Source organism: Dermacentor variabilis, chromosome 2 (genome assembly GCF_050947875.1).
Source record: "Dermacentor variabilis isolate Ectoservices chromosome 2, ASM5094787v1, whole genome shotgun sequence".
NCBI classification, from domain to species: Eukaryota; Metazoa; Arthropoda; class Arachnida; order Ixodida; family Ixodidae; genus Dermacentor; species Dermacentor variabilis.
In genome coordinates this window covers 79,874,542-79,935,489 of record NC_134569.1, presented here as the reverse complement: position 1 = coordinate 79,935,489, position 60,948 = coordinate 79,874,542, and the positions used below count along the sequence as shown (strand labels likewise).

Genomic DNA, 60,948 nt, shown 5'->3' with positions numbered 1-60,948 from the left:
CAAGAATGCTGTTCACCATAGGCGACAACATGTCCGATGTTAATCATGCTAAATCTCACAAAAATGATTGTATCCTTAAAAGTGATTGAATTCACAAGATATGCATCCCCAAATTAGGCAACGAAATGTATCAGTGTTCCAGTTAAATCTGTCCTACACAGCTTAAGAAGGCGCTCTGTTAAACGTAAATGCAACAACAGCAAATTTTGCCGCAATTTTGGTGACATTTATCCCGAAACTGGTGCTAACTTCAAAATTTGTTCCAAGTGGACATGTCCTATAAACTCTCCTGCTCTAATTCACAGATTGCCATGAGCCCAGATTTGACCAGTCAGAAATTACTAACATTTGTTAATTAGCTACGGATTTAGATTTCTCATGCCAGTAATGCCTGCCTTTTCAAATGAGTGGGATGTGCTAACGCTAAAATTTGTTTAGAAAATAATTAAATCGCCAACCATACACAAGCACAACATTCCTTCCTACTTACTCAGTGCATTTGCACCTTTCCACCTGCGCATACTGTACACTCTGATAGTTTGCAGCTGAATAATTTATCTTCCTTTCAATAACAACTGCAGTCCTTTTTATTCATCAGAATGAAGTATTGAAGTGATTTGAAGCGCATGCATAACTAGTGAGATTAAATTTACCTATGCAAACATGCACAGTGCAAGCAAAGCTTTAATCACAGGGAATAATTTATTGCTCCTTATTTTACAAAATGTGCATGAATGCTAGATGAATACAGCTGGATGCACACCGAGCGGTCATGAAACTTCTTCAGCCACCTTGAAATGGAGACCACAGAACGCATCTTGCAGTGCCCTCTGGCAAGCTAGCCCTGCCAGGAATCCTCCAGCCTCCTCAGCTTCCACTGTGGCTCGCACATGGTTTGTGTAGCCTAAAGGTGAAAGCGACTCCAAGCTTGGGGCTGCTGGCCCGCACAGGTCCAGCGTGGGAGCAGTGTACTTGTACAGTGGGCCTTCAACAACCTACAAAAATAGCGTGGTCCAACTTAGTCACAATCTTATAGCTATGGCAGTGTTTTCAAGCACAGTTTCGTAGGAACGTTTGGTCCCACAGTTTCCTGGAAAACTTTCTAGAGGGAACCCTGACACCAGTGTCAAAGGAAACTGCAAGCATGGTGATGGAGCAAGCATAGGAATGATAGCTAGTACATGCATGTGCCCAAACTTTGTCCTTCTGGCTTGAAGCGGCTTTGTGACTTCGCAAACTTATGATTTTGAACAACGTATTGTGTTACAATTGCCGCAATACTGATTATGTATGTGTGCAGTGATTAATTGCTTTGCTGTTTAAAATACTAAGAGTGCTTGGAAATTTATAAAGATAAAGAGCAGTAAATGATGTCACAATAACACTTGAAGCCATAAGCACAATGATTAGACAGATCCCTGTACTAACAACCACCATTCTCACGGTAGCAGAACGATCAGAGCACCTGACTTCCCTAATTTAATTTTGTAGGGAACTATGTTGAGTCCCACCAAGAATGTTTCCAAGCCTTGTAAGTAAGCAACCAAATAGTATTGATCTCCAGCTCTGACAGTGGCATTGCCATCGATGCAACATTCTAGGTAGGATCAAGTGACAAATGTGTTTCCAGGTTCGCACTGTAGTAACAAGTGGAGAACTAACCTTTGATGTGCTGTCACTATATTTTCCCTTCTTAACCCTCAAACGATTTTTGCCATACATATTTACAATTAAACAACCCTGACCTCTGTTGTGCAGGCACGCTAGCATACAGCCCACAAGTATTTCACATGACAGCAGTGTTTAACAAAAGTGAAAGGTGCCACGTGGCAGCAATCGTAATGAACATCACAGTATGACGACACAGTATTCATAATGTGCAGGTATGTTATGGTGCTTGTGGCAGCTAATTGAGGTTGCAAGCCACAAATACACAAACGTTAAGGTTACAGTAAAAAATATCAAAGGGGGAAAAGAAACAGTAAAGAAAAAACCTTTGGTATGGGAAGGAAAGCCTCCTTATGCCGGAACTTTATGCCAGTGGAGAACTCTGCCGTGACTGGTTTTGGAGGTAGTGGCTTTGGACCTGCCACCTGTCGCAGCTTGTCTCCGTGGCTGGCTAGGATCTTGTTGGCTGGCAAATCCGAGAACATGAGGTCATCGATGAGCGACTCCTTCTGCTTTAGCTTCTCGCGCTGTGCCGCTTTCTCCACTTCAGCCAGCTGGTCACGTCTGTGGACATCCAGGTCTACAGTTACACACCCATGCAAAATAATGCACAAATTTGCAAAGCAATACATATACTCAAAGAAGTCGCTAGACCACAGCATTAGACCACAGACACTATACCTATGGATAACTTTGTGTGGCTATGCGGCAAAGGCAGTGCTACAGGGGCGGAGCTTTAGCATGTGTATTTAAATACCAAGTAATCGAGACCAGTTTCAGATCACTCTCAGTGCCCCTATATACCATGCCGCTGTGGCCAGAAAGCAAAGCCTCTAGCAAACTTTTCATAAATGTTTTGCCTCTTTTTCATTGTAACAAGCAAACTATAAGCACGACAAGATGAAATATACTGCATAATACTCCCTTGATGTCACTTGTTCTTGACAAAAGCGTTAATACATGTGCACACATGTTCGAACATACCCGCCTCTGTTTTCTTCTTACATGATGTTTCCATGGCAATGAAACTTACTCAGCCTAGGGATATTGCATCATCTACATCACTTGAAATTGAAAACTGCGCCGTGTGCATCATGTGTCAATACCGCTTATGTTTGTGGCTTCTCGGTAGTAAATCTGTCGTTCCTAATAGCCTGCAGAAGTCTTGAAGACTTTCTAAACTATTGTTTCTATGGGACCAATCCAGCAGGCTTTCATGCCATCGTTGATGCTGGCTTAGCTGTTTATGTCCACAGAAACAACATTTGTTTCTTGTGTAGCTAGCAGAATCGTCCTCAGGTCTTCAATACCGGCCTCTCACTGAGCCGAGTAGCAGGTGTTAGCTACAGTTGTGGAAGTTCTGCTAAATCAAATTTGTAGTTAGTGCTAAATGAATTTTTAAATTTTATTTTATTTCTTCATCGAGTCTATGGGGGAAAAAACCAAATGTTCACATATTATTCCTTATATCCAAAAATTCGGCTTAGCCGGGTTTCCCTTAATGGGAGTCTACTGCATGTCCAGCAGAGGTCTCACAAGTGCGCTTCAGTCCTGTAACTTTGCTTGTGTAGCCACAGAAGGTTGCTCACGAGTACAGTATCTTCGAACAGAACAGCTCAAAAGATGGGACAAGGCGAGTGACAAAGAAACATACAAAGTGCTGCAGTATACTTATTCAAATGTGGTACCTAGATGCTGGCTGTTGAAGAAAGTTCTATACAAGAAAAGATAGCATTAGGTGTATTTGAGATAGAACTGCGTCAAAGAGAACTCAAAATTGGCCAGAATTTTAGCTTTCAGTTTATGGCCATGAGGTACACTGTGATGATACTGGCCCATGTCATTTCAGAGCAGCTTTCGGAGCAGCCAAACATGCATTTCGGAGCAGTAAAATGGACTTTTGGATCAGGTGTATGAAAGCGATTGTGAACTATATTATATGAGGTTTTTACAATGGACAAGCCATGTGAAAGCAGTGGTCACTGGTTCACCAACTAAATCCAAGCACCTTTCACTCAAGAGGCAATGATGAAGCATATTAAGGCCCAGGACCAGACCTCTCAAATCCTGGCAGTCCAGAGGGCCCGCGAGAGGGCCGTCAGGTTTCACCTGATGGTCCCCGAGTGGGCCTAGCCAGGTGACGTTGAGTTTACTTGCGTCTACTGTGGACTGAATAAAGTTGTTTCACTCACTCACCCGCACCAAAAATGAGCCCCCCCCCCCTCCCACTTTTTCCGCCCTTTTATCACAGTCATTGCTATGGACTAGGATGAAGTGGTGTTGTCTTAATATGTACTTCATAGCACTTCAGTGGCTTAGAAAAGCACGGAAGCATTTGGACGTGCTACCTGCGAAATTCAGAAGCATTTTGAGAACCTTCAGCACCATCTCACTAATATAAATGTATCCCTTAAGACGGAGCACTCTGTCAAAAAAAAGGCACACCAGTGGTATTAAAAATTTACTTATTTTGCCCTGTGCTGGTGCTTCACCAATATAATATCTACTTGAAATACTGCGATGGTCGACATTGTATGTGACCAATATGTACGTGACCTGTGACTCTGTAACGCTGTCAGATTAGGCTGTGATGCGTGAATTCAGTTTGGAGCTTTCTGCCTACGAGTGAGCTTTCGTCATTCTGCCCAATAAGCGCAAGAAAAGACTTCGCGAACGCGTTTGTGGTAGTTGCCGGCATGTTGCCTATAGACCCAAACTCGGATTCCGGCCAACAGTCTAGCCCATGATTTCACGCCCATTCAACAAAGTGGTTTACCGGTCTGAACTTATTGAAGGCTACCTTGCTGCGATGACCTGTCGCCCGCCACCACATCAGCTGGCATTAAAATTTTTTCATGGCCGTACAATACCGCAAGGCTTAGCTAGCAGCACTTCAATGGTATCCAGTGGCGAAAGTTGCTGTTTGGTGCCGAGCCGACCAAAATCTTAGCAGCTTCCATACGTCGTTAATTGCCACGCCAAGAGATGTGGAGGATGCTCGATAAATTGAATAGCAGAAAAATTGTTCACAGCCTCTATGCATCCGCCAATGTAAGCGTTATGTTCGAAAAATTGAGCGAAAAGCCTTTGAAACTTCGGTCACCGCTCAACTTCGGCCAGCGTGATTACTTGCTGCTGCCTGAAAAGCGAGGCTGTCCCATTGCCTGAGCAACTCGCATGCGTCATTGTGGGAAGTATTTAACATAAACAATATCCCACGGAAGAAACAGCAGTACAATACAGGCTTAATGGAGAGGCTCGGCCCATACCGCCGTAGAGCTAATGCAGTCGCTGGTCCATGCCATGTCACTTTTGACACTGCGGTAAAATGGCGCTTCAGGACTCGGTCCTGTTTGAAAGCGTGAGCAAGCTTTTCTGTGCAGATTTCTCATATACTACTGAAACACAGCAGCACGCGGCAGGGTTCGCCTCTCGCCACAGTTTGGCGCTATTGGTGCAGCAGCAGCATCACTGGGCACGTGTTAAGGTGCAGTATACGGCAAAAGTTCTTTAAGAGCTGCAGTGGCAACTGAGCTAGACCAGTGATGCAATAAAATGTTGACCATTACTCATGCTTGCAGCATCTGGTCTGTGAATACCTTCACCACAGCATGCACAGAGCTTTCAAAGACTTTTGGTGACATGCAAGCATGTACTAAAATTCTGTGGCACAGCAGTGCTTTTTTTTTTTTGCTATACAGTAAAACTTCATTAGTTTCATTTTAAAGGTAGTAAAGACAAATCCCCAATTCAGCAGCCATTAACATAATGTGTTTTGTATCTGCATTAACCGTACCAGTTTATTGCGTACGTATCGGTTAACACGTAGTGTTTCCACTTTTCGTTGCGCAAACACGGTGGTGCATTATCTCCATCGGGTGGCCCGGCAGAACAAGTGTAACAGCCTTCCCACCAACATCGCTACTACCACTTGTCCATCTTCATTCACAGAACTTGTAACTGACCATTTTGTTAAATGATTATTTCTCACGATGTTTTTGCTATTTTATAAAAACTCACTCCTTATGTAATGCCCCAGCAGGGGACCTTTAAGGTAATAAACTGAACTGAACTGAAGCCCCATAGATCAGAACAGCCTCCAAGAGCCCTGTGTGTTTGTGCCAACGACTAATCTGCTAAGCGAGTGTTTTTCGAGAAGAAGGGGCTGGCTGAAAAGCTACCTCGCAGCTTCAGTAAGTTTGAGGCCACTGTTGTCGCTGCTAGGCCGCCGCGGAATCAAATGAAAATAACACTTTTGTCGTGTGAAGTGAATAAATACCGCATGTCTTTTTCCCTTTCATCACACTCTCTCTGAGTTCCGTTTCCGACAGGTAAGTGGGCGAGCTCATTCTACTTCGGTTAAGCAGTACTACCGTTTAGTACATACTTTTTCCGAACTCCGGCCAGCTATGGTTTAACGAGGTTTCACTGTATTGCTGAGTCTACACTACCAGTCATGCTCATTTTGCATGCTGAATCTGTGCTGGCATTGTCATTGCCAGCTTGCCTTGAGCACATGTTTTTGCTGAGATACGCAAGCACTTTAATTTGATTCACTTTCAGATGTGACACACAAACAGCAACAAACTTGGCACAGCAAATACTGACAAGCAATAGCATTGTATTTAGATCACAGTAACTGTTTTAGAATGTTAGTGTTGCTGATATTGCATGCTTAAGAAGAAGCTTTAGCTTGGGTCCAACTCAGATGCGCCCTACTCAAATACTTGTAAAATGCAGAAACGCCACTGGGCTGATTTTAATGAACATTGTTGTATTTGAGAGAGAAAGTTAAATTCTAGTGAGTGTTAGTAGCGGAATTTTGATTTAGGGCTTTACTTTTTTTACAAGAATTTTCAAAGATTCGGAAGTTAGAAAAAAAAAATAGAAGCACCAAGTTTAGATATTAAAGACTGTATCAAGAGCAGACATTGCAGTTCTGTAAGCAGCATCTATTAGATTATTCAAAGCAGACGAATTTGATATGCCAGTTTATATCTTGCATGAATTCGTTACGTTGTGTACAAGGGTTCTGTAAAAGTTGTATTTCTATTTTACTAAATTTTTTTTGTATCATGTGTGACATATCTATTTTGTCCGCTTTGGATGTATTATTATATGCAATTCACTGAATTGTGATATCTTCTTTCATTGCTGAGTTACAGAGTTGTAAACTTGATAGTTTCGCTTTCAGAAAATTTGTGATTTTTGACAATTTTTAATAAAATATTGACGATCTAAATAAAAAATTTGAGACCAACAGTCATCAGATTTTAAGTTTTCCTTCTGAATGCAACAAACCTTGTCAAATTTGGTGCAGCGGTTGAGAAAAACGAATTCTCATTTTACATGTAATTAGATGGGAGCACCCGAGCTAAAGCTTCCTCTTAAGGCACTCGTCTGCACAAGCTTGCTTGAAGCAAGTACCACATCTGGCATTTTTTTCACTATCAAAAGACTTCCAACAGATGGTTCAGAGACCGAAAAATGAAACCTATTCGCAAACAGAATTTACTTTTCGTAAAACTCAACGCAACATTCATGAAATCATCAAACGAGCCAAAATTTGAAAACTTTCAAATTTGAAAAATTAGTTGCTGCTTTAAAAATACATGAGACTGACTCAGCCAGAAACACTAGTACCGTTTCGTATTTCATTCACTTAGATGTAAAAGGAAGAAAAATGATTAAATTCTTGGGTATTACATGCCAAAACCACAATCTGATTATGAGGCATGCTGCAGTAGGGGACTCCAGATTGCTTTTGACCACCTCAGGTCCTTTCACATGCACCTAAGTCTAAGCACATAAGCATTTCTGCATTTCGCTCTCATCAAAATGCGGCCACCGCACCCAAGAATCTGACCTGTGAGCATGTGCTTTCAGAAGCGCAAGCCATAGCCACTAAGCCACAACAAAAAACAATGGGACAGTATAAATGATGTATCTACTGCAGTGGGTACAAATTTTTTTTTTTTTCGTGAAACCAAGATACACAAAAACTGAGCCAAATATTTAAAAAATCTGCTTAATCACTAGAATGCTGGCTTTTTCATTCATAAGTTCACTAAGTTTGTAAGGATCAGTAGGTATGCACAACTGATGAACAGAAACACTATTAGACAGTTTTAGTTTAACGTACGCAACTATAGCGTACACTATATGCTGTGGTATAGTGTACTATAAGCAGCGCACATTTTTTACAGTTTTAGTTGGCCTGTGAGATCTTCGGATCTTGGAGGCCATATGCCGTCGTCGTGGCTATCTCCCAACTGTAGTGATAGGTGGCGCTGACTTCTCAAATGTTTCTTTTGTTAGGCTTCGACTCGTTCGAAACGAAAAGCGATCTCGAAAACACCACAAGGTTATCCATAATACTCTGTCGTCAAAGCAGCCTGAGACTAAGCGCTTTGCTATGAACGAAGTGGATTTTACAAAAGCAACGCCAAATTCAATTCGAAGCGGGCAGCCGGGACCGCCGCCATGTTCCCCGCAAACTCCGCAAACCACGCAAGGACGCTAGCGCTAAATCTGAGAAATAGTGTGCGTATGCTATACGCTATGGGTTGTTTAGCATTCCGCGCATATGCAGTGACGACCCGCTATTTTATAGCGTACGCAATGGTATAGCATATGCTAAACTAAAACTGTCTATTAATGAAACTTTGCATAGCCACATTATGCAGTGTATAACATGGCAATGACGCAGTGGTAAATGCTAAACCTCACACACTTCTCGCTCCTGTGAGATATGTCAACACACAAGTAATCTGTGCAGTAAGTGAGTGCATAAACTTGAAAATAATGTAAATTTTTCAGCGTCCCATCACTGCAATGCAGCAGCAACACTACAAATTGGAAGAACCATGCTGTGGAAAAGAATATGGTAGTTACAGAAAAAAATTAAATAAACATTAAGGACATAATCTAAACATGACACAATTAGCCACCACAAGTGTCATACACATTTCTATTTTCTTGAAATCACTTGTGTCAGCTCTAAGTGGGTCCCTAAACACAACAAGTAAGATGAACACTGACATGACAACAATCTTAAGCCCTACGAGCAAAGCTTTTTTTAGGGTTGAAATCATAACTTGGCAGGAATGCCTTAATATTTGTTCACGATAAATAAATTAAATTTTGTAGTGCTGAAGGTAACAGCAGGAGGTGAAAAACAATGTTTCCTGTAATTCAGATGCCAGTATCACTACATGCAACTTGTATATGGCGCACCTCAGTTCAGACTCCTGTCGTTCTTGCTCCAAAAGCTCTTCCAAGTACTCCTCATCTTTTGAGGCTTTAAGCTGTGAGGTGGAAAGAACAAAAGGGCAGAAATTATATGCAATGTAAGCACATGCACTTTATGTACACCTGTCAAACAGGTTTTCTTGTGTGTGCGTCAAATCAGTTCTGTGGAAATCCATAGGGTGAAGGAAGTTCTACGAAAGGAAAGACTGCCATCCACACGATAGCAGCACAAAACTACAAAGGAAGCCTGTATAAATATTATTGAAAAGAAAACTTTGTAGATCAAAAAGAATATTGGCAATTTTGCTGGGAGGTGAGAAGCATTGAAAGCAATAGCAAGGTTTAGCGTTGCGTTTTAGACCCTCAGAAAGTGTTCAAACACTATCTGGGAACAATGTGGTGCAATGCAGCATGCAAGACCACTTCTGCTGCCTAGCAGCAACAGCCCCCCCAGCAGAGCTGTTGCGATGGGGAACGCCGACAGTGGCATTACCGGCACTGCACATAGATTGTGTGCAAGATGAGACCAATGGAAAACTGTCAGCATCTGTCAGTGCCCCAATGAAAGAGTTAGATTTATCCTGACGTTTACTGTCCGTTACACTCAGACCAATGTATGCACCGTGTGGTATCAGCAGGAATGCTAATCTGTATGTGCGCAATGGTCATGCCGGCAGCAGGAACCAGAATGCTGTCCTGGATTTGGCAGAGCCGTGAGCGGAGCCTTAAAGTGCGTCTGCTTGGCTTCATAATTTTTGTACACACACACTGCATGTCTCCGGAAACGTTACAACCTTCCACACCCTCTCGAGTGTCTGCATTGTCGCGTGGTTCACTGCAACATGACAGTATGATTGCTACCACAATAAGATTTGTCTGGGACCAGGGATCAACCTGATTGTTTTATACCTGCTTGATTATGTGGACTTTGTTACAGAATGTAAATTCTTGTGGAGCCAACATGTGACTGCGTTTGAAATTCTCAATGGCATATAATGGCTGCTGAATCTCTTGGACACATTCCATCTCACAAATGTGACAGTCACGGGGGCCACTTTTGTGAGTGAAGTTACTGCTATTACAGCTTTGACCGGTGAAGTAGCCTGGCATAGCCAATTCTACAAGACTGATCTGATATCTAAACTGGATAGCAGGGATTGTGTCTCCGCCATTAATGACCACTTGCATATTCCTCCCCAAGTTCATTGACTATTTACAGGGAAGAATGAAGAACACACATTCTAGAATGCTCTCAAGTAAACTTGCGCAACATGACCTCGACTGTCACTGATATACAATGAAAATAATTTCTGCTTATTTACACAGATGCTTGACTTTGGACTGCTTACGCATAATGCTTGTGCTACAAGCTACAAACCAGTAAATGAGGTGTGTATCTTGTCAAAATTAGGCCAACAGAGATATGTGTGATATGTATGAAAGTCATTTATTTGTTTATTTATTTATTTATAAAGAAAGTAATAAAAAACACTGCGTTGCAAAAAGAAAGAAGAAAAGGATGTGCCATTTGTACTGGGGACATTCACTTATTTTTTTCTTACTAGCCTTTCTTTCTGTCGTGGAAGGCTAAAGTTCCCCTTATGTGAGAATCTGTTCTAGCCTCATCAAAACCTGTCTATATCTCATTCCAGCCAAATCAAGACGGGATTAAAACTGGAGTACTTGCAAAAAAGAACAGCAGTAACCACAAGAGAAGTATCAGTCTATAGTTAAGTCATTGGTCAGAACGGTCATGGCAGCAACGCTAGCATTACACATTTGAAAAGTCATGCTGAATGTCCTGGACGGTGAACTGCACGATTCAGAATCCGATTTTGCTAATAAGAGGAAAATTTCAGTTTCTTTCAGGGCTTCTTGCTGCTGCGTCTATGCTCATATCAATGAATCATGCATGTAGCCGCAAGAGCTGTGCAACCACAGCACAGTGAGACATGGTGCAAGCAAAAATGAGGCACTGGACCAGTGCCCACTTCCATATGCCGACTGTCACTATTTCTTTGAGCTTTTTTATGTGTTCTGCTAAACAAAAGTGAGACCCCAAATGTCTGTGAAGATGATGTCAACGTGTGCTCACACATGGCGGGAAGTGTATTGGTGACTTTTAACCAGGTCACACTAACAGGGTGCCTACCAAGTTGACATTTCCAAATTCCCTGAGCTTTACAGTTTTCCCCGAGTGACAAAGAACTTTGTTTTAGGTCAAGACGGGCTGACATCATGTCACCCAATGCTGTCACTCTAGTAAGCATGTTAAAAAAAAAAAAAAACATTTAATCCAGCTTGAACAGTAAGGATTAGTTAACAAGGGGAAATGAGACGTCCACCTAAATGTAGCTTAGTACTACAAGAGCTTCCTTTGTAGCACTTAGCTACGTTTGGGTAAATGTCTCATTTCCCCTTATTAATTACTTCTCTCCATATTGCTGGTCTCCGCAGAACTAGTATGTCAGTAAGGATTAGTGTTTACATTATTCAAGAAGAAAACAGAAGGGAGGGGTTAGTAAAATGCACAGCAAATAAAATATCTTCGAGAAAAGTGGTAAAGCCCATTGCTAATCAAGTCGAACATATTCAAATATGAATAAAAAGAGATGCATACAAAAGCAAATACTTTTGAATATGAGCTATTTCTATCAACTGATATCAAGCTCATTGGTATGAGGCCTAACAATGCCATAAGTGAGATTCTCTCTCAATAGCTGGAAAGTCAACCTCGCCTGTCCTGACCTACTCTCAGCCCGCGCGACACGCCTCAGTGTTGCGTTTCACGTTTTAAAGTTTATTTGGTTGGATGAGGGGTACCTGCATCTTGGCGTCAGCCAACACTTGTTTATTGAGCTCAAGCTCCTTCAAAGAAGCGGTGGCACACTTCTTCCCCATTTCTTCCTCAATGAGTCAGTCCTTTCTGTTTTTGTCCTCCTCCAGCAGTGCGTTTGCCCCATGGACCATTTGAAGCATCCTCTTGGTCAGTTGTACAGTTAACATCAAATTTTTTTCAGACTCCCTTTGGGCCACGAAAACATCCGAAAAATTGGCCAGTCAGAAAAAATGAATATATGTCTCTTACTGCCCTTAAGGGCTCAAATCACCACAGACACGTCTGAAAAAGCTCTGAAGGCATGCTAGTACATTACATTTATTAGGTATATTGGTGCTCGTACTGTGACAGGAGACGGCGGGTGCACACCTGTATAATTAATGAATACATACTGGGCCCTGTGACAATTGCTTCTTCCCACACTTGCTAAGCTTGACCACAATACTTCGTGTATTCTTCACTGCATAAGACTGCTGTATTGAGGCGAAGCTTACTTTCGAAAACCGGCACTATGCAATGCATCGTGCTTCCTGAGCTTCAAAGCCACTGATGAGGATTACAAAGGTTGAGTCGCCGCCATTGCTAACAGCAGCAAATTACTAACAACGGCAAATGTTGAAGTAGCTAAGCTTAGCGTTGCTGTGGTGGTGGCTACGGCTGCCAGTGGATCTGCATGCGAGAGTGCCGGTTCGAGGCGATGAGATAATCAAAATGGTGGCAGTAGTGACTTTGATTAACGCTGTTTTGGACCTGTGGTCACGGTAAAAAGTCCGGGAAACCGGACGGCCGAATGGTTCTTGCGTCCGAAATTTCATACGTCCTTATACATTGACTCTATTGGGTACCTGGCAGTGCTGCGAAGCTGTCTGAATTATCGGGCATGCCCAGAAATCGGATGTCCGGAAAATCGGTTGTTGACTGTACACTGCAAACTCCACCAGTCAATGACACGGCATCAAAGACGATTTGTTACGATTCTTGTCTGTTACTCGAGCCAGCATTAGCGCGACTTTTGTTCCCTTTCAATAAAATTACAGCTAATTTTCCCTGATAGAAGCACAAATTCCCAGAGTTTTCCCTGAATATTTCCAGACTATTCAAAATCCCTGAGAATTCCTGGTTTTCCCGGTCGGTAGACACCCTGCACTAACTAGCAGCCAAAATATGGTACTTGGCGCATCAAATGTTGTTGACATGGGTGACAGGACAAGGAAGTAAGGCTTCATATGAATGGTATGCATGACTGAGCACAGGCTTATGCCGTGAACGCCATGAAGAATCTGCTGGAATGACATCATGGTTGATGTCGTTTAGGCATTGCATAATCACATAAGGGCCAACGTAGCGGCACGATAATTTTTCAGATAGGCACAATAAATTACTTCTCTGTGGCAGAGGTTAGAACAACAGGCATCATAGTTTTGCCGATACTGAATATGCATCCATGCAAGCTGTAAAGCCTTTTCAGCACGGTCAGCAAAGGAGTGAGCATGCAGGAGAGGAGTGCTGTGTAAGGGTCAGGCAATAGCATAGTGTCTAACATGCTCGTAGTTCTGTGTTCATGAATTAAGCAGGAAAGTAAGTAATTAAATGCGTGAAGTAAGCAAGCCTGTGCTTTCCTGAAGCAATACTATAAGTGAAAGTTATGTATAGAAGTATGTCATCCAAGTTCTTATGGTTGTCGGCAACGCACAAGAACAGCATATCAGCAACTGTCTTGTTAGGGCGCTTGGTCAGGCTATGTGTTGGCGGGTGGTATGGCGTACATTTTCGGTGCGCAGTGCCACCAAGTTGCATAACTTCCTGTACAAGCTGTGCTGTAAAGGTGATGTAGCAATCTGTGACGGCTACAGCTGGCACACAGTGACGGAGGACAACGTTATGAATCAAGCCTGTAGGGATTGGAGCACCTTCCCCCACCTCGTCTCTTAGCTCGTGCATAATGCTTAGATTGATCTACAGGAACCGCTGCCCCCGTGGCAACGTGGTGGACATGGCTATCACATCGGAGCTAATTTCCCACACAAACCATGCTTCTCTCTCCCATCGTCGAGACATTGCGTGAGCAAATGTCAGTGGGACGCACCCTGGACTGGCATCCCGAGTGGCAGCCCCCAGGCACCCTTTCTACCCGAGCTCTCTTCTGCTGAGCGCTTCATCGCCGTGGCAGATGCTCACTGGCGTGGGAGTCGGTTACATGGGACTTCTGGTCCTGCGACTTCTCATTCTCAAGCTTGGTGTACCACTACCCGGTTAGATCTAGCATAGTGGGTGCGTTTACCTGATTTGTCTTGCAGTGAGCCTTTGTCTATAAGCGTCGTGACTGTCATACTGTCTTGTATTTTGGGTAAATAAACCTGTATTTGTTGGCAATCTGATTCCGGAGCCTTCTCTGCGCCATGTTGGAGAGTTGACGAACCCTGCCATAGTGCCTTCGTGTAGTACGGAGTGGGGGAGCATCATGCCTTTTCTTGACCATTGCTTGTAGGGTGAGCCTGGTGCAAACCCATCTCCCCAAGCCTTGTTTTTGCAGTACAGAGCAATATATTTCGTGGCAACTGTACTTCATCGGTTGGCAGTAGAAACCAGAAATAGACTAAGCAAGTCCATGCCAACCAGCTCAAAGTGAACTTTTGGAGGATTTACAGGCTTGAGGAAGCTAGCCGATTGCATAGGCAGAATCTTACAGCGTCGACCACTGTGGCATATGCTTACATAATGCCTGCCGGTCTCAGTAATTTTGTTCCATATAGTACAGTAAGGCCTAATTAAATCTGATCTCATGAGATTGGAAAATATGTCTGAATAACATAATGTCGAATTATTGAATTTATCTAAAAGACAGCAAATGCTTACTTAACATGTCTTTGCTTGTTTAAGAAATCTGCAACCGTTGTTTATACCTTGCGCAACATCAGCACAGAAACTGCAATTCTCATCATCTCATGACTGATAAGGATTTTCAGCAGCAAGGGCCTTACGTCTTCCTTCACAGCGCGGCAGCAACGCAAGACATCCGCCTCTTGATCCTAGTGGAAGTACTTTTCATTCCCACAAGCTCACGGGCTACAATCAGATTACTTTTTATCCTTGACGGAGGCTTCTGCAGTGTTTGTGACATCGTGTGCACCTTGCAATGAACTAAAACAAAGCCACTGATCGCCATAACTGCTGCAGATGAATCTGTGGTCGGTACCAGTATGATCATTCATGACAATCACACAGTTCTGAAGGTGGCCAATGCAGTGTCATGTGCGACCATAAATTAAAATGCAAGAATGGAAAGGTGTAAATGTTTTCGGATCATTTTGTACAATTCCCACTGGTGGGTATGGTAATGTTGACTCTGCCTCCTCGTTTTGGTTGGACACTAGTGCCACTTTTGCTTTCTTGCGTTGTGCATTTGTTGCACTCCACACTGATGAGGCTCATCTAAATTAATAACTGATGCATAACATGTTCGAATTAACAAGAATTTGATGTCATTAAATGATGCATATGCTTGCAGGGACCAGAACGCAAATTCGAATTATCCTATTTGCCTGATCTCACCGCGCGGACCGTGCAGGTTTGCTCTTTTTTTCTGTGGCCCTTTGTTTAGGCCTGACTGGAGAGAGACGCGTTTGCACCTGGACAGGCACGGCCAACACCTCTCTCTTTCCCTCACAACCTTCAAGATAACAATGTTGACGTGGCGCTGCGTGTTTCTTTCTTTCTTTCTTCTTCTTGCTTTCCTTTTTTTTTATGTTACATATCAGAGGTTATGTGCTTTCTCTATGAAGTGTCCTGCCGAGAAGCGGCATGAGGTAATGTATAAAACATGGCAGCCGTGACACTTACCGGCGCTCGCAGTAGCAAAAAGCATAGCCTTTGAGATTTGTGGCTGTTACTTAAAGGAAAGCATTGCAGGGATGCGTGCTTCGAAGCCACCTATGTACAGTCGCCGACTATTTATGCGGACCTCACGGGGACTACAGAAATGTCTGAATAAACAGGTGTCCGAAAAACCAGATAAAAAAAAAAAAAGGAATCCTTTATTTCCATGTACTTATTCGGGCTCGGCAGTAGGCTTGAAGAAATTGTGAATGCGCCATTGCACGCTGTTCTGTTTATGCGCAATCAGATAAGCCTGAATCTCGGAGAGGGTCGTACGGTCACTATAGGTGGCTGAAAGCACAGTCACTGCTTGTACACGCTCCGCATGCAATGGCAGCGTAGCATATAGTGTGTCATCTTCCGACTCGAAGTCATCGTCCGGCAGTGCAACAGAAACCTGACGAATGATCTCGCCATTGTCAAGTTCTGCGCATGTCAGTACAGCAGTGTCAGCACCTGTGAAACTGTCAAATGAGACGGTGTCCGGAATTGCGATGCAACCACTGCGCAGGTCATGGCAGAACATTTTTGGCGTCAATAGGGAGCACATCAGAAGGCGACAAATCCTAGGCCTACCGGCACCCGCATGCTGGCATTCCCCAGCGCAGTCGGTGCCATTAGACACTTGACGCGATGTTTCTGCATGCTGCGTTGGATTACCGCAACCTCGACACAGCACACAAAGCAAACACCACCATGCCGTCACGCCAACACCAGTTGCACAAATGAAAAAACTTGGCCTACTCTCAGCGTCGTGCATGAAGAAAGAAACAAATCAGCTGCTGGATTGTCTTGACATGGCTTACTAAGCTGAGACCGGAACTGCTGTAGCCACTCTATCGAACCAGGCAGAAACGATGATGATGAGCGGGGATTTCCAGTAGCGTCACTTCGTGGGGCAGCAAGGAGGCTCCATTCAAAACAAAAATGGTGTTCAGCAAGTCAAACCATGCACCGGTCAGAGTCGGTGCATGGTGCTCTCGATTGAGTTGGCTCAAGGAGTGCCCGAAAAATCAGACGAGAGGTTGCAAGGTGTCGGAACTTTCGGCAGTTGTTATACATTATGGTCTATGGGGAGAATAGCGTTGCTGCGAAGCAGACCGAATAATCGAGCACGTTCGAATTTTTGGAGTCCGAAAAATCAGTTTGCGACTGTATAGTCATCAGCATGCCGCCGATGTAGCTACAAGAGTACAATGGAGGCTGACGACACAGCAAGCTGTGCGTTTCGTGAGTGCATCTTAGAGCACAGCTCTAGTTCCTTCGGCGAGCGTCGGCGGCACTTCTCCTCTACTACCTCCTTTTCTCCTGCTTTCCCTTCCCTGTTGGTGCTGAGCCGTGTTCCCTCAAGGGCTGCAGAAGGTAGCGCTAGCCTTTTCTTTCTCAACATGAACCACTTCTCTCTTGGTGGAGCAAAGGTGCACTTATAGTCAAGACGCTTTCGGTGCACGTTGCTTGCGGCCAGTCTTCCATTTGCACTGCACCAGCCGAAATGCCGTCCTTCGACGACTGCGCTGGCGGCTGCTCTCTTCAGAGCATGCACAGAATGATCCCCACCCCGCACGCCAGTCTGAATGGCTGTGTCTGACTGTTGGCACCTTTTTTATCCGTGACATGCATGGTGGGTCAGCACAATCAGTGCAACAAATGCACGGATAGGGCAAGAGCCATCCCGACGTCAGGCACATCGCACCATGTTGGCCGTGTTCGGTTATGGTGGCTGCACCAGTGCGTTGAACTATACACGTAGTTATTGTCACAAGAACAATGCTAGGTCAAGTTGTTCTTGTCAACGTGACGTAGCGCATCGCGCTCATGCTATGTCGGACTATATATGCACCTTAATCGAGCGACTTTTTTCTTACTTTCTCTTGTTGAAATTTTGCATAATTCGAATTTTCGTAGCATCTCCTTGGAATTCGAATTAACAAGCTTTTACTGTGTAGACACAGAAGGAAGTGCATAAAAAATAAGAGGCATGTGCAAAAAGAAGAGCGAAAGGAGGAAGAGGCACGCCTCCATTGCTAGGTGACACTAGTCTGGCCAGACGATGCGCTAGCACAACCTGATGTGTCGTCGCCTCCGCAATAAAGAAAGCTCCCTCTCGCATTTATCTCCACCGACGCCCCCTTTGGTTATCCAAACCCATGCACCGCTTATTCATAGTATTATTTCATAGTACAGTGAAACCTTGTTACTACGAACACCACATTGACGAACTTTTCAGAAATCCCCTGCTTACTATAGTTTAAATGTAACAATATTTCAGTACTACGAACTTCAGAATACCGAACTTTTCAGAATAACGATCGTTATTCTGTTTCCCTGTGATATTAACATCTCAGTACTACAAACTAATACTCTTCCGAGTGTCCTTCACAGCAGCCGAAACAGTAGGCTAGCAGATGACAAGGCGCAGAGAACAGACATCACAGTGCATGGGTTTGGAAAACCTGAGACGGCGGCCAAGAACGAAAGAATGCGGGCAAGCTAAAGTGACGATGCATCAGGTTTTGCGAGCGCATGCTCCACCCGGAAAAGTGTTGCCTCGCAACGGAAGTGCGTCTCTTCCTTTTTTCCCCCTTTTCTCTGTGCACGCCTTTTTCTCTTGCACTTTTTTTGCGGCTATAGCTATGCGCGTGGTGAAATGTAACCTCCGTACTCGCGAGATGCCACATGGTTGCACTTTGCACTTTCCAGACAGTGTTTAGGCGCGCTTGCATTTTTACATAGTTCAGGTGTCCACCTCCAGTGAGACAGTTGTGGTGTCCACGGCAACAAATGTGAAAAAGAAACAAAAATCAAGAAACAATGGGCTTTGTAGGTGAAATAGAGCTACCATTTTGTCGGTAGTTTTCTCGGCATCAGGATCTGTTCTGCGCGCGCCACTCTCATTATACGGTATTTCATTGCTGTGTGGCAGCGGAATCTATGGAAAATAGTAACAGCACGTACTGAAAGCCATCAGCAACATTTTCGTGGATAGCTCATATGGTGAAAACTTACGAACTGATGGTTGGAAAGGTTCATTTTGGGGCTTTCACTATAACGATCTTTCAGAATAACAAACAAATTACCACAGTCCCCTGAGGTTTATTATATCAAGTTTTCACTGCACTGAGATGTTGTTAACATGATAAGGAAACTGAGTAAAAATCGTTATTCTGAAGAGTTCGGTATTCTGAAGTTTGTACTAGTACTGAAATATTTTTACATTGAAACTATAGGCAGTCAGCAAGGAATTTATGAGAAATATGTTACTCTGAAAGGTTTGCTATAATGTGGTGTTCGCAGTAGTGAGGTTTCACTGAACACAACATCCACCATGAAGAAAACTAATAAGATCTCTCCAGCACCACACCGCACAAGCAAAATCTACCAGCCATTAATGCTGTGCAAATAAGCATGCTGAATGAGTTCCAGAAAATATAAACAGTGACTGCATACCTTTCCTTTTTGTATTTGGGACTTATTTTCCCTCTTGTACTGCTCAACTTTCCGCCGTGTTGCCTCGACGTCAATTTCATTGGCCAGGTTGTAAATTATGGTTTCAACTTCCTCGAGATAGTCATTGTAAGCCCGCAGCGTCTCAAAGTCCTCCTCACGCTTGTTGTAGTCCTGAAAACCAAATTACAGTCCCATATATTAATGCCATCATAAGCGGTCAACATAACAATTCTAGCCTCTTTTGAAGACAAAACGCAAAGAGTCAAGGTAAGTAAAAAATGTACTCAGTGACTGAATTTTGCTAAATGCTAGACACAACTGGTTTCAGTGGAAAAACTAAAAGATATAACAACAGAAAGCTGAGCCAGTTGGTGAGGATTCATAATGCAAAAAAGGGGTAAGGCGTGCAGACACGGACATAAGAGAACTGGACAACACGGACACAAGTAATTGCTATGTTTACTAGAGCACACTTTGTTTACTGTGCATTATGTCAGTACAGTATCAATGACTAAATCATAAGAAGCTTCGCTTCAAGATAAAAGCATGTTGCAAACATAGTTTACTAACTCAATATTTTTCATCAGGTTACATCAAGGGCTAGTGCGTGGAGGCACTGAAGCTTGTATAAGTGAATGAAACAAAGTGAAATTAAATTCTGGAACCCAACGTGCCAAAACCACAATATGATTATGAGGTGCACCATAGTGGGGGGACTCTAGATTAATTTTGCCCACCTGGGCGTTCTTTAACACGCACCCAATGCATGGTACACAGGCATTTTTGCATTTTGCACCCATCAAAGTGCAGCTGCCGTGGTTAGAATCTGGTCTCGCTACCTTGTACTTAGAAGCGCAATGCCATGCCCACTAAGCCACCACGGCAGGAATGAGCAGTTTGATGTAGCAGGAAAGGTAGAGTGTATGTTAATGTTAACTATTAATTAATGTTGATTAAGCATGCTTTCACTGACCTAACTTTCAAAATACAGAAAAAAATGTAGCACATTCTACGAAACACCTGAATGCAACCATTGTACAAAGCATACAAAGGCTATTATTTACCTTATGTGTGAAAACACATTAGATATACCAGACATTTACTTTTTTAAATTTTTTTGCCTTGCAAATAGAGTGCAAGAATAATTCCACTTGCATTGTTGCTGCACTAGGCACCGTCCACTGGCACAAATGATCGAGGAGCACAGGGCCTGTGTGTAGTATTGCATTTTGCATTACCTTATTTTTTATTTCAGGTCATCCATTCACTGTGACAGCAAGGAGTATGATGCAGCTACATGTCTGTACTGTAGTGTACCATAGTAGTTAGGCTGATACTTGCCCAGGTATCCAGGTCCTGAGCTCGGAAAATATAGCCAAGAAATTATCTAAAGTTGCCAAAAACTAGCTTACTTAGATTACAGGAGACAAAAACAGCCCAGGAGGTAGCCAAGCTGTGACTAATTGGTAACCAGAAGAACACATGCTCCACACTACCCAACGTGATGACACTACTTGAATGATGACAGAAAAGTTTATATCATTCCTCTTATATCATAACCTCTTGCTCAGCTAAAAACAATTAAAATGTCAGCAATACCAAAATGAACACCCTTTTCTCTCACATGTGATGCTAGACACAAATCCACTGCATGATTGCATGATACATTAAATGTTCACTGTTGTTCTAAGTGCATATGACCATGCTCTGAACTGACATTAGTCGATTTCTTGACATGTTTTTCCTCTTATAATCCATTGCACTTAGTTTTGCCCAGCCATTTTGAATTTTAGCGTTGCCCAAAAAGGTCACACGACCAGTTAAGCAGGAATGCTGTATTGCATGGCTGATATTCAGGTCCCTTCCGCCTTAGCAGTACATGGTTGGTGTTACCAGTAGCGGTGAGCTCTAGCCACTTAGCTAAGTGGCACCCCCCCCCCCCCCCCCCTCTGTGTCATTTAAAAAAGCTTGTTGACGGGTGCACTAAGTGGCTCCATGCTACTCTTGGGATCTTGGAACAGCAGCCCTAGATTTTTCCTGTCAGATCACATCTTTCAATATAGGCCAATTGTTGAGTTCAATATTTGAGGCCTTGAAGGAAAAATACCAGCTCTGACTTCAGTAAATGCAGTTTTTTACTATCTGGGAAAATAAAATCAAGAATAAAAACAAAACAGAGTACCTTGAGTATCTTCCGCCTTATGTCCACCTCCTTCTCTACTTTCGAATCTTCAAAAATTTGCAGCCGAAAATTGCCTGCAAGTTGTTCAAATAGTAATTTATGTTGGTTGCAGACAAAATAAGCATGAGCTTTCAGTGGTTGTCATGACATGTTGTGTTAGCAGGTACATAACCACACGAACACACATATGCACATGCACACAAAAAGAAACGGCTACCGAGAAGCGATTCTGTATATCCTTGGAGTGAACTAATACAGTTGACTTCCATTAAATAATGTGCAGCTTTCGGCAAGTTGTTGCCACATTATGGTTGAATCAGCTTCATGTATGAAACCTTGAGACACTGGAAACACCTGTCCATATTAAGACTTATATGGGATACTTTTATGTAAGTACCTTCTCATGACCTGAGTATGTTTATTGCACTGGTTTAACCATGACACTTCCATCAATTCACACCTGGAAAAATATGCACAGAGGCTCAAATTGCCTAAGTTCGAATAAAGTTACAGAATTGTGAAGAAATGGAATTATTTATAACTTATGAACACAATACAACTGAAATTAAAAGCCAAATTGGAAGATGTCCTATTATGAGATGTCCACTGTAACAAGGGGGAAAAAAAGAAAGGAGATAGGTTGTAAGCTGCAGCTGTTGTTTTATGAACAAACGTCAAGCCAATACACAGTGTTCAACGCTTTTACTGGCAGTGAATTCATAACTGACTTAATCTAACATTAGTAAATAAGCCTTCCTCAAATGCCATAAAGAAGCTGCTTATTTTCTTCTGCCTGCATCTTGTGATTTCACCAGTACTTGATTATTCCAACCTGAATCAGCATGACACACTTAGCCAGAAAAGGCTGCATTTGGCACTTGTGTGACACAACGATACATCAGTATGTCCCTATCCATTGTTTGGAAGATGAAGCTTTACACATGAATGTTCCAATGAAATTGTACTCAGAGGAACTGTGATTTAGAATCACAATTTAATGGGCGCACGTCTGCAATACCAATCACTTACATACTGTCTGTAGAGGGACAGCGAATATATTGAAGGCAATTTATGTCCCGCTGAAAAATGCAAATTTTCGGCTTGCCCTATAAACAGTTTCAAGTGAAAATGGCACCTCACCATGAGTAACTATGTATTTTCCAATTTTCAACACACACCTCTTTTAAAGTACATTGGCCCAAAAACTGTCTGCGCGTTAGTTACGTACGAAACCAAAAGTGCGCTCAAGGCATTGGCAGCAGATTACCATCAGCGACAATGTCATTGTCACCACAAGATAGCGATGGAGTGAGTTTTTGATTAAGATGACGATGATGATGCCCCAATTAAAGCTCATAGAAAAGGTAAATAGACTACATCTACATTATGCTTATCAAATGTTGGTATTTGCACATTATTTCCCAGTTATGTAACCACAAGAATGTACAGCTAAATGCCAAAATGATAAAATAAAAGAATTGGTACAGGGATTTTTTTCTCCTTTTGTATAGTTACGTCACACAACAGCAACAATGGTAAATGTGAAAGTTAAACACTGACCTCTTCTCAAAGGCACATTACACTGTGGACAGGCCCCTGAACCCTTAACAAAGAGAAGTTCCACGCAGTTGTCACACAGGGCATGGCCGCAGACATTCACCATAAGCCGCAATGAGGGGTTGCGATACTTTGTCGTCCGGCATCGTGGGCAAGCCAATTCATCCATGGCTGCAAGTGAAACTGTTCCAAACAAGGTAAACGAAGCATCAGAATTTGAAGAACTTAGGACACACAGAATCAGTTTGAAATGCTATAGACTTGGTGGTTTACTTTTCCGAAAATTTTCTGAGCATGGATGTATAATAAAGTGCATCTCCCCGTCTCCACATAACACACCTCAAAAAGGAGTTCTGCCCCGATATTTTACTGCTGCTCTGAGCTTGCAGTCATCAGCAGTTTAGTTAGTGGTCCAAGAAAACACTAGGTTGCAGAAGGGCACGCACTGGGTCTGGTTGGTGCATGATTATGAGTAGAAAACAGCAGTGACTAGAGTCATCGCTGTGGTGTGTGTGTCCTCTTCGTCATTTTGTTTAGCGCAGTTTTCTGCTCGTACTACATCGCATTTCATTTTTTTTTACCAGTGCAATCAAGGACATCACAACTATGAGTAACTGCAGAAAATGAAGAACAGAAATAAAACTAATAGTGGTAAGCAATATTGTCACTTTTAGGTTGTTATGCAATTAGGCATGTACTGTCGCACAATGTGCAATTATTAGGGTGTATCTGTGCATCTCAAATGCTGTAGACCCATGAAGACGGGTCCATATTATCAGACTGTACACAAGATGGCTGATTACTGTAGCACATTTTCAAACATGAGCAGTTACCTCAAGATAACCTAAAGCATGCGATGACAGCTTTATAAATGGGGGACAGCATGACAGCTACCAATGAAAGTGCTTACTACTATCGTGGCCAGTAAGCCTTGAGGGCACAAGTTTGCCCAAAAAAACCTTTCCTGTTTGTCATCGGGTTGTTTGACTTCCTGCGTCTTCACTGTCACCACACCCCCCGACAGTTTGACACAAAAGCCCAGAGGTTAACGGCAGGAAAATCGAACATAATGCTGAAGCAAAGCTGCAACGCAGTGAACACAATGGCATTCAGCATGCATTGTAACACTATGTACAATAGCCTATAGCTGAACCTTCAGCCGACCAAATGGTGCTTGCATGCTAGCAAGCACAGCTCTTTATCAATTAACTTGCCAATAGTTGTTTCCCTGTGTACATTATTTTATGCATGAACAGTAGGCATGGCTTCGAGCTTAACTCTATCTTTACTGCTAGAAATGTGCTCATTTTCATGCTTTTATACCGTAACGTATTATTTCAAGGCATAGTATTTGCAACATATACTGCAATACATAAATTTATAGCTTGATCATTGCTGTTTCGAATGGATGTGTATCAGTAATGCTTGTTCAGAGAACTTTTTAGAATTCTTATGTGAAACTTCTATTTTAGTTTAAGTGCTGAGAGTAAAACAAATTAAAATATACAAAATGTGCATTTGGTTACTAGTTCCCAAATTTTGTAAGTCAGCTCTCTCTCATACACACACACACAAAATAAAGTTATTATGAAGTTTAGTTGATATCAATACTAGCCATAGTGACACCCATACTATGTGGGAAAGCAGTAGCTTTGCAAAAATTAATAAGTTCCCACTGCACAGGGAGCATTTGTTTTTACTCATGCCAGCAGACACCTGGTTTATTTTTGATTGCACTCTTTAGGCTTGCAAAGCAATGGTTGTCAGGTCTGGGAGCATGCAGAAGCCTTCTCATACTTGATTATTGCGTTCAATCAGTTTTGCTGTGCAAGCAAGGTGGTTTAGTGTGTGTTCAATTGGCATTGGAGCCTCCACATGGTTTGATCAGTTCCTGTACAATGCTGTACAGAAATGGGAAGTGTTGCACAATATTGTACAGTAATGAATAACGGCACCTGCATAGACAGCATTACAAATGTAAGAGATTACAGAGCTAGTCAAGCTTTGGTCGAAGGTTGGTCTATAATCAATTGCGTGCTCTTGTGTGAGTGAAAACTCCACATGACAGGAAGGATTGCTCGTAATAATTTATACATAAGCTGTCAAAGGACTGATAGATAAAAGCAACCCATGGTGGGGAAAATAAAGTTGCACTTGATATTATCCGAAAAACAATTACCAAAATAACAAACACTCATAAGCATCGACCGTTGTTTGAGACAACCCGAGAGAAGTTTCTGGGTCTTCACTGCTTCCAGTTCAAAATTATGATGCCAAGTTCACCAAAACGCAAATTTTGCGTATTTTTATTGTAGATGCACTGGAGACTAGTTTCAATACCTCCCGTCGAAGTTTTATTTTTCCAGACTCTCCAATATGACAAAAATTGTCAAATCTGAGAATTCGTTAAAGTCCAGCCGTAATTTCAGACGGAATTGCAACATAAATGTTCAACAACGCGTAGAAAAAAACTGTTGATCAAATTGACCGATTTCTACAGGCGCGGTAATGAATTAATGTGTGGATGTTGTTCTCAACCAGAAACTTGGTTTAGCATGAGTGACATTTTTAGCTCTCGGGATACAGAACCATACATAACGCAACCTGTGCGTGATGGTGGGGATGGCAAGTTTCAGCTAGCTCGAATGTCTCTCTCGTTGGGCACAATGATGACGCTGTTATTTTTACCTGAATTGAAGCCTCACCGTGACCTTGTTCGCAAGGTTGGCATTTCATTTCAAGGATACGTACTATGTAGAGTTGCGAGAGAACACTACGAGTGATGTAAGGGAACCGAACGGAACTTCAAGTTAAAAGAGGTGTCCCACGGCGCAGCTTTGATCGCGATCAAGCCCGATCCGGATCGAATTTCTCGGTCGTGATTGCCCCTTTTATGCAAGCTGCGCGAGTGCGCCAATCGCAGTCGTGAATTTCGATCCGGATCGGGCTTGGTCGCGATCAAAAGTGGTCGTGTGGCACCGGTATTGACAACTTGCTGTTGAACTCGCTGCTAATCGCTACTGCACGATCTGCAAGTATATAATCTCTTTTAAAGCACGCAGTAACATAATAAACGTTTACTCTAGACTCGCAACGTTTCCATTTAGCGCTTGGCGCTCACGCATCAAGCTCGTCGGCAGCAAACTCACTATGCGAAGTCACAGACATATGAATTTAACAAGAAGAGTCACTACCGAATACTACTAAACGGCCATTAGCTAACAACATGTATTTACCCAGTTTCCAAGCAGTTTATACACCGAACGGTGGCACCAAGGACGACATAGAAATTGCGGGAAACTTTGGGTGGATGGATGGATGGATGGCGGCTATACCACTGGCTATACCCTTTGTAACGGGCGGCGGCTGGCGCCACCTAGCCTTTTGCTCCCCTTCCTTTTTATTATTATTCTTCTTTTTCCCCTTTCCTCATTTACGCGATGTCGACGACGTTTGCTGGACGTTTGGAGAAGGAGCAACGGGGCTGGCCTGAAGAACGAACAATACGAACAGGAACCAACTTGTTGTTGAATACTGCAGTTCGTTGTCGATTAAATTTTATCGCAGATATATACTTCCCATACAACAATAAAAGCGTTTTTGTCGTACATAGTGCTTTTATACCCCAGGATACTTTTCATTGCCGATGCTGTGGGTCGCCACGCGCGTTTTGTCGGGCTGTTGCGCGTGTCGCTGTTGGCGCCATGCATTAAGGTGCGAGCAAAATCCTGTCAAATTGAGGTCTTGTTTTCTGCCTTCCAGTCATACTACCTCATGGCGTTCACCCTGTACAACTTGATCGAAGCAGCGCTGTTATGTATCAATGCCATTGCCGTGCTGCACGAGAAGCGATTTCTGGAAAAGAGTAAGATACTTTACACTCGGCCTTGCTGTTGGTCAGCTGCAGGGCGTCAAAGCTGTGTCGTTCATAAGCGAATTTTCTTTTTTTCCAGTAAATTGGGGCCGAGAGCAAGCCGCGCATGGGTTCGAGCCTGGTGCTAAGTCGCAGATAATTAATTTGATTCATTCTGTGCGGACGGTTATGAGGAGTAAGTAACTTCACCACTCTGGCCATATCGTATCGCGCTCTCTTACCATGCGTGTAAAGCCGCGTTTTAATCCCTCTGTAAGGCAGTTGACTCTGTAAGATAGCAAGACATTACCACTCAGCTGTGATAATAAAAATACGCACATTTTTTAGCCGGAAGGTGTTGAACTCTGCTCGGCAAAGGTTGTCGTACCGGACATGATATCGTCGTTTAATATAGTGCCTAGATTAGGCATTGATTATACGGGGAGTGATAACAAGCAACGTTTCTCATCGCGGCGTCCTTTCTCTAGTTGATGCTTGGTAACTTCACCGTCTGAGGTGTCACTTTCGTTTTGCGGTTGCTTTGTGCGAGTGTTTCAGATTAGAACATAAACGCTTTTTGCATTGTGGTCCTGCAGTTAAACCTGTTGACAGCGTTATTGCTAAGGGTAGTTATTTATGTTTCTTTCATTCATTGCTATAGTTATGTATTTTTGTTTCATTCGTTGCTTGAGTGTACAGTCTGCTTACACGCTGCAAACTGAAGCAGAACACGCTATACATTTTCTGTTTCAGTACCGCTGATCTTCTTCAACAGCGTGGTCATAATTTTCAAGTTACTCTTTGGGTGACTAATGGCTTCGCTTGGTGTTACACCCTACTTTCGTGCAAATATGATTTTTTGTACATTGTGCTTGTCAGGTGAATAAAATTTCTGGCTGTTTTCCTATACCTTATGGAAGCAATTTTATTGTATGCTTAGACACCATGTCTTTCTGTGCTCCCGTTTGATTAGATCGAGATCTTGTTGCAGAGCATTGTCGCAGTAACCTGTAGATTCAAGGTAATATTGAATGGAACGAAAAACTGGAGATTTGTGTGAGCTAAAGTGACTAAAGGCTCAGTGCCAGTATATCGATGAGTCATGTCAAATGCAGCAGTGACAATTCTTGACACGGGTTATATGGGCTGTACTTTCATAGAGAAAAAAATTATGAAGTGTTTTGTTCCAAGCTATCAGAGATGGGCAAGTGGACATGAATGACGTAGGTCAATTAAAAGGGTGTGAAAGCTTGTTATAGTTGATTGGTTGCTCCTTTGTGTAATGGTGCAACTTGCTCTTGTTGTCTGGCTAAGCATTAGGCAATATGCAATAAAATAAGTTGAAATGAAATAAAAAAATAGAAATTTTGATATCAAGATTTAGCTAATACAGACATGTAAAAGTGCTGAACACTTTTTATCTCCTAAGCCAGTTGCCAAAAAGGCCTTGCAGTGTGGGTCCTTGTACCTTCATGCCTTGTTTGTCAGCTGTGGTTGTTAGTTTCTGGTGTGCTAATTTTACTATTACTTTTATGAAACCAGTTTGAGATAATGTTGCCAGTGCGATCTTGGATGCCACAGAGATAATACACTCTGTGCCATAGATAGCAGGTAAAACTAGAGAGCCTGTTTTCACCGCTCGCATTTGCGAGCAAAAACTGGTGTGTTGCATATGAAAGAAAGATATACATATGCGTCATGTAATTCAATGCAACATTGTCTCCTACGTTTATGTAACAAAATATGACATTTATAACATTGGAGGCAAGTTTCTGTGGCCAGCGGCTGCAGCGCATGGCTTGCTCTCGTGACCAAAGCACGTACAGGGAACCACAAGCGCAAACAAATAATACATGATTTGACATAACCTTAAGTTCACCAGTTGTAGGTGTGATGTATGAAGTAGTTATTCTGTAAAAATCTTTGCAGATCAAAGATAACTGCACTGCAAACTGCGCAAAGCTGACTTATATGACCAAACAACTTTCATAGCTTCCATAGTGTTTCCTGCTAAGTATGAAAAGTAGCATAGGACTCTCATCACTCAGCTGCTTACCTGCCTTTAACAGACCGTGATGCAAGCATATTGTATCTGATTATCCATGTTGTGAGCATTTTGCAAATTTTTGTACTGTTCTTGCAGATATCTTGAAAGAGTATAAGACATAAAGCTAACAACCATGAGAGACAAATTGTGAGCAGATATGCAGACTCGCATTGCTAGGCTTACTTTCCTCATCGCATCGCACAAAAAGGAGCATTTCGTAACTGAACTTAAGTTCACAACTCTTCATGCCTATTTAGCAAACTCTTTTCGTGTTCACGATAACTTTCCTATTCCCGTGTTGAAAGGTGCAAACCAGAATACTGTTAGTCTCCATCACATATTGGAGGAAAAGTTATGCTCATGCAACGAAGATGTTGGAATCTATGTGAAGCAAAGCTTTCCTGAAGTGGTTAACTAAATGCTATAAAACTACATGTGATGCACACAATTGTTTTATTTTCATTGTATGCGACATGTAATCACATATAATGTTTATGTACCACACTGTTAACAAGTAATGCCAAAATGCAAACAGCACCTCCTGCGAATGCACACCGAGAGTTGTTGACATAGTGACCTCGCAAGAACAGGAGCAATTTTTGACGTTTATTGAAGAGAGAATGGTGAACAGAGGTGCACGCAAAGAGGTACGACATAAAAGAGTGTAGTAAGGCTGGCTATTCAGCTATTTCATTCCTGCACCTGTGCCCTAATGAAAACTGGCATGTGCTAAGCAGTGTGACACACTTGCCAATAATCTCAGAGCTATTTAGTATTGTAAGAAATTTGTATGCACTTGTGGCCTAATGGTTAAACGTCAGGCTCTTGTGCTGGAAGACTGAGCTTTGATCCCACCATCAGGCACCTAATTATTTTTTTTTCTGTGTGAGCTATTTGGCAAATACAGAATGTGGCAAATACAGAAAATGCAGCCAGGGTCAGCAAAGTCTGGAAAGGTTCCCCAAGAAAGCTTTACAAGTAAGAAAGAACAATAACAAAAGTGCTCACTGCTGCTTTGTTTGCACTTAAATTTTATAATACAATCACTGCTTACTAAATATATGCTCAGCACCATTGTTTGCCTGGCTTGCCTAGAAAATACAAAATCCGCCCTAATACATGCACAAGTGAGCTGGTCCATTGATTTGGACTGTTCTCGCTGCCTGTTTGTGACTAAAGGAAAAAAAGAAACTGCAGACTTCAGCAATTTTTACAGCTCTGACTCATACTGCAACCACATTACTCCACCTCCCCTCAGTGTCATCAAAGAAATGTCAGAACCATATGGAATCAAGTACACAATAACAGACATCAGCAGGTTGCACCGGTCAGTTCGTTTGGCTATTTGAATATCCCTGTCGATTATAGGTTGCATGTGCTAAGCGGTTGTATAGGATAATGGAAAGAGTTATGGAAAGTGAAGCAGATGACAGCATCACAGATTAGAGACGGGTGCTCCGATATTCTATTTGGGATAAAGAGGAGGAAGTGGAGTTGTACAGATTATGTGATGGCATAGAGCAAATAATCGATGGTTTGTAATAAATTAAGTGCCAAGGAAAGGGAATTGCAGTCGAGGATGTGGAAGGTGGTTTGATGCGATTAGCAAATTTACGGGCATAGGATGGAGTTGGCTGACGTGTTATGGGTGTCATTGGAGTTCGCTGGGACAGCCTGGGAGCGTCTGCTTTGCATCGAAATATCTTGGGGCGCGACGCAGCGTCGGCGTGGTGTTCGAAACAATCATCGCTGTTTCAAGCCCTGCCAACTCTCCTCACGCGCCTAAACACCCTCTCAACTCCGGCGGCGTTCTTCCCTCTTCATACCCGCCGTGGTTGCTCAGTGGCTATGGTGTTGGGCTGCTGAGCACGAGGTCGCGGGATCGAATCCCGGCCACGGCGGCCGCATTTCGATGGGGGCGAAATGCGAAAACACCCGTGTACTTAGATTTAGGTGCACGTTAAAGAACCCCAGGTGGTCGAAATTTCCGGAGTCCCCCACTACGGCGTGCCTCATAATCAGGAAGTGGTTTTGGCACGTAAAACTCCATAATTATTTTTTCCCCTCTTCATGGCACAACCAACACCCTTTAGATAACTTAAGGCCTTCTGGCTGTTTCTTCCACCCCTGAGCTACGTCACGCAAAAGAGGCCCACATAGAAGTTCCGTGCAGCGTGCTACGAACCTACGAGCGGCGCACCTGTGTTAAACATGAAGCGCTGAAGACCGAGTGGGCAACGACGGCGATAAAAATTCGATTAGTTCCGGGAACCCTGCCGCTCCTTGGATAACTTCGGGGTTATAAAAGTGCTGGCATTCTGCGACATGCTTCCGAGCGCACTTTTTTCTGGACGTGAACCGCGCATGTAGTCTGCGCTTGTGCAGCGATTGCGGTTGTGTGTCCGGCAAGCCTTCATTGCCACGGAGTGTGGATTACGTTCATGCCAGGATATGCCTAATAAGTGTTGCATGCCCAATTGCTGGAGCAATCGCAAATCGTGGCCGAAAAATCATGCGTTCATGTTTCCGCAAGATCAGTGACAGAATATGGGATGCCAATGCTAAGGCAAAGAAGAGAAAAGCTGAAACTGCGGAATAAGGCGGCTGTTTCTTTGTAAATAGTTGCGCGAATGTTTTGTATCTCCATTGCTAAGCTCAATTGAGGTGTTGTAAATATGTGGACTGCGGTACTGTATGTAATAATGCCTCGAAAGCGAAATTATCCGTTTAAAGCCTAATTTCATCATCATCACCATCAACAACCCCGGTCATGTTCTAATTGTGGCCATGTCGTCCCTGCAAACTTATTAATCTCATCCGCCCACCTAACTTTCTGCCGCCCCCTGCTACGCTTCCCTTCCCTTGGAATCCAGTCCGTTACCCTTAATGACCATCGGTTATCTTCCCTCCTCTTTATATGTCCTGCCCATGTCCATTTCTTTTTCTTGATTTAACTAATATGTCATTAACTCGCGTTTGTTCCCTCACCCAATCTGCTCTTTTCTTATCCCTTAGCGTTACACCCATCATTCTTCTTTCCATAGCTCGTTGCGTCGTCCTCAATTTAAGTAGAACCCTTTTCGTAAGCCTTCAGGTTTCTGCCCCCTAGGTGTGTACTGGTAAGACACAGCTATTATACACTTTTCTCTTGAGGGATAATGGCAACCTGCTGTTCATGATCTGAGAATGCCTGCCAAACGCACTCCAGCCCATTCTTATTCTTCTGATTATTTCCGTCTCATGATTCGGATCCGCCGTCACTACCTGCCCTAAGTAGATGTATTCCCTTACCACTTCCAGTGCCTCGCTACCTATTGTAAATTGCTGTTATCTTCCTAGACTGTTAAGCATTACTTTAGTTTTCTGCAGATTAATTTCTGCGATTACCTTAGTAAATACTTTGTAGGTAACTGACAGTAAGCTGATCGGTCTATAATTTTTCAAGTCTTTGGCTTGCCCTTTCTTATGAATTATGATTATATTAGCGTTCTTCCAAGATTCCGGTACGCTCGAGGTCATGAGGCATTGCGTGTACAGGGTGGCCAGTTTCTCTAGAACAATCCGCCCACCACCCTTCAACAAATCTGCCGTTACCTGATCCTCCCCAGCTGCCTTCCCCCTTTGTAGAGCTCCCAAGGCTTTCTTTACTTCTTCCGGCGTTACCTGTGGGATTTCGAATTCCTCTAGACTATTCTCTCTTCCATTATCGTCGTGGGTGCCACTGGTACTGTATAAATCTCTATAGAACTCCTCAGCCACTTGAACTATCTCATCCATATTAGCAATGATATTGCCGGCTTTGTCTCTTAACGCATACATCTGATTCTTGCCAATTCCTAGTTTCTTCCGTTCCCTCCTCAGGTCTAGGCTAATTCGAGTTCTTACCATCCTATGGTCACTGCAGTGCACCTTGCTGAGCACGTCCAGATCTTGTATGATGCCAGGGTTAGCGCAGAGTATGAAGTCTATTTTATTTCTAGTCTCGCCGTTCGGGCTCCTCCACGTCCACTTTCGGCTATCCCGCTTGCGGAAAAAGGTATTCATTGTCCGCATATTATTCTGTTCCGCAAACTCTAATAATAACTCTCCTCTGCTATTCCTAGTGCCTATGCCATATTCCCCCACTGCCTTGTCTCCAGTCTGCTTCTTGCCTACCTTGGCATTGAAGTCGCCCATCAGTATGTGTATTTTGTTTTCACTCTACTCATTGCCGATTCCACGTCTTCATAAAAGCTTTCGACTTCCTGGTCATCATGGCTGGATGTAGGGGCGTAGACCTGTACAAACTTCATTTTGTACCTCTGATTAAATTTCACAACAAGATCTGCCACCCTCTCGTTAATGTTATAGAATTCCTATACGTTACCAGCTATATTCTTATTAATCAGGAATCCGACTCCTAGTTCTTGTCTCACAGCTAAGCCCCGGTAACACAGTACATGCCCGCTTTTTAGCACTGTATATGCTTCTTTTGTCCTCCTAACCTCACTGAGCCCTATTATATCCCATTTACTACCCTGTAATTCCTCCAATATCACTGCTAGACTCGCCTCACTAGATAGCGTTCTAACGTTAAACGTTGCCAGGTTCAGATTCCAATGGCGGCCTGTCCGGAGCCAGGTATTCTTAGCACCCTCTGCAGCGTCACAGATCTGACCGCCGCCGTGGTCAGTTGCTTCGCGGCTGCTGGGGACTGAGGGCCGGGGTTTGATTGTTGTATTCATATAGGAGGTTGTGGCCAAGTACTGCACCAGGGTGGCCAATCCTGCTCTGGTGAGAGAGTGCGTTACCGGTTCTGGTCACCGGGATCAGGCCGCACTCCAGGCCTGTTTGTGCAATTTTCTCAACACACGTTTTTTCTTTTGTATTTTCCAGTGGGGAATTGCGCGGCACCGGGATTTGAATCACGGTCCTTTTGCACTGGAGACGGATACTCTACTGTCCCCGCAGGAGTTAAATTAAAAATTGGATTATGGGGTTTTGCGTGACAAAGCTAAAAAGCTATATGCCTAAAAAGTTATAGCTGCGCTTCAGTTAACGGTGCACGTAAGGGCGCGATCCCCTCAACCCGTTTCCCCGAGCACGCCGCCGGCCTCCTCTGTGACATCACTCGCCGAGTGCTCAGGCCTTCTGTCCCAGGGGTGAATCTCTGCATGGCTATCATTGGCTGTTTTTAAAGCGAAAGCTTTACTGGCCGCTAACTTGCGATTTCGTCGTGGCAGTGCTCCGAGGAGGCACATGACGTCACAACGCGCGCCCCGCCGCGGCTGTTTCTCTCTCTCTCTCGCTCCCTAGTCACTACTGCGCATGCGCCACTATAATAGTAGCACCGAGCCACAGGTGTCCCACCGCTGCGCAGCGCCTTTCCGCCGCCGCCGTTTGGTATGACGTCACCCGTGTTCCTCGTCGTTGCGCTCGCCTCTGCTCGCTTCGCCAGCTGCGTCGCATGCCTGATAACATGTCGGAGGATTGAAAAGGAGAGCTCGCGTTGTTTCTATATATATATATATATATATATAAACTAGCTTTAAGTGATGGAGGACAATGTTTTTCGCCGTTAATATAAAATAAGTTAATGGGTGTTAATTTCACGTTGGAGTAGTGGTCTTACGTTAATTCGACCTTGACGCAACGGAATGTATTGATCAAATTATGCGTCATGCCTAATTAAAAGGAGGCATAAAGAAATGTCCGAGCATACCGTTGCTTTATTTGTCAGTATTTGCCCGACGCTAATGCGTTCCCGAATATAACGCGCAACCAATGTTTATGGGTTTATAACAGAAAACATTGTGCACACAAATATAAACTTAAAAATTAAATTCTGGGATTTCACTTGCCATAACCACGATCCAATTGCGAAGTATACGCCGTAGTGGAGCATTTATTCTTACCACACGGGGTTCCTTTAACGCCCACCTAAATCTAAGTACACCAGCATGTTTGCATTTCGCCCTCGTCGGAATGCGGTCGCCGTGACCTGGATCGAACCCACGACCTCCAGCTCAGCAACGCAACGCTATATAGCCGTTGGGCTACCTCGGCGTGTGCCTCCCCCCCCCCCCCCCGCAAATATTGCGCACCCAAACATAATGCTCACCCAATCTTATAGCAAAATAATAACAAACGTCCGATTCTGGCAATCAGGAATAAGATAAAAGTTTGTCTCGAAAGAAGGGAAATTTATTTACACTTATTGTCCATCGTCGTCAATCCCTGACAGCCTTTTATCGCTACCTATATGAACCGCAGCACGTCGCCCTCCTTTCGATCCAGTGTATTTGTTATCCCGAACGTCTCGAGCAGCAGTCGCCAATGAAAGGGCGCGCCAATATACTAAACACATCACCGGTTCGTCCTGCGACGCACGCAAATCTCTGGAGCACTGAAAACCCTTGACGCGACTCTGTTGCCGCTAGCTTAATTACCATGTAAACTGTATTTGGATAGGATTTTGTCAACAGCTTGAATGTTGAGTGTCGTGGCCCCCATGCTAATCAACACAACACGCAAAACACTTATAACGCCGAAGTATAGTACAATTTAACAGTGCGAAGCTGACGTCGTATAGCAGTGAGGCTGGGTATCACGACGTTACTATGGTAATAAAGAATTATGGAGAACCGACCCGTTTGCTAAAGTAGGTACTATGTTGCACTATGCGCAGCGCTCCCCTCACCACCGTGTATTGCACGCTGCAGACAACTGGTACATCGAACACCATGCACTTCCTGCGACCAGAAGCGCGACGTCTCAACGACAGCGCGTCTCCGAACGCTGTAGCTATCGTGAGGGAAGAATGCGAGAATGCTCCCTTACCACCGGCAACACAGATTTTATACCGCTGTGTTAGGCTGAACTATATCTTCGGAATCGGCGGCCCACGAGAACGGTTCGGCTCGATCACATCGATGTTTGTTCCCAATAAAAGCTAAACGCTTTAAAAGAAAATATACAGAAGGGCTGCGAGTGATTCGTAAGTGTGCGCTTTCTGCGTGTTTCCAGCCGAAGCGATCGCAGGAACGGACCGAATGTATATCATGACGCCATGACGCATCCGCCTCCTCTCCAAATTTCGAAGACGCTTGTTGCGTGTGCCGAGGTATGCGTGGCCGGCAGGAAGTAGTGACCCACGCAGAATCTGAGACGAGGAGAGCTTTCTCGGCGAAGAATTCTTTATACAGTATAGTGTACATGTTGTGGTGGTTACAAGGAGAGCCCAACAAAACAGCTGCAGGCTACTTAAGTAACACCTGTCCTTGCCCAGATTCCTCAGAGCGCCCCTAAAGACAAAAGGTTGAGAGAAAGGGTCCGGCCAGCCTCCCTGACCCCAACGCCGTTTTAGGTGGCCGGCGCTTCCTGGAACCGCGCTGCGGCGTCGGGCTGATCTGGCGGTCGGTCAAGAGTGGTGCGCCGGGCAAGGTTTAAGGTCCGGCACAGGCCAAAGGGAGCTGCCAGGCGCGCGGTCGAAGCACAGCATTCCTTTAATTTCCGCAGCGGGAGTGGTCCGTCGTGCGGGCACCGCCGGACGCAGGCGTGTGTATAGATTGCTGGTGCCGCCACGGGGACGGGCCGAACGGCATGTCCACGCGAGCGTGTGGCCGCTTCCGTTGCGGACGCCGTGCTGCCGCGAAGAAACTTGAGCCGCGCATGGAGTCGTCGTGTAATGGTCGGCTCGAAGCAGGCATCGTGCGGAGTCGAAGCGTGAAAGAATCCCGCAAATACAAGCGAAATTTCCGCGCGACTGGCCGCTTGAGGCACTTTGCGCGTGTGTTCGCGGGCTGCTTTCGCGCTGGGAAAAACATTTTTGTGTAGCACGTGTCAAGCTACAGAAAGTTGCATCGGGAGTTTTTCATGTTGCTCTACAAGTTTCTCATTGACACTTTTCATGTGATTATATTAATATTTGAGGAGTTGATTAATTAATTAAGACTGATTATCTAATTAGGCGCAATGAAATAAAGATAATCCGAGTATCTCCAAGCCACGGGAAACAACATTACCCTGGTTTTGTCCAGCTACGTGGCATTCGCATATTTTTAACCTTTGGCTCAAGTTACGTGGGACACCATGTGTATATATATGACTAGCCGAGAATGTGTCAACCACCATCATAACAGAAACAAAAGCAATTAACAGCGCTTGCTGCTGGTTGTTTAAAGAAAACTACCTCAAAGAACTTTTTCCAAAGGCTAGTTCATAACACCCAACAATACGCAGTTGAACCGCAGTTTCAAACTACCTCGCCGGTGGTCGTTAATAACTTCTTTGTTTATACGCTCGGAGTATACTTTACACCATCGACTTTGTGTCTTGTCCTCGTCTCGAGCTTTACCTTTGCCATATGGAAAACCAAAACCTATAGTGCACCGCTGCCACTGCGTATCGAGCTCGTGTTCTATGCAGTGTAGAGCCCGATAACCACTGAGCACTCATGCCACTGAGCTATCGCGCACCATTCACACTCGGCAATGCGTGCGAGGTACTGTGCGATATTTTGTGCGCCTCAAATTATGAAAGCTGTGGCGTCTGCGCACGCGTGTGTGTATATATATATATATATATATATATATATATATATATATATATATATATATATATATATAGGGCAAACCATTCAGTACATGTAGCGCACATAGGGCACGTTGTGCGCATCACAATTTCTTTATTATTATTATTATAAGAAAAAGAAGATGATGGCGTGAATATTTGAGGAGCAACCATCGCCTGCATGTAAGAACTTGCTTCTTTCGCAGTAAATCAACAAATACGTTGCGCTTTCAAATCACACTCTTGGTATATACACCTGTACCGGTGCGCAGTCGAATGGCGTCACCGTTGTCATAGGAAACGCTTTGTTTGCTGCTGTAGTGTCGCACGTCGTTTTTAATGAAATCCCAAGGAACGTCGCAGGAGTGCGCATATTTTCGGAAACCTTGTTCTATACCTAAGGAACGGCTGTATTCCAGGACTATCTTGAATAGAACAAAAGTGCAGAACTCAGCTACCCGCTGCGGTGACTCAGTTGCTATAGCGTCGTGGAGCTATATATACGAGGTTGCGGTTTCGAATACCGGCCGTGGTGACCGCATACCGACAGACGCGGAATGCAGAAAAATGCCCCTGTACCAAGCTTTGGGTGCAGGTTAAAGAAACGTAGATGGTCAAACTTAAATAAGCTGTCCTTCGTTAGCCAAATTATGATTTTGGTTTTGTAAACCTGATAAGCTACTATATGTAGAATCGCCGAGTGAGGTTGATGAAAACGACGTGATAAGAGACGGGTACAACACCGGGGCGCACATACACGAATGTATGCAATATTTAAAAAAAATAAAAACTTTCAGTTATTCAAAATAAATTCTGGGGTTTTACGAGCCAAAACCATGATCTGAATGTGATGCATGCCATAGTGTGTGTGGTGTGTGTGTGTGTGGGGGTGGGGGTGGGGGGGGGAGGTCTCTGGATTAATTTTGATCACCTGGGGTTCTTTAACGTGCGCCCAATGCACGGTACTGGGGCGTTTTTGCATTTCTCCCCCATTCAAATGCAGCCGCAAATGCATAAACCTTTTACCAAGGTTGGTCTGTTTTGCTGCGAGAGATGGTACTGCCGATTTCGACGCCATACTATACGCCTTCTGAGTGCAGCCGAGTGTCTTCTAGCTGCAGTCGAATGCCTGAATTGTCGCACAATAATGAATGGGCTCGTGCTAACTCTATTCACTTGATATTATTTGGATCGCACCGCTGGCGCGAGTTGTTGTGGTCGCACCCGCTGGTACGATTTGTTGAGAACTCGGCGCTGACGCCCGTGGTTGCACCTGGGTCGCAAGCCCCAAGGGTAGCGTTGGCCTGGCGGCCTGGGGTACAACTGGAAGCATCCGAAGGTCCCGGCAAAGCATGAGTCGACTGGTAACAACAAAACAACTTGTTTATTTTAACATCGCAAAGAGTTGGCGGTCAGGTTGACCGAAGTAGAGAGACGGGAGAGCACTTTACTCAACAGAAGAAATCGGAGCCCTCCTTTTGGCGTCCGGGGGCAGCTGTTTTTATACTCTCGCAGTTGAGGGCAAGAAGGAACCCCTCAATAGACGAGCACGTGATTGTACAATGGGCTAAGGTGACGCACACTGTCGTAGCGCCGCCGGTCGGGCACAAAGACTGGGAGGAGAAGGTAACCCCCTGCTGTCGCATCGCCGCCGGTCGGGCACAATGGCACATACACTCACACACGCACATGAAGACACGTGGCATCGGAACATGCCTGGAAACGCCTGGAAACGCCTGGAAACGCCTGGCGGGGAGCGTAGCGGCGACGCCGAACGGGCCAAAATGTCTGCCGCTTTGTTGCAATCGCGCCGGCTAAACCGCGCGTCGTAGGCGAAACGTAACAGACCGCCCCGCCGGGGGAAGGAGATCCCGATGGACAGGGGACTGCATCCGCTGTCCGGAGGGATGTCGCTCGATGATGCTCATAACCGAAGTCGGGCGTCCCTCGACGTTTCTTGAGCGCAGCGCACAGAGAAGGCCTCGTTCTCTCGTTCAGGTTCGCACAGGACACTGCAAAGTGACTTCGGGAGAGTTCACATTTTTGTTCTCGTTCCCGGCAAGCGTTAGAACTACGCTGAAACTCAACCGCTCAGTCAGCAAGCACGGCACAACCCTCACTAAGCCCTGCCAGGCTCTTTCCCCTTTTATACCACTGCCTAGTTCCTTACAGTAGTCTAGCATCACTCAGAACGCGTCCACAAATTGGAAAATTGCACTAGAAAGCATATCATCACTTTGAAACACTAAACAAAAGCAATATGTTAAAAAAAATCCTGCCTCAGGAAGAAAAACATCAGTAACAAACAATTTTGAGGCTGATTCCTACGTTAGGGGCTTCGACTTAAGCCATCGGCGTTACCGTTGAGACTCCCCTTTTTGTAACGCACCTCAAAGGAATATTGTTGCAAAGCGAGGCTCCAGCGCAGGAGGCGGCCATTTTTGGGAGAGATGGTCTGCAGCCATTGGAGAGGGCAGTGATCCGTCTCAATGATAAACCTCGAGCCGGCTAGATAGCATGACAATTTCTGAACGGCCCACACGAGACATGCACACTCTTTCTCGGTGGCGCTATACGCCTGCTCACGACTGGTCAGCTTACGACTAGCATACAGGACGGGGTGTTCTACTTCTCCATTTTCCCGTTGGCACAGTACAACGCCCATGCCTCGCTCACTAGCATCGCACTGAACAATGAACCCTTTTGTATAGTCTGGCGATCGTAGCACAGGCTGGCTTGTTAGGGCACTCTTTAGGGCGCTAAAAGCTCTTTCCTTTGTCTCGTCCCAGACGACTGTTTGGGGCTCTGTCTTTCTTAGAGCATCCGTCAGGGGAGCCGCGATATCAGAGTACCTGGGAATGTACCTCTGATAGTAGCCGGCGACACCCAAGAACGACCGAATATCGGTCTTCGTGCGCGGTTGCGGAAAGTCTCGCACAGCGGCCACTTTTATTTCAGAGGGGCGGCGACGACCCTGACCAATCACGTGACCGAGGTAGACAACCTCGGCCTGTGCTAACTGGCACTTAGGAGCCTTGACTGTCAAGCCCGCTTCGCGCAGGCGGGTTAGCACTGCCCGCAAGTGTGCCATATGCTCAGACCAGGATGCGGAGAATATCGCTACGTCGTCTAGATACGGTAAAGCGAATTCTTGCTGTCCCCGCAACACTTTATCCATGAGGCTTGAAAAACAGTGTGGCGCGTTCTTCAAACCAAAACTCAACACTTTAGGACGGAATGTTCCCATTGGTGAAATGAACGCCGCATACCTACTAGCCTCTTCTGTAAGTGGAACCTGCCAATAACCCCTGACAAGATCTAGGGTGGAAATAAACTGAGCGCTACTAACTTTCTCAAGGCGCTCCTCGATGTTAGGGATCGGATAAATTTGATCCTTAGTGATGGAATTAAGCCTGCGGTAGTCGACGCAAGGACGAGGTTCCTTGCCCGGTACCTCAACTAAAATCAAAGGGGAGGTATAATCACTCTCACCTGCCTCAATAACACCGAGCTGTAGCATTTTCTTTACCTCAGCCTCCATAATATCGTTCTGGCGGGGTGACACCCGATACGCCTTGGATCGTACTGGCTCTGGGGAGGTAAGTTCTATGTCATGAGTAAGGACAGAAGTCCTACCAGGCCTCTCAGAGAACAGACCTTGAAACTCTTGTAGTAGCTGGTGTAGTTCGGTTTTCTGCTCAGGCGACAGCGGTGCTTTACTGATAAGGTCACTAATGACTTGACCGGTGTCTTCCCTGTTCGTCACTGAGCCTAGTCCCGGAAGCTCGACCGGAAGCTCTTCAGGAACGTTTACCATCATGCACACCACTGCTTCCCTTTGTCTATAAGGTTTGAGCAGATTACAGTGGTAAACTTGCTGTGCTTTCCGCTTTCCTGGCAGACTTACCACGTAGTTAACGTCCGACAGTTTCTGAACAATTCGTGCTGGGCCCTCCCACTGCACGTCTAGTTTGTTGTTTAGCGATGTGCGCAATATCATGACCTCATCGCCCACCTCAAAACGACGGGCCCTGGCGGTCCGATCATAATAAACCTTGGCCCTCTGCTGGGCCTTTGTCATTGCTTCACCTGACAACTCCTGTGCCCTTCTTAAGCGTTCGAGGAGCTTAAGCACGTACTCCACCACGACTGGGTCGTCGCCCCTGCCTTCCCACGATTCTCGAAGCATGCGAAGCGGAGACCGAAGCGAGCGACCGTACACCAGCTCAGCTGGCGAAAACCCCGTAGCCGCATGCGGCGCGGTCCTTAAAGCAAACATCACCCCAGGCAGACACAGCTCCCAGTCAGTTCGATGTTCAAAACACAATGCTCTCAACACGCGCTTCATGACGGAGTGGAGCTTCTCAACGGAATTCGACTGTGGGTGGTACACTGAGCTGTGTAGCAGCTTTACCCCACACCTTTCGAGAAAAGTTGTCGTCAAAGCGCTAGTAAACACTGTGCCCTGATCTGATTGGATTTCCGCAGGAAAACCAACTCGCGCAAATATGGACAGTAGTGCATTGACTATCTCAACTGAGCTGAGTTCTTTAAGCGGCACTGCTTCAGGGAACTTTGTCGCTGGGCAGATCACAGTCAAAATGTGTCTGTACCCCGTGGCTGTTACCGGCAGAGGTCCCACTGTATCAATAACGAGCCGTCTAAAAGGCTCCGTAATGATAGGTACCAATTTCAACGGCGCCCTCGATTTGTCCCCTGGTTTGCCCACCCGCTGACAGGTGTCACATGACCTCACGAAGTGGTCTGCGTCCCGAAAACACCCTGGCCAATAGTACTCTTGCAAGAGACGGTCCTTAGTTTTCTTAACTCCTAGGTGTCCGGACCACGAACCCCCGTGCGACAAGCGCAACAGATCCTGACGATAGCATTGAGGCACGATCAGCTGATCTAACTCCACTCCTCTGCGGTCTAGATACTTCCGGTACAGGACTCCACCTCTTTCCACAAAACGCGCATTTTTCCTGGCGATACCTTCCTTGACATTGCAGCGTATGTTTTCTAGACTACCATCCTTCTTTTGCTCGGCTATCAAAGCCGACCGGCTGACTTTTAGCAACCTATCAAGTCCGTCTGACGTAGGCGCGATGAGCAAATCAGTAGATAGCTCTTCTAACTTTCCCGCATCGGGATTTTCCTCTCCAGTATCTGGTGCCTTTAACGTTACAGACTCAATTTTATTCAGTTCGTCAGCTTGCTGCACCTCTGACCCTTTATCATTGTTCGATAACGTCGGCCCCGCAACTACCGCCTTTGCAGCGAGCTCCCGAACCTTCGACCTGGTTAAGGCCTGAACGCTAGCCTCACCAAACAAAAGCCCCTTCTCGCGCAGGAGGTGATCGGACCTGTTTGAAAATAGGTACGGGTACTGGGGGGGCAGCATAGATGACACTGCCGCCTCCGTTTCAAGTGCTCCGAAAGGTCCTTCAATAAGCACTTTTGCTACCGGCAGACACACGCTATGAGCTTCCACGGCTTGCTTGATCCATGCGCACTCGCCCGTGAACATATGGGGTTCTACATAAGACGGGTGAACTACATCCATTGTAGCTGCGGAATCGCGAAGCACTCGGCACTCTTTCCCGTTCACGAGGAGGTCTCGCATGTAAGGCTCGAGAAGCTTCATGTTCTCGTCAGTGCTGCCTATTGAAAAAAACACAACTTTTGGTGTTGTTTCCGGACACTGCGCCGAAAAGTGACCCGGCTTCTGGCACGTATAACAAACGCGCGCTTGCCTCATCTCGAACCGCTTTCTGCGTTCGGCTTCGGCTGCCGCCGTCTCCTTAGGTTCGGTCGCACTGCTTCCACTCGCATCCGCACTACGCGTGTTCCCCTTTGCTCTCATGGGTGTGAACTTCGGCCTCTCAAACTTCGAGCCAAATTCACCCTTTTGACCGTCCTTAGCTCCGCGAGCCCGACGCGTCACAAACTCCTCGGCTAGCTCAGCGGTTTTAGCCACCGTACAAACGTCTGGCCTATCCAAGACCCAGTACCGCACGTTCTCCGGTAACCGACTATAAAACTGTTCTAGCCCGAAACACTGCAGAACTTTATCGTGGTCACCAAACGCTTTCTCTTCTTTGAGCCACTCCTGCATGTTTGACATAAGCCTGTACGCAAACTCTGTATATGACTCACTTTTGCCTTTCTCATTTTCCCGAAACTTCCGACAGAACGCCTCCGCTGACAGCCGGTACTTTTTTAGAAGACTCGATTTCACTGTGTCGAAATCCTCTGCCTCCTCTCTATCCAAGCGAGCGACTACGTCGGCCGCCTCGCCGGGTAACAAAGTGAGCAAGCGCTGTGGCCACGTTTCCCGAGAGAACCCCTGCTTCTCGCACGTTCGCTCGAAGTTAACCAGGAACAAACCAATGTCCTCTCCAAGCTTAAACGGCCGCATCAGGTCAGTCATTTTGAACAATACGCGTTCTCCTGCACCGTGTGCCTGACTTCCATTACGAGCGCGTTCCATCTCTACCTCAAGACGCTTCATTTCCAAAGCGTGTTGACGGTCACGCTCTTGTTGCTCTTTCTGTTCTTTTATTTCGCGCTCCTGTCTTTTTGCAGTCTCCCTCTCTTCAATGGTCTCAAGGCATTCCGACAGCTCGTCATCCTCAGCCTCTAACTCAAGAATAGCCTTTAGCAGTTCAGGTTTTCTGAGTTTGTCTGAGACATCCAGACCCAACTCTCTTGCAAGCTCCAGCAATTTCGGTTTGCGCAACGACTTCAAATCCATGGCTGCTCTGAATGCTGCTTTCTCTACTGCCTAATATTGTCTTGCCGCAAACTAACCCGGCAGCAACGACAACCACAATTACCAGCTCTGTTTCTGACACTAACAAAAGCCTGGCAAAGCTCAGAAGAAGAAAGTCCCGCACTCACCAAACCTCGCAGCCAAGAGTCCAGCGCAGTCGTTCCGCTGCAGGCAACCAGTCATCACACAGGGCTCGTTGCACTGCTCCCGGATCGTTGTTGAGCTGCTCAGCATACAGTCAACTGCATCTCTTCGCTGCTGGCCTCCGTTGTCGCGATCTCACCGCTGGCAGACAGTTGTTTGGATCGCACCGCTGGCGCGAGTTGTTGTGGTCGCACCCGCTGGTACGATTTGTTGGGAACTCGGCGCTGACGCCCGTGGTTGCACCTGGGTCGCAAGCCCCAAGGGTAGCGTTGGCCTGGCGGCCTGGGGTACAACTGGAAGCATCCGAAGGTCCCGGCAAAGCATGAGTCGACTGGTAACAACAAAACAACTTGTTTATTTTAACATCGCAAAGAGTTGGCGGTCAGGTTGACCGAAGTAGAGAGACGGGAGAGCACTTTACTCAACAGAAGAAATCGGAGCCCTCCTTTTGGCGTCCGGGGGCAGCTGTTTTTATACTCTCGCAGTTGAGGGCAAGAAGGAACCCCTCAATAGACGAGCACGTGATTGTACAATGGGCTAAGGTGACGCACACTGTCGTAGCGCCGCCGGTCGGGCACAAAGACTGGGAGGAGAAGGTAACCCCCTGCTGTCGCATCGCCGCCGGTCGGGCACAATGGCACATACACTCACACACGCACATGAAGACACGTGGCATCGGAACATGCCTGGAAACGCCTGGAAACGCCTGGAAACGCCTGGAAACGCCTGGCGGGGAGCGTAGCGGCGACGCTGAACGGGCCAAAATGTCTGCCGCTTTGTTGCAATCGCGCCGGCTAAACCGCGCGTCGTAGGCGAAACGTAACAATATAACATATTGCATAAAGGAAACAAAGAGTTGCTTGGTACGCTTGAAAAAGTATCTTATGCGATATCACTATGTGATATCAGCGTATACTCTGCAGTGCCAAGGAGAAAGACGAGATCGCGTGTTGTGCGGACAGTTACTTCTGGCAAATAAATGGTTGTCTGCCATAGAGGAATTAGTATTTCCACGGGTTAGGCTATTGAGCTTCGAAAAAAAAAATTCTAGCTCCGATATGAATGTGATATATGAACAGTTAAGAGTGTGAGCGAGCAAGGAACAATTAATTTTGAGGTCACCGTACTATCGCGCTTCTTAACGAATATTTTGCGTCCTATAATGCGCATTTTATTAACAGGGGGAGATGGCGAATCAGAGCTCGTACATACGCGCGATCACAGTGGATTGCCTACGCATTCATAATAAGCACAACACGTTTCCCATGAAAATACATGCTTATATGTTGTGACAAGTGCAGTGATTGAAAATGTTGTTTTACTACCAGTTTTGCCCTAAGCACGTAAAGAATAACGAAATGGTCTTAACCGACTGCAGTTTCGTGGAAGCGCAAAACACGAAGACCTCTTGAGCTCAAAACTTAATTTACCTGTACCTCCCCCCCCCCTTTTTTTTTTCTCCGTGTGTGTACTCTGTGTCTGATAAGCTAGTATAACAAGAGCGTAGTTAAGTGGGCAGACTTTCACGGGCATAGTGCTCTGCATGTTCTCGCTGCTTATGCATCTCCGCGGACTGTTCTGAAGAATCGACGGTTGCGAGAGGCATGCAGTGAAAACGACGGAGATACTGTTTTAATGGCACTGAAAGTAATATTATAGATATATTGCTAGCACACAACCGCCGAAATGACGTGTTACACAGTACTGAAGTGGTGAGAGATACATGATAGAAGAAAAGGAAGTAGGCGTAATCAGGTATATCGCTCCATCGGAGGGCGCACGCGCGCCGACTTGGAGTATTCGCTCACCGCCACCAGGCTGAAATAAGGCCATGTGCAAATTATCACCAGCACTAACGTTCTGTAGGTTGAAAGCGTTGCATCTCTGTCGAATATAATAATCCACCCAGACAGTGAGACCAACGTTTTTCTGTATTTACTTCGCAACCGGAAAACGGAGAGGCCAGAAGGCGCGCAATGGCGGTGCACTCGCGTGTTCAAAGATGGCAGCGCCCATGTAACGGCGCTGTAAGAAGACTATACAAAACGTCATCTGTGATTCGTGTTGGGCTGCTGAGCACGAGGTCGCGGGATCGAATCCCGGCCACGGCGGCCGCATTTCGATGGGGGCGAAATGCGAAAACACCCGTGTGCTTAGATTTAGGTGCACGTTAAAGAACCCCAGGTGGTCAAAATGTCCGGAGTCCTCCACTACGGCGTGCCTCATAATCAGAAACTGGTTTTGGTTCGTAAAACCCCAAATATTATTATTATCATCTGTGATTCCTGCCGACTAAACTGTTGACGTTGTTCTCCTATCATTCGCTTTCACTGTTTAACTTTGGTAGCTTTATTTCTTGTTTCGTTTAATTAAAGTACAGAAATTATGTCATCCGCGTCTGACCGTACAATTACCCTCCTCTTCTGCTGTTCTTTATCTAATTGATTCAGCGTTAAACGCCTATTAATGTATTTTTGCCTGCGCCACTTGATTCTTAGCCAGTCCCCGTTGTGGGTATGCGCCATGCCTTCAATTTATCATCATCACCATGAATAGCGCCCGTTCTAATTTTTTCGTGTGCCGCCTTAAGCGGCCTCAGAAAACCAAATGACCTGCATTATTACGTCGATGCCAACCCCATGCGCGTTCAATACCCCGTAGCTTTGAACATCTTCTAGCCATCGCTCGCATCCCTACTGAGGAAACGCAAAAGAAGAAGCAGAAGCATACTCATTCTTTTTTTTCGAAGCGATTTTCTTGTTGACATTTATTTCACACTATAATGTTTTCTAATCGTTTCAGTATTCCCGAGTATTTCCGTTGTTTTCTTGTCATATCTAAAAAAATTATCTTACATGTTGTAATTCCATCCGAATCTTGGCGAATTCGCCATATTGGTCATGTATATGCGTCGTCAGTGGTACCTTGAATGAAAACAAAGCCATACCAAACTTCTGATGTAGCTGCCTGTTACTGTTGATACTCTAAAGCAGTCCTGAAAATTTATTTCTGATTATAACTTGGAAGAAACCTATAATAACTTCTTGACCAATACTCCATAATGGGTATGAGCTACATGTTTGCTGGACAAATACTGCCCTTGAGTCCGAGAGCAGCTCAGCCACTGGCCGCTCGCTAGGACGCTGTCTTTCCGCACAGCAAGAGGCAGACTCGTCTTCTCTGCTCTCCATAACGCGGTGTTCGATGGACAACTCTAAAAGCAAGCGATATACTTCAGATGTCAAGACTTACCTTCAAGGAGCGTACAACGTCAAACCAGCAGAGAAAGACGGGTCGGTCAGGCTTGAAGCACCGGCGCCGCCAACGGCAATTCTGATGTTACACGACGACCCGGCACTCGAGGTCGGACATTTTATGCGCCAGTGGGTCTCGTCACCACCTCCGCTGCGTCCCGCAGCAGTGACGCCGATGACTGGGCTCGAGGTTGGTCGCCCTGATGAGGAGCACCGGCCGATGACGTCAAAAGCCTTCCTTCTCAAGAGTTTCCAAGGGGGGGTCACGGTCAACCTGGTATTGTTTGTCGCCATGGGAGCACTGTGCGCCGCAGTCGTACTCATGATTCGGTCGGTAGAGACGATTCAAGGGAATCTCGAAGACATCAATTCGGAAGCTGCCAGGGACGGTGCAGAAGCTGTGCTGCTTCCGGAAAAGATCATCCCTTTGTCGTCGGATGACCTCAGCGGCCAAGGCAGCACTGGGAACCGTCGGTGGAACATGCATGAGGAAGGAAGTCGGCCTAGCACGCGAAGCAAGCGCGGTACGGCTACAGCGGGGGACGTTCAAGCGGCATACCGCACGGTCCGCAAATACGACAATGAGGCGAACGACGTTCGCGAATGGACAGTGGACATTACCGACGATACTACGGATAGCTCGACGACGCCATGGGCAGAAGGCAGAACCGCGGCAGCGGTTCCTGTTCCGCATATCCACCGAACAGGTCAGCGTGCATGAATAGCGCTTCAGTTCGGCGCAAGGATCGGCGAAGTCCAATCGACATCCGCGGGTTTACGTAAGTTTGCCATTAGTGATACTACTATTGACCAAACTTCGATTTAGACGCTTGATGTGCGCCATTTATAAGCTTTCCACTAAAACCGATTACCACTTCCTTCTTGAAGCAACTTCAACCCCCCCCCCCCCACACACACACTTTTTCTTTTTTTCATTCCAGATGCAGCCACTTATTGTTTCGACAACTGGTTGATTACGACACCGACCTCTTCGTGCTCACTTCCGTCCAGAGCGACAGTTAAGCATTTTGCTGGCCTTCTGCTGTTCTCACGGGCTTACGGGCGACTGACTCATCTACGTTTTCGCTACGGTTTTCGGCGGAAAATGTATTAAAGTATCTTTAGAACGACAGAAAGCTGAGCTAGTTGGTAAGGATTCAACTAGTGGTAAGGATTCAACACGAACGCCGGCGTTCGTGTTGTTCACTTTTCTACTCTTGTGTCCTGTCTGCACGCTTCACCTCTTTTTTGCAGAATAAGGTATCTTTTCCTACAGTGCCATATATAGTATCTGTTCTTCCCTTTTAATGCGTTGCCATTATGTGGACAATTAAAGTGCCTTCAATTCTGTGGGTTATTATCGAAAACATCTTGGAGAAAGGAGGATGCGGTTTAAGCGAAGAGGAAGATATTGACCGGAGGGTGAGCAGGAGGACGATCGCAGGAGATTACGTAATCGACACGTGACAGCACATGATCCATGCTCGCTGGGTTGTTGCGCCGGTAGTGTTGCCGAACACATCACCCTAGCTTGCTATGCCATCACCTTCAGAAAAAGGTGGTCATGTACGTAATAAAAGGTAGCTGTTGCTGCGACGGAGAGAGCCATGTCACCATGCAGGCGGAATCAACGTTGAAACGTCGAGCTGTCGAAGTACCCGGGAAAATCGCCGCCGCTCTCTTGGAAGTCTCGGGCCTAGAAAATGCGTCATTTGGAAAAGGAGACTGCAATGACAATGGAAAGCGGTTCGTAGTACCGTGGCCGGACCAAAGCGGAGGCTGAAAGGAACCGTATAACGCCGTTGGTTCGTGGAAAATGACTGCCACCACGTCTGTAGTATGTCCGACAGCTTAATAATGCGAACATCTTTCTTTGACTCTTTTGGCCGTTTTTGTGGTAATTGACAAGAAAGTGTCAGTTGTGACAATTGATAGCAATTGTCGCCGGCTCATTACAGAAGTGGCAGAGAGGGGAATGTGTCGGACCAGCCCTGTGCAAATAAAAATATTATTGTGGAATGTGGCATCGCAATCTTGTAAATGCTACCTCGTATTGGCGTGATAGACACCACTGATAATTCCTCGGGAACTGCAGGTGTTTGAAGTTCGAAATCAAAAGCCCTGTTTGTTTTGTAGCCATTTTATTGGCAGAATTTTCTGTACATAGAAACAAGTATCATATAGGTAAAGGGGAGGAAACGGCAACTACAAGATCTAAGAAATAAACATAAATAATAATGAATACCAAACAAACAGCAATGGAAAATCTAAACATGAGCATATATATTTGATGACGCTAGGAGGTTGCAGACGTAGACAAACATGGTCACCCGAACATCTTCGTTCTTCCTCCCCTTCCAGACACTGTCCTTCCGTCCAACGTTACATAGTACCCCCCTCCCCCCTCCCAAGATAGCGCGCGCAACAAGTTACATGAGAGGGTGCAAGGAGAGGCCGATAAATGAAATATGAGAAGGTACAGCTAGTACATTGTTCTATCTGCAAACTCGGCACAACTTCCGAGAAAAGTACGGAAGTCCCCCGTTGACGTCCAGCATGGCTCAGGTGGCCGACGCTGGCTGTTCAACTCCGGAAGACATGTGCATACCACGATGAAGGAAGGTTCGGACACATTGCAGCCGTGGGAACTCGGATGTAGTAGGTGTCGGCTTACTCCTCAGGAGTTGTAGACACCCGGTGTCTCCTGCTCGAACGTTCGGTGAACTGAGTAGTTGAGGCGACGTCTCTGTTAGTCCGGTATGCCGGGAAAGTGCCCGTGTCCATTCTGTCGTTGCGCACAGCATTGTCGTAGGAATCCACGGGGTCGGATCAGTCTTAATAGGTGGTGCTGAAGGTGTGCTCGGCGAAGTTTCTTTCGTGCGTAACGTGGTGTTCGTTGAATTCGCCGTGACATTATTTGGCTTGTGCACTGACGTATTTCTTGTTGCAACTTTGCTTTCGGGGTCGCTCTCCGTCGTCGTCTGCATCGAAGTCATCGTCGAGGAATCTGAAGTTGACCTTGGAGTGACTGATTTCGATCTTTTTGATGTGGTTCCAACAGCTGATGGTGTATCACTTTTTTTGGAATTAGCCTGGTCTCTGTATGGCGAATATGTGTCGTCTCCGGCGTGCACATTTGCTTGCTTTTGTGTTACTTGTCTGATGGCGAGGTCCATGTATGGGGATCTTGAAAAGCCACTTGCCTGTGCGTGTCTTGCCGGTTGCCGATTAGTAAAGAAGTCACGCGCCCAATTTAGGAAATACGGCTTTCATGAAGTTTACCATTCTTAAAAGTTCTTGCAAAATGGTACTCTCTGAAGAATAACCGCCGATTCTTCACATTTACGCACGAGATTCCGGTTGCATTGGCGCCAAAGCGGTTGCAGACGATCGTGTATGATGACCAATAATTTAATGCCGAGTACTCTGCGCGTATTTAGAGCTTGGAGATTTATAGAATGCATGCTTTCGGTTTTACCTGAAATATAAAAAAAATTATTCGGCTGATAAAAAGTTAAGTAATATCAGAAAATAGGTAAAAATGCGACAAGTAAGTTTAATACGTAAGCGTGTTTCTTTTCCTCTCTTTTTTTGTCGCCTATTGTCACCTCTGGATTCAGGGAGAGAGAGAGAGAGAGAGAGAGAGAGAGCATTTATTTCTAATGACAGCGTACCGGAACCATTACTTCTTTATATACTTTCATGACCGGCACTCACGCATTAATATGTAAGATAGAAAGAAACCACCGAAAACTACCCACTGTTCTTGTCTTGTTGTCCTTTCTGTTCTTTTTTTTTCTTCTTCACCAAGTAAACGCAAAAAGAAATAGGGAAACTTATAAGAATATTAGACTTATCGCATAAAGGCCGTAAATTAAAAAAAAAAGAAAACACGGCTGCAAAATCCCACAATCCGGCGCGGGCTATAAGGAACGATCGAGTTCTGGCCGACGACCGTATACATCTTATTTTTAACCTGCGACTGGTGCTGACAGCGCAGCGGCTATAAGTTCAATGTGACTGCAAACAGTTCCGAGCACGGGAACAACATTACAATGAATGCGAACGAAGAAGACGACGACGAATGATTGCGGTTACTGGACCATCGAGGCAGCCGTTGCCGATCCTTCACGTCCCCGCGAAGTTCGAGCCCCGCTTTGCTGGCACCGCGCCGCCTGGACCGGCGACCGAAGGCGGTCCGTGGCAACGGCCGTGCGCCCGACCGTGCCCCCGCAGGGCCGGTCGGCGAGTCAGGTACAACCTACCGAGCCAGGCCAGCGAAACACCCGTCGAGACCGAAGTATTCGCAGTCGACTCGAGATACAGAACGGGCGTCATCGCTCCCGTCGGATCCCCCGTTCACACAGAAAAGTACGCCAAGAGCTACGAAGACGCCAATCTGTTCGAAGACGAACTTGACTGGAGGCTGGCTTCCAGCTTCGCACTTATTACCCTAGTCATGGTAGTGATCTGTTTGTACACGGTGTTTCTGTTGCTCCAGGAAAACACCGTTACCACACGGACGACCGGAAGCACCAAGTCTTTCAGCCGCAACGTCACGGCTCCGGACGCAGAGCACGGACGTGCCCTTTCCGGGAATCCTCGCGCCGACACTTCGTCGACTGACCGTGCGAAGCGGGCCGTCGAAAGAGCTGGCGTGGAACGTCCGTTGTCCACCTTTGATGTGAATACGTCGATGCAAATGGAGGCCTCGCGGGAAGGCAGGGGTGCCATCCATTTCACCGTGGCCGAAGACTATCCCGCGATGGGCGGACTCCCTGAGAGCAACGGAGCGCAGCAGCTTAACGCATTCGATGGATGATTGCCGACTTCTTAGCATCTTATACGCGACATTAAAGTTAGCATTCTTTGTGTGTAGCCTGGAGAATATTGCACGCCGCTTATGACGTGTGTTTGAACTAGCTGCATATGTATAGAGCTCCGCTTAACTAGGGAGGCCAATATTTATAGGTTTCGCTCCAGTTGAGAGGAAACAGTCTTGCACGAACGTTGATGTAACGGAAGCTCACTCTCACCTGGTAAATGCAGAGGAGAAGAGTAAGAAAAAATTAGAAAAATCAGGAAAGGACTATTAACTACATTTCACCACTCTCACGAAACACTGTTAAACGTGCGAAAGTGCCAAGCAACAGTGACACCAAAAGGGTTCATTAGGCTCTGCGAATTGAGAATAATTACACACGGGAGTTTAAAGCCAGTGATGTTAATATTGGGTAATTAGAACGTCAAGAACCTTAGAATTTGTCATGTTCTAAACCCGAATGAGTTAGAAGCTGAAAATGAGCGATTACCTAAATTCCTAGCCAAATAATTATTCATTTATATTTAATTGCATTTTTTGCAAGTACAAGTGCTTTAATTTTCTTCACATTATCATGATTATACAGATATCTGGACCGATAGCCAGGGTAGGCTAGTTTCCGGTCCAGTGTCAAATTATAACAGACAGGTCAGGTGCAGATATTAACAGCACAGTATTCTGGAACACGTCATTATTTATAACAGACAAGAAACTCAGAAAACGCTCCTGTATAATGAATTCAAGTAAGTTAGAGGTGTTGGTTTTCAAGAAAAAAGAATTTGCTATACTGCTTGAAATTATGTGTGGTTTTAACCTCTAGGGATAAAATATTCCAGATTTTCGTGCCACTGAATTCAATTAACCTTTTGCCGTATACATTGTAACACTTTGGTAAGTTGAGGTACCTTTTAAAGCATGTCTAGTACTGCGAGTTGGAAAAGAAAAGGCGATTCGAGGAATAGGAAAGTTAGTGCACAGAATATTATTCTCTGAAATTGAGATCTTATGATTACATAGTGCTTTAATGGATAACACATGTCGTGTTTGGGTAATATAATTAAATGTATCACTGGTATAATTTGAAGCGCTAATTATTTTCTGGGCCCTTTTCTGTAGTTTTTGCAAAGGTTGTATGTCATATAAGTCACGCCCCATTATTCTAAACAATGACTAATATGGCTATGGCAAAACGCATAGTAAAGGGTTTTGAGTACTTCGCGAGGGAAATATTGCTTTGCTTTAATTAGGAAGTAACAACCGTATGCGACCTTTTTGCAAACATTATGAATACGTGCTTCCCAATGTATATGCTGGTCAAATATGACGCCCAGATATTTAAACGAATAAACTTCTTGGATAGGGCTATTATTTAACGTAATATTTGACTGGTGTCAACATTTTCTCCTCGATCGAAACACTACATATCTTGTCTTATTGCTATTTAATGTTAACTTCTTTTCTAGAAACCGCGAGGAAATCCTTGATAACTCGCCCACCACATGTGTTTGCAGTGCAGGAAGTGTGTCTCCTGTAAATAATAAAGCTGTGTCATCTGCATACATTAGAACGTTTGAGCTCTGAAGAGCATTAGGGAGGTCATTAATGTACAACGAGAATAACACGGGACCGAGCACAGAACCTTGTGGGACTCCGCTGGTGACTGTGGTGTATGTAGAATAATAATCACCAATTACTACTCTTTGTTTCCGGGAGGATAAGTAGCTGAGAAAAAACTCTAGGGAGTAATTTGTAACGCCATAACTTTCAAGTCTTTGCAATAGTATAGAGTGGGAAACGGTATCAAATGCCTTTTTTATATCCAAAAATATTCCTATAATTAGTTTATTATGATGAAGTGCAGAATTTATTAATTGGAAAGTGTTAGGACTGCAGTTGATGTCGATCTGGGGGGAACAAAACCATGCTACTGCGGACAAATTACATTGTTTTCGTTTAGAAATCGCTTCAATCTATTGGAAATTAGTTTTTCAAAAACTGTGTTTATCACACTCAGAACAGAAATTGGCCTATAGTTCTCTGATTGGTTCGAATCTCCGGACTACTGTATGCGAACGAATTTGGCTGTTTTTAATATATCTGGATACGAGCTGGAAGCAAATGCTAGATTGAGTACATGTCATATGGGACTTCAGAGAATGTCTATATTGTCTTTTAAAATTCCAGTGGGTATGCCATCATAACCAGCCGCTTTCTTTAGACGCACTTGATTCATCGTTGTGATAAGTTCGTCATGAGCTATTTCTTCTAGGTGAAAGTCGTTGTCAACTATTCTAGTGGTAAGGCGTGGGCTTAAAGGATAAAACTGATTAGCTAAATTCATTCCTGTGTTAGCAAAATGATAATTAAAATTATTAGCTACTTGCGTCGACAGTCTATCAGATTGAATGCTCTGTATTTTGCTTTTGCCTACAACTTCTTTTTACGATTTCCCATATCCTTTTCATATTACCGCTCTTGTTCTTAATCAGGTATAGTATAGTGTTGCTTTTTCGATCTTCTAATCATACTAACTGAGCTATTTCTAAACTACTTAAAGCTCTCCCTGTAGTACGAATTTGATTTATTGTGTTTTCATTTACGGTAAAAGAGTCTTTCTGTTTTAATATTTCCAGTATAGTATTGTTTATCCAAGGACACACTGGTCGCTCGCAATTGTGGTGCAAAGATACCCTTGCAGATCGCTTAATGCCACTGCAGATGCATTGAATAATTGTTTCACACTGAGTATGAACACCACACAAATCGAGTACTTTCAGAAAGTCTACGCATTGCAGCAATCGTCGTACTTCTGCATGATGTGTACAGGCAGATCTTCTATCGCGTGTATTACACGAGGAGGACATGTATTTACGAGGTAAAAAGAGGAACGCGAGATTGTGATCAGGAATGGTAACATCGTAAACACCTGCAGATACACTGAATTCAGAATTACACAAGATGTGAACAATAAATGATTCGGAGTGGTTTGTAATACGTGCCGGAGAAGAAATGACATTTTATAGATTGAGTGATTCAAGTAAGAACGCGTTTTCATAACAATAATGTTTCAAAAGGTCAGTATTGAAATCTCCGCAAACGACTGTAGTGTCATCTCAGGAAATAATGGGTACGATTATTTTCTCGATACTTGTAATGAAATTATTCATGTTTGAAGAGGGAGGCCAGTACACGACTCCTACTGTGACACCGCATTTCAACTGAACAAATATAATTTCACACTGTGATTGACAGATTGACCTTTCAGGGAGAGTAACATATTTAATGTCACTTTCAATAAATAGTGCCACTCTTCCACCTCGGGTTGTCCGCAGTCGTGGTTGCGGCAATGTAACATATCCCGGTAGCTGGACTGTTTCACCTGTTTTTAGCCATGTTTCTGTTATAGCTATAATGTCATAAGTAAATATATGCTGCGATAAGTATGTTGATAGGCTTTCAAATTTTTTCCAATGCTGCGTAAGTTACAGTGCAAAAGTGAAAAAAAAACAGATCTTGCTTACGATGTAAGTCTTCAAGTCTGTCAAGGTTATAAGCCATTAAAACCAAATAACTTCGTTACCAGGGGTGCCACTTCCAAGCGTTTATACAATGTGAGCAAAATCTTCGGTGCTTGTGATATGCACCACACGTGAGTTTTCAGATTTCCTCATTAGATTTTTTCTGTTCGCTACCCATGTGAATTTCCAGCCTTTTTCTCGTTCTGCTTTCAGTGAAAGCCCTAAAAGAACTTTATTTGCTTGCCACAAATGTTCAGTTATGAAGATCGGAGTGACTTCACAATCAAAATCCAGGTGAATCGTGCTATTTCTTTGTTTTCCTTTCGGCCTTTTTTCAGAATTTTGTTTCTAATGTTACGAGAAGCAAGCTTGACAATGATGGTGCAGTTGTATTATTTTTTCGTGGGAACGTGGTGTATCATATCAATGTCAGAATCTTTAATTTCTACTTTCAAGTAGGTTGGGACGGCTTGCATTGTGGTACCGAGGTTCTCTCCAGCCTTAATTGGAATACCTTTGCTTTCCAGGTTACAATTACGACTGTATTGTGCAACGACAGTCAGCTCTTGTTTAACATCCTTCAGTTCTTTTGACAGACGGCTGTTCTCCTTTCTTATTTCAATGTTGTCCGACTTGACTGCAGCGACTTCTAATTTGAATTCTTCATAACTCTGATTAATACAATTCATCGCTGATTTCACTGACTCCATTTCGCACTCAATCAGTTTGATGACAACACGTTTTATTTCTTCGTGGTTCTTTTTGATTTGTGCCGTTAATTCAGACATTGCCTTAGCCAGCTCTTTTACAGTACTCATTTTTACAAGTTTCACCCAGAGACCAGTCCAAAAGCTACAGTGTGCGCTAATACAGCGTTTCAAAATGCCTCAGCACATACCTGCGTGAAGTAAGGTCCTATCCTGCAGCTGCCTGGACTAGCGCGCTGTTTTCATTGTCTCAACATTAAAAGGCGGTATACTTCAACCATTAGCACGGAACTTTCTAGAATACAAGCAGCGAAGTGTATGTACACGCAGTCAAGTAAAAAGCAAGAAATGACTGAAGAAAGGTGCAGATGAGCAATTAGCCCGGTTTCCGTTCTGAGAATAATGATAATTTGCATATTTCATTCCCAGAACACAACAGCGCACTACAAGTATATATTTTAATAAGTGTCACGGCAAGCATAGCCGTCGTCCCTTAGCGAAGTTTTACTGCGTTGTCAGTCATAAATTCGCCCGGGCAGGATTGGTTGTAGGTTTCATCTATTCTTATGTTTCGAACTCAGCCGGTTGTCCTCTTTTTTCCAGGAGGCTTAGAACGAAATTTGCGTTTTCCATCATGAGATGTATCACTCAGTCTATGCTATAGAACGAGAAGAAAGGGGGTTAACCGAAGGGCCCGATTTTTGTTGATCATACTATAAGAAGCCAATAAACAAAGACACCAAGGGCCACACAGGGTCACGTGCTCGTTCTCGTGACACGTACTCGTGACGCCTACGGCAGAAGGGATGTTGCACATCCGCCGCTAAGGTTTGTGAGTGGTGGCGCTGGCTAACACTCCCAGTGTTAGTTCTAGTAGTAACACATAAATGCCCCGGAAAGTGGATGGGAAGACGGCGCCGCGGCAGCTCAATTGGTAGAGCAATGCAAGCGTAATGTGAAGACGTGGAATCGTTGCCCACATACGGCAAGTTGTTTTTCCATCTACCTTCAATTTCATTAATTCATAATTTATTTATGTTCTATTAGTAAGAACAAGTAATTTTCACTGTGTTGTCCTTGGTGTCTTTGTTTTTTGGCTTCTTGTGGCATCAGTCATTGCTAGGTGCCATATGCCTGGCGTGAGAGAGCTTATTGGAAGGAAGACATTTCTGCCGGCGCAGGACATGCTGACATAAGAAGGCGAAACGTGTATAAAATATTCCAGAAGCGTGTGAAAAAATAAATAAATATGTGCCACCACGCCTAATAATGATTCAATATGTAACAGCGTGACTTGGGACGAAGGCGTACACCAAGGAACGGACGAGGAGACGCGCTGGCCGTTTTAATTTCTGAAAGGTATCCAAAACCTCCTTGAAGACTTCGCGACCCACACGGACTCTGAGAGCGTTGGCGTAGGTGGACTTATTTCTAAGGCGAGGAACAGGCAACACTGCAGTGGACGACGACGTTATTGTGTGCATTGCAAGTAAGCTACCTTTTAGAAGAAGGTATCAGCTGTGAGAGTGTGCTTCTGTTAGTGTAAACAACTTCAGCGCCGCAGGAATGGAAAAGTTTTTATTATCATATATTTTATTTTACTAATAGTTTTGTATATGTTTATTTATTATTGCTTCGCATGAACGGTTTGGCATTTATCTCTGTAGCGCGCCGCAGTTATGTTTCTTGGAAGTTGACGTTTCAAACCTATATGTTGATACCAAGTAACTTCGTGTACCTTAAAGTGTGTTCGCTGTGTGCACGTGTATTTTTATTGTTTAATTTATTTCGTCATTTTATCATTGTGTAGATTTTAACTTTTCGTATTATCTTTATCCTTAAGAGAGAAAAAAAGTAGTCGTTACAACTGTATACGGCGAGTAAATATCCCATATTTTGATTTCAATTAGAAGAAAAGCTTTCCGATAAAGTTATGTAATTTTCTCCTTAGTTTATGTACCGTAGTAGAGTGCATAGGTCGGCAAAATAAACGGAACTCACTCAGGTCCGCTCACAAATTATATTTTTTTTCTTAGGGCTTACTCAGACTCACTCACCAGAATCAGACTCCAGCAGGTCCACTTGATCTACAGGCACTCCCTCACTCAGGCTTTGTCGTGAATAGAAAACATCAAATATTGAAAGACCTTCATAGGAGATAATATGTAACACACGCATAGGATTCGCAAATGGTAAACATTTAACAGAAAGTGTGCACAAGAGTCCTAAACATGGCAAGGAAGCCTATTATTTCGTGTGCATCACAACGTCTTGTAAGAAGCACATACGTATTACGCGCGATATTGGCAACACCGGAAGAATTTCGCTTAGAAATAAAATGCAGTTACAACGTTTTTAAAGAATATGAAAATTCTTATTTGTGTGTTTCTGCATGTGTGGGCGCATGCTTGCGGCGCTCTTTTGTTTGAGTGGCGTGCGTTTCTGGCAACTCGGAATAGAACTTGGTTCTTTCTTTCTGGCACTGTGTGATATAAAGGCCTACCTCGTAAAAAAATGTGGACGCTGATAAAATTCTACACAACGAAAATTTCGCGTTACGTAATAGCACTTTTTCACTACGATTCACTCACGATGGCACCGCAGAAGTTCCGGCTCGCTGTTTTGCTTTTCGAGTTGTCGGACATCGCGCTAGGCACTGAGAATTTCGCAAGTCCTGATCGGTGTACGGAATCAACAGTAGTTTAGTCTATGGCACGACGTGCCGTAAGTGCACGTGCGCAGTTGCAACAGTGACACTTCTGACATCCATACTTTCTGTAAACCGCATTGAAGGCGAGCACCACGCACGAAGGAAGGAAAAAGACCAGGAGGGAGCGTCACCTGACTATCTTGGAGCCTAGTCATAAAGATATAAAGGAAAGGCTAAAGAGAAATATGCCCTCACCACGTAATGCGCACGAGGTAATTTCTAGCCGCTGAGCGTGCAGAGAATTACGCGGGACAGCACGCGGGCCAAGCGCGTGGCGAGGGTGGATTGTAACGAAGGAGCGTATCATAGCTACCGCGTATCAAACAGTGTCTTGAAACTGAAAAGGTCCGGCAGCCGTGGAGGCAGTCAGAGGAGGTTGGCTTGTCGAGGCTGGCTGCCTGTAGTCATGCTCTGTCTTATAACTCCCCCCCCTCCCTCTTCAGCCATGGCACCAAAGGGTCCGCGCGAAAACTACATCGCCGACGTTCAATCGAACTACGATTCACGAGAGCCTTACTAAAAGTCCGGCTCGCCTCGTCTTTCTTGAAGGTTTCGCTGACAGTGAGCATTTGGAAAGTCCGGTCGCTCTGCTGAAGCAACAGGAGTACCACTCAATAGTATATAGAGATTACCACATGCGTAGATGCACAGCGCAACCAGCAAACTGCGAGTGTCACGATGTCAGTCGTGACACTCGCCAGCCGGCACCACTTCCGCATGAAAGCAAGAGCGTCGACGCTCACTCCGTACATAATAGGAGAGGGGAAAAGTGAGCGCTGAGCGGGAACGTTAACTAAGCCGACAAAATCTACGAAGCTCGAGAAACTCGGCTGGCGTCGATCTCGTCGCGCAGTGACACTCTAAACGTAGCGGCGCCAACTACCGAACGTAAAATTGGTGTTGCGGGGTTTGCAGGCGCGGTGCGTAGCCTGACGACAGTGCGATTGGCGGCCAGCGTATCCCATGCTCGACCTTTCTTTTTTATGCGAAATTGCCAAATAGCCCATTGAACGACAAAACCGGCGTCTGTCGTCTGGACAAGCGAAAAACGGCACCTAAATTCCCGTTGGCTGCGACGCCACGCCACGAGCGCGCCTCAACGGAGCAGAACGGGCGGAAGGGTGCATTACCGCGCCCGGTGTCGCGTGAGGGGAGAGAACATTGCTGCGACGCCACGTCACCTTCTCTCTCGCTCTCGAAAGCCTGTGCTACCCGCGGGCTCCTTGTCCGCCCAAGCTCTTGCCTGCGTTCTAACGCCAAGCGTCTCAACGCGTCCACTTGCCCGTGGGGAGTTGATAACTCGAAGGGCCGCTCATCGGCGTTCATTTGTACATTAATGCTTTCGTATTCACAACTCTTAAGAAGTGCTTAGGTGTCCCGGGATTTTTTTTTTATGTACTCATGCCATGTACGATGCGTGCCGCATTGCGTTGCCACCGTCGCCGCGATCTTAGCGATGTTTTTCTTAGGTCTGGACAAAGTAAACAGAGCTCACTTAGGCTCAGTTACAAAATATGCTTAAGGCCTCACTCGGACTCAGACTCACCAAAATTCCAATCAGCTGGACCTCACTTGGACTTAAACTGACCAAAATTCTGCCCAGTGGGGCTCACTCGGTCTACAACTCACGAGAGTTCTACTCTGCCGCACTTCACTAGGGCTTAAACGTACCAAAATTGTACTCAGCCGGGCTCACTCAGACTCGGACTCACGGGTTGGTTTGAGGGTCTAAGTCTGAGTTAGTCGACTCA

At 45.0% G+C, this 60,948-nt stretch overlaps 2 protein-coding genes across 2 annotated transcripts; one reads left to right on the top strand and one right to left on the bottom strand.

Moving 5' to 3' along the window:
• Window positions 1–681: 681 nt before the first annotated feature.
• Window positions 682–26,135, bottom strand: Mat1 (CDK-activating kinase assembly factor). Its single transcript, XM_075681057.1, has 7 exons — window positions 26,057–26,135; window positions 22,824–23,003; window positions 21,264–21,337; window positions 19,082–19,252; window positions 8,905–8,975; window positions 1,995–2,232; window positions 682–995 (listed from the first exon to the last, which is right to left on the bottom strand). Exons 2-7 carry the CDS (start codon window positions 22,987–22,989, stop codon window positions 771–773), a joined length of 945 nt encoding a protein of 314 aa, XP_075537172.1. The 5' UTR covers window positions 22,990–23,003; window positions 26,057–26,135; the 3' UTR covers window positions 682–770.
• Window positions 26,136–26,484: 349 nt separating this feature from the next.
• LOC142570891 (immediate early response 3-interacting protein 1) lies at window positions 26,485–27,582 on the top strand. Its single transcript, XM_075679196.1, has 3 exons — window positions 26,485–26,685; window positions 26,774–26,869; window positions 27,427–27,582. The coding sequence occupies exons 1-3, from the start codon at window positions 26,595–26,597 to the stop codon at window positions 27,480–27,482; spliced, it is 243 nt and encodes an 80-aa protein (XP_075535311.1). The 5' UTR covers window positions 26,485–26,594; the 3' UTR covers window positions 27,483–27,582.
• Window positions 27,583–60,948: the final 33,366 nt, after the last annotated feature.

What these genes read in the sequence shown, in the direction of transcription:
- Mat1 (XM_075681057.1), bottom strand. Translation starts at nt 22,989, where the DNA reads ATGGATGAATTGGCTTGCCCACGATGCCGGACGACAAAGTATCGCAAC. An exon ending in TAATGTGCCTTTGAGAAGAG is followed by an intron (nt 21,338 to 22,823) that starts GTCAGTGTTTAA and finishes AACAACTTGCAG; the next exon opens with GCAATTTTCGGCTGCAAATT. An exon ending in CCCAAATACAAAAAGGAAAG is followed by an intron (nt 8,976 to 19,081) that starts GTATGCAGTCAC and finishes TCCACCTCACAG; the next exon opens with CTTAAAGCCTCAAAAGATGA.
- LOC142570891 (XM_075679196.1), top strand. Translation starts at nt 26,595, where the DNA reads ATGGCGTTCACCCTGTACAACTTGATCGAAGCAGCGCTGTTATGTATC. An exon ending in GAAGCGATTTCTGGAAAAGA is followed by an intron (nt 26,686 to 26,773) that starts GTAAGATACTTT and finishes CTTTTTTTCCAG; the next exon opens with TAAATTGGGGCCGAGAGCAA. An exon ending in TGTGCGGACGGTTATGAGGA is followed by an intron (nt 26,870 to 27,426) that starts GTAAGTAACTTC and finishes TTTCTGTTTCAG; the next exon opens with TACCGCTGATCTTCTTCAAC.